This window comes from Patella vulgata, chromosome 9, assembly GCF_932274485.2.
Source record: "Patella vulgata chromosome 9, xgPatVulg1.2, whole genome shotgun sequence".
Taxonomy (NCBI): Eukaryota; Metazoa; Mollusca; class Gastropoda; family Patellidae; genus Patella; species Patella vulgata.
Window position 1 is genome coordinate 13,405,390 of NC_065887.2, and position 72,089 is coordinate 13,477,478.

The following is a 72,089-nucleotide window of genomic DNA, read 5'->3' on the forward strand; positions in this document are numbered from 1 at the left end:
AGAATACAGAACATACGTCTTCACTGAACGATACATCAGAATACAGAACATACGTCTTCACTGAACGGTACATCAGAATACAGAACATACGTCTTCAATGAACAATACATCAGAATACAGAATATACGTCTTCACTGAACGATACATCAGAACATACGTCTTCACTAAACGGTACATCAGAACATACGTCTTCACTATACGTCTTCAATGAACAATACATCAGAATACAGAATATACGTCTTCACTGAACGATACATCAGAACATACGTCTTCACTAAACGGTACATCAGAACATACGTCTTCACTGAACGGTACATCAGAACATACGTCTTCAATGAACAATACATCAGAATACAGAATATACGTCTTCACTGAACGGTACATCAGAACATACGTCTTCACTAAACGGTACATCAGAACAATCTTCTTCACTAAACGGTACATCATAACATACGTCTTCACTAAACGGTACATCAGAACATACTTCTTCACTGAACATTACATCAGAACATCTTCTTCACTGAACGGTACATCAGAACATACTTCTTCACTGATGTATTTAAATTCACTGATTGTATTTATGTATAGTATAATGAGTCCTTCTTGTATATTCTTGAACTAGTCCACAGTGGATCTTACTCTGACACTAGTAACAGATTGCACTTAAATTCTATAATAAATCCTTTTACATTTGGGCTCAGTTTGGTCTGAAGTAGATTTATATATCCCTAAATACACTGATTGCACTTAACCGGAAAATGAAAAGTATAATGAGTAGCTCATGTACAAATTCAAATAAGGACGCATTGAATCTTACGTTATCGTTAAGATAACTGAAATGCATTACAGTAGGGAAGCTTCTTTTATTAGTTTTGGGGAGTTAGACACGTGCACCAGCCATTCACATGATGCACTAAAGGCTTTAGTTCATATGTGTGGCATGTTACAGGAGTTTTGATACAATCAAAGACTAGCATGCAACAGTTATGCTCTAAAACTACAAACCAGACAAACTTTATTAATCATAAATTATGTTCCTATTTATCATAAATTATGTTCCTATTTATCATAAATTATGTTCCTATTTATCATAAATTATGTTCCTATTTATCATAAATTATGTTCATAAATTATGTTCCTATTTATCATAAATTATGTTCATAAATTATGTTCATATTTATCATAAATTATGTTCATATTTATCATCACTGAAAAATGAATTTTGGCATATTTGCATAAATTATTGGCTTATTTTTCTAAGGGGCCATCTGTTCTGTGAATTAGAAAGAAATTTTAGTATGTTGGATGGAAAACAAATAGATATACATTTCTTTTATTAGATAATTCTTGTCTGATTTGTAGATTTAGCATACAAGTAACTGCGATTTTTTTTATCCACATGATGTAGAGGGTAGTACCATCTAGTTGTAATATTTTCTAGTCTTTCAATAAATAAAGACAAATATACATATACGTTACAGTGAAAGCAAAATGAGTCAGATGTTGTAAGGCATTGTTTTAGGATGTGGACTAAAGTGTCAAATATATGCTAAAAACATTTTCTGAGTTTTCTTTATTTGTTAAGGCTAAATTTGTAAACTTTTAGTGTTACTGGCCACTACATAGATTTCCCAATTATAATTAGCCTATTTTAACAGTTTTGTTCATATTGTAAAACAATGACTTTGACAAGATATGAAACTTAAAGTATATATTATCAAAGATATTGGTAATTTTATCTAGCAAACCAAAGGTGAGCAGTAGAATCAGTAGTTTTATATAGCAAAAATTTAGTTTAATGAGGTAGCTGGGTCGTAAAACTTTACTGGAATAAAAGGGGATTTTTTTTGTTTTACAATTCAGTATGCCTTTATTTCTATGCATTGGTAGATTAGTAAGTGTTAAGATCGTGTTCTTTCCCAGGAAGCAGGTTAAGTGACCAAAGTATTTTTGGTTGCACAAAACTTTGATTCCAATAAAAAAAATCACAACGATTCTATGGAAAACATTTACTTGTAAATCAAGGTTATGTTTCTATACAATAATAATTATTTTGTTGTTTTAAAGCATAATACTGATACAGTCAGATATTACTGTTGTGGTTATATCTGAATGTGTTCAGTTACCAATTGCTGTTTAAACAGGAATGTGATTCCATGACCGTCACCAACCTTCCTCTAGATTTTCTCCCGTTTTTTTTCAAATCCTTAGCATAACAAAAATAAATTTGTTGAAGAAAAAATATCCAATATGTTGGTTCAAAAATGCCCTTGATGAATTGACATTAAATCCTTGGATTTTTTTGTAACTAATAAGTAAGTGTGTTAAGAAAATAATTATTCATTGTTTTTTTGTTGCTATAATAATATGATCATATTTCATATATGTATGAAGCTTTATTTGAATGTTAGTAGGTTATTGTTAACTAAACAGTTCTTTCAAACTGGCTTATTAATCATCTGGGCCCTGTTTCACGAAATTTTAACTAAAGATAAAATCCAAATTTGAGTAGATACTTCAATTTTGATTGGCTAAGCACTAAAATCAATGTAATATTATCCAATCAAATTACTAAAATTTGGATTTTATCTTAGTTAAAACTTCGTGAAACAGGCCCCTGGTTGAAGTTACTGACAGTGGTGGCAGAGGTAGGGATGGTGTAGGTGCAGGGGGGGGGGGGGCACATTCCTACCATCTGAAAGACATAAAAGAGTCCAAAAGCAAGTCTGATATCCAGACTCTGAGAGTCAATTTTCACCCTTTCTGGTGGATAAAATTATGTCTGTAGAATGTGCTCTTATCCATGACATACTCCAAATTACATATTCAGAAAATTTTTTAAACTTGTCTGCCCTTTTGTCACCACTGTTTTACTTAACCATGAAAATATCTTAGATTTGATGCTGATACTTAGTATGGCATTCAAATGAATTTGATATATTGCAATACAGATTATCCACAGTATAGTACCAGTACATGATATTTTCACTCTACTTTTATTTTGTTAGAAAATAGATTTTTGATGGTTGGCTTTGTTAGGATATTCTGATTATATCAAAGCACACTTGCTATCCATTATTTAGAGCAATTCGATTTTATGTGAAATGGGCAATTGAATTCAAATATTCCATTTGAAAATTTCAACGGATATATTCAAAATTATTTTAATTAAAGCCCAATTTGTGAAAAAGTAGGGTTATTCTCTGGAAAATGAATTGTGCAATATATTGTGATTAAGAATTGGATTATTATTTTGGGTCCCAATACTCAGTCCTAATGCTTCATACTATTTCTATTGGACGGACAAATGGTATAATAGAAATGAAATGAAATGGGGTTTAACATCCTACTGTTGTGCTTTGAGGAGCATATGCCATACTGTGTGCTAAGAGGGGAATTTTGTCTGGACAGCGGCACTAAGCCCTACTCTTATATCGAATTCCAACTGTCAAGGGATCTTTTACGTGCACACCAATGTGTACATGGGACCTCGGTTTTCATCCCATCCAAACGACTAGACAACTGTCCTTTTCAGGCCCTCCGTCCTGCACCAGTGACAAGGGAAGATCATGCCAAAAAATCCTGATGAACTTTCTCGGCCAACATTGGGAGCGAACCCGCGACCTGAAGGCTAGCGAGCCAGGATCTTACCCACTTAGCACCTGTGGCTCCCTGATCTTATAGAAAAAGGGACTGTACATTAATAAGTTAGTGTGAAATAACATTAAGGGATGATATTATTATGTAAATAGGATTTATTTAAAGGATCTGTGTAGGTGTCACGATCCACCATGTTGAATTTTTAAAGTGTGTGATATATATTCTTGTTATTATTTTTATAGAAAAAAAAAACGAACTAAAAAAATGACAAAAGAAATAAAATATTGCCTGAACATTTAACATGTTGTCTTGTTTTGTGTGACAAGCTGTTTATCGGCTGTTGAGACTAGCTGTTTAACCTGTGTTGAGACAAGCTGTTTAAACGGTGTTGCACATTTAGAGCCCTGCAACCCTTCCTAACAAGAGTTACATGAAACCCATCTTCAATAAAAGGCTTGATCTTGCTTTAACTCTGTACATCTTATCAAGGCCTTGACGTAATACCCTGGATATTTCGGCAATAATTTCGATTGTGTATTCACCCAGCTTGAAAGCCTATCAGGTTCCTTGATCATCGTGAATACTATGTCTGTCTTGCACTTTCCAGTTAAAATGTCTACCTGTGATAATCAAGTTGCAAAGTTCAAGGTTTCAGTGGAGGTCGCTATATTTGATTATAGGGTGTTTATGTCACAACCTCTGATTGGACTCACATGTGTGCAGTAAATGGAGATAGAGTAGTTACAAGTTCAGGAATTGTAAAGCAATCTGGCAACATTCAGATGTTGTGAAACCCGCAGTCATTGCTTTAGGAACCAATCTGATTAAAACAAATCCAATTTCGTTTGTTTTTTATAATTCAAAATTTCGTTTTACTTGTCTTTACTACACTAGGATCTGGAAGAGTTGTTATATTACCGTCGTTCTGATTGAAGTGAGGGATTTGCCAATGAAACGGTCTGTTACGACAAGTTCTTGGCATGCGATGCACGGAACTGTGCGTAAACCACTAGAAAAGTCAACGCTCATTGATTAATCGATGTCTGACAGCAAGGGTCAAAAGTCGCTTGTACGATCCCTGACGCAACCTTCCAGTACAACTGGTCAGAACTTCATGTAGTGCATGCCATAGAAAGTATAAAAAAAAAAAAATAAAATATAGATCTGTATTTTAATCAGATTGTTCATGAAGCCAGAAGTAGTAAAACTAGGAAGTCCTAGTAAAATCCCACCTGACCAAAGTTAATAATGTCAGTCAGTTAGCAAATAAACTCTTCTAGAGAAAAGGCGCAGTGAAAAAAAATTGTTACTAACAGAGAGAGAGAAATGTGGTTTAACATACAGTATACTCGACACAAACTAGGTCATTTCGGGACTAACACATGGTTCAATTTTATTTCAATAATTTGCTTGCGCATGGGCCTTTAGCAGTGGGTGGAAATCGGAGGACTCGGAGAAAACATATGAGGTTGGACAGGCAAGCTTACTCCTTGTCACGTACAAAGTACCGGGAATTGAAGCCACACCACTTGACTCAATGACAGACTTTATGATGATCCAACGCACAGGTGTTAACCATTCAGCCACCGAACCCCCATTTTTCCATACAAATTGGGAGATAAATCGGCTGTTTCAGGCAGTGGCATAATCTCTCTATAGCTAAAATAGACCCTGCCATAAATACATGCCATTTCGACTATACAACTTATAACAAAGGTTGCCAGCAAAAATGATTTGTCCTGTCATGTTTAAAATTGTGTTGAATGCTGAACATTGGGAGATGATCAGAATGTGAGGGTGCAAAATGCAACAAACTGGGTGGCTCCCAAACACTTTACACCAATGGCACAAATAAATCTCAATTGCTTCTGTAAAGATAGGTTGCCAGGAAGCTTCTCAAATTTTTATTTTTTTGTAGGGAATGGGGCAATGAAGAGTGATCAAGGGCATCAAATATGACAGTTATTATCAAATCGATGCTGAAAATATACAATCAATATACAACGTTTTTTAACAATCTTGTAGCTTCAATACATGAAACAAAAAAAACAAAACGGCATATTCTCTTATTGAAACACAAAATATTTATTACAACATAACAAAATTGAAAATAATGATAAAAAAAAAACCCAGCTGAGATTGAAATAATTACCAATAAAAAAATTCATAAGATACACAATACTAATGTAAGAACAAATTACTTTTTTTAAAACACCAGCCACAGTGGCTCAGTGAGTAACATGTTGGCTCGCTAACCTGGAGGTCCCATGTTTGATCCCTGCGTTGGCAGAGAAAGTTCATCAGGATTTTCCGGTATGGTTCTCCCTTAGTAGTGGTGCAAGACAGAGGGCCTGGCAAGGGACAGTGTATGGTTGTTTGGATGGGACTAAAAACCGAGGTCCCATCTACACATTGGCGTGCACATAAAAGATCCCTTGGTAGTTGGTGTAGACCGTAGTGCAGCTGTCCAGACAAAATTTCCCTCATAGTACACTGTAAGCGTATGTCCGTCTTCATTAACCTAGTCGCAGCAGAACAGTAGGATGTTAAGCCCAATTTCATCATTTTATTTAAACGAAATCTGATCAATAAATATAGACTATCAAATCACTTATTAAATAAAACTCACTTATTTTTACAGGTCATATATAATTGCAAGAACAAATTACTTTTTTTTTGAAAGAAAAGACTTAACTTTTAAATCAAGAATATATTTTAGAATAAGCTATCCATTATAAATTTATTCATACCATATTATTTTATTTTAAATGATTTTATACTATTACCGTAAGGGCACTCAAACCGTAATAGTAAATTGAAACCAAAATCTAGTGTCTTTAAATTCAGGTGTATGGAATGACATATCTGCAAAAAAGATAAAATTTTTGATGTTTTACTAAAATGTTTATTTTTACTTCGATTATGCCATATTAACTAGGAATTTTATTGAAACTTTAGTATGTTTAATTCTTTTTTTATTTTATATACATGTGCGCAGTTGGTAAAACTTGTTTATTTGTAAAAAAAAAGAGTTTTTTTGTGGTGTTATCAATCATAATCTCTAAATGGTCAAAAGCAAATTTCATTAATATTACACATATGCTCCAAATTCCACTTTTTGTTAAACATTTTACTTTAAATAAGAAATATTAAAAAGACACTTTAAAATGAGATATAAATAACCGAATATATATATTATATACAGAACATATAGGTACATGTAACTACTCTTATAATATCATCAAATAACAATGTTTTTATGCAAATCAGGAACCTTATCAATGAAAACTTAAGGAATACTGATTGTTCATTGGCTGAGCACCAAAATCACGGTACAAATTATAACTCTCAACCAATGAAAAGCCTGCATTCTTAGAATATTTTAAGTTTTCTTTAATAATAAGTTATGTTCTATTACAGGTTTATTTGGTGATTGAGAGAAACCAGAATCTTATTTTTAACTAAAGTATAATATTTCTTATAACCAAGAAAAATAGAAGTGATAAGGAAGCTCGCCATAAATAAAATACTTAAGAAATTCTTAAAATTTAATGTCAACTACCGATCTGATTAATATACAGAGCTATATTTCATTTCGTTTTTTTATACTTTCGATGGCCTACACTACATGAAGATCTGACCAGTTGTAGCGATAGGTCAAGTCGGAGGTCATACGAGCGGCTTTTGACCCTATGATGTCAGACATTTGATTAACCAATCAGCATTGATGTTACTAGTGGATTACCCACAGTTCTATGCAAAACACGCCTAAAGCTCGCCGTGACAGACCACATTCATTGGCTAATTCCTCATACCATTCAGAACATGTCAATGATAACAACTCTTCCAGATCCTAGTGTAGCAAAGACAAGTAAAACAAAATTTTGAACTATAAAAAACGAAACGACAGAGAATCTGTGTTTTAATCAGATTGGGTCAACCACAATTTTGGCAGATGAATGTAGATACCACATGAACTGGTGTATATGAGGCTTATGAACTTGCTCTTAGATAATCAATTTTTAATTTTCTACAATATAATATAATGAACCTACATGTATCATGGGCAAGATAAATATTCAAGCTCTAGTATTATATAATAGTTATATCAATAATATAAACAATTTTTACATCTATATACAAATACACAGAGACTAGGGGTGATGACAGTATAAATACCCAACCCAATGCCATCTTGTCTTCATCCTTGCTTGAACTGTGAGTGAACCAATTAGTTCCAGAATTTTATGGGTTTTTTTATGCTTACTTCTTGTTAAGGTCAAAGCAATATAATCATTATTTCTTCAGGGTCCTAAAATAAATAGCAACTCTAATTGTGTGAACAATGTTTGTTTGTAATTTCAAAACTTAAAAATTTCAACTAAAAGCTTCTAAGAAGAAGAGGAAGAGAAACGAAGAATTTTCTGTTTTTAAATTATTTTTTCACCCCCTCCCCCCCAAAAAAATAGAAAAAAAATTTTTAATAGGTGTTTCAAAATTCAAATTGATGTTGACTAATTGGTACAGTTTCCAGAATAATGTGCAGAAATCAAGATGTCTGTGCTAAGTTTTTATATGTCACATAAAACTGACCATGACCTTATAATAGATTAGGTCCATGAAATGACATAGAAAATCAGCCAAACTAATTTTTATCTCGAAGGTCTAACAAGCCAAATATTTCACTAATACATCAAAAGTAAAAAAAAAAAATGTACTTTTACTTTCAAGCATACAAATAGTTTATAGGGAAAGTACAGCTAATTTATTATTACTATTGACACATACAAAGATGGTGTGAAATCAATAGAAATCAATGTAAACTTCAAATAGTCATAACTTGAGTTAGAATTCATCAATATTTTGGACCATAATTGTTTTAATCAATGTTTATTTAAATGTGTGTGGTCTCGGCTTGATGTTTATTTTTTGGGGGCTTTAAATCGATTTTGATTTTTATTTATGAAGTGGTCTTGATAATCAAGTGTGAAGGAAGTAGACCAATAAATTCCAGTATGAAAGGGGTACTCAATTGAAATTATCTGAATCAAATAAACTCAATTCGCTTTTTTTGATTTTATCATCACTCTACTCATACGGGCATTTGGAAAATGGCTGGGCCATTGGACTAGATACAAATACTGCCAAAAAAAATCAAAAAATCAATAGTGAATGGACAGTAATTGAAGGATGTCTCGGCTGGTTTTAAGATGTAGGTCGCTACTTGACAGCATGTTACAGTAACCAGCGTTGATCTATTTTTATAAATATTAAACATGACAGATGTAATATAAATATCATATCACAAATTTAAAATATTTGCATTGATCCACAACAAAAATATATGTTCCCATTATATAGATGATGAATCAGGACTTATACTGATGTTAAGTGGTTCTACCTCACATTTATCAACAAAATCACCATGACCATATGGGTTCTATAATAGTGGAAGCCATACTGATTATAATGAGATATAATATAAATAAAATGTGATGAAGGTTTAAAATGATTCATAAATTAACTATGCATGGTATACTACAGTCCTACATAATATATAGTTACATAAAAATATAAAGCTGTGTTCACACTGAGTAATAGTTCAGGAAATAGCATGGTGCATTAATGTTTTGTACAATGTAAATGTAGAAACATTTGTATTATATAACAGTTCTGTCAGGTGTAATGCTCGATTAATTCCGGATATAATCCAAAATAAACATGAAATTTGTATCTTAAAAAAGACTAAAATAAATGTGTATCATATCACTGATTTAAGTGAATTTTATTTGGTAATGTGAACATAGATTATTATCTAGTATAGATGTAATCACAGCTTTAGTCCTAGTCCATTATCTAGTTTAGATGTGATCACAGCCTTAGTCCTAGTCCATAAAATATGATAAATATATTAAAATGGTCCATTAAGTATCATAAATATATCAAAATACATGTAGTTCATAAATTATTATACATGTAAAATATATGAATGGAATCATTGTCGCCAATTGTTTCATGGACATATGTGTTGGTGTCTGGGGGTATGGAATGCCAAATTAACATACATATCAAGAAGATAGTGATGATCTAATTATTCTATCCAACCTTTTCAACTATTAATGGAGTGTCGCCTAACTCTACTTCTCCCTCATAGCATATATTCAATACCCATTGATAATTAATCCATTTTATGTTAACTCTGCATTCCAGTTTAAAATCCTACCCAGACTACTTCGAAACAAACAACTACTTTGATATGTGTGCCCTATTAATGAGGTTTAAAACCTTAGAAAGCAAAGTTCTTTGATTTACAGCGCAACTGATATTTCAATTCTCTACCAAAAGCTTTAATATGCTGCAAATACTATACACACAGGACCTCAGTTTTTCATTAATCCCAAACGACTAAACTGAATTCCTTGCAAGACAATCTGTCCTGCACCACCGAGAAGTGAAGAGCAGGATGGAAAATCCTGAGAAACCTTTTTCGGCAAAATCATGATCAATCTCAAGGCCTTATGGTTTATCAGTCAGCGGCATACTCATAGAGGTCTTGTCATTTTAAGGTAAAACATCAGAGGTTAACATCTATGATCACTAACATATCACCACAGTGATTAATAATAATTAGAAATGATCAAATCAACAGCTGACTCAAGTTATTAAAACGATAATATTTTTATGGTTTGGATATCGGATAGATTTTATAAATGAGTAAGTGAAGCCTGTACATTGTGACCATGACTCGTAGATGATTACAGATATTACAATATTGATGTCATGGTAAGAAACCATTAACAAACATGTTTAATAAATCATTAAAATAAAGTACTAGTAAATGATTGGTAACAAGTAGGAGAATTGTCATGCAATTACTTAACTTTACATTTAAAGATGCATGATTTAACATTTAGATAAAGAGCTGGCCGTTCTTGCTTTAATAGTTCAAAAATAGATAATGAATATACCGGTATTGAAAATTTCCTTCAAATTACTTTATTCTGAGCAAAGTTACCACTGTTTGAAGTTTTTGACAAGATGTGGCACAGATTATTTATTACCGTAACATCGGTACTTGTTATTCAAGACTTAGCGTTACTTCGGCATTACATCATTAAATCCATTTAAATCCCTGCCATCTGATGCACTAGAGAGTTGATTATAGGCTTGTCATGTGAATATATGTCTAAATAATAGTCTATACAACATTTGAAACCAAAATAAAGACATAATGCATCTTTAACAAATTATTTAACAAATGATCTTAAAGATTTACAATATTTAATGATAATGTAATCAATATAAAGCCGCTGATGGCCATTTGCATTTTTAAGAAAATATTAAATTTTTCACAGCTAAATCCATGTTAAGAATGTACAAAATTCAATTAATTAACATTTCATTAAGTAAACAAAATCCAAATATCAACTAACTTTGATTCAATCAGATTAAAATAGGTTTATCCACAGATTGCAGCAAAAGCTATAGTGCGCTGGCATGTTTTCAATATATCCTATATATCATCTACAGTGGATGTCGAATATTAACATATTGTCAATTTATCATATCTTTGTAAAATACTGAACAGAGTTTAACTATTTTTGAAGTGATATTGTAGTTTGAAAGTATTCTCTATCATTCAGATCCTCTGTACGTTGAAGACTAGGAGGTTCTGGGTGACCGAGACTAGTTTGAAAGGGACTACCTGACAATCAGAGACTTGAATCATACTGGACACATTCTTTATAGTATTTTTATCAATCTCATTAAAACACAGATCCTATTTCGTTTCGTTTTTTTTATAGTTCAAAACTTTGTTTTACTTGTATTCAAAACACTAAGATCTGGAAAAGTTGTTATACAACAGGATGTCTAATTGATACGAGGAATTAAATTAGCCAATGAAACGTTCTGTTACGGCGAGTTTTTGGCGTGATGTGCACGGAACTTTGGATAACCCCTAGAAACTTCAATGCTGATTGATTAATCAATGTCTGATGTCATAGGGCCAAAGGCCACTCGTATGACCTCTGGCACGACCTCCCACAACAATTAGTCAGATCTTCATGTAGTGTAGGCCATCGAAAGTATAAAAAAACGAAAAGAAATATAAATCTTTATTTTATGATCAGTAGTGGAATACCGCGTTTTATCAGTGAAATAAAAGTGTTATTCCACTGGCTAGCAGTAGTCCATGTTGTTTTTACCTAAAATGATTGTAAAATCATAAAATAAATAGAACATTTGTCGTTTTGTCGTGAATAACATATTTTATTTCATCTCTAAGCAAGAAAACGTTTATATTTTCACTCATGCTACGCATTCGTAAAAAATATAAGTTTTCTTGCTTCTCGATGAAATAAAATATGTTATTCACTCTAAAACGACAAATATCCTCTATGTATTTTAATCAGATTGTATTTTTATCAGATGCAAATACGACAGAGGTCTATAGAAAGAATGAGCAGTCCTAAAGGATTATGGTACATATACATGTGTCATGTTTAAACAGCCGTCTCTCACTAAAGTTTACCCAGTTTATTTAGCTTAAGAAGAGTGTTTAAGAAATGGTAAACAGAATTATCAGCAATGATGAATAAATATGGCATCAAGTGAAATATCAGAGCCCCACAGAGGTACACAAATTTACATGGCTGACAATTGTAATAAAGAAGGAATGTCTAGCAAATGACATAAATGTTTAGTATTACTATGTTTGAAGACTGTAATGCTATCAGATGATAGTCATATTATCATATATATGCTGTGACATGTGTTAAAATCAATAAACTGCTAGATAAGATATAAAATCAGTGGCATGACCCCCACATCCAACAGACTTAATTTATTTAAAAATCTATTAATGTACTTCTCATTCAAAGCTAACCATATCCAAGCTTTTTGAGGGAGGTCCCTGCACCACATCAAGCCGGATGGAAAATCATAATATCGCCACTGTTCAATCATAGGACAAGACCTCTTTCATTCCGATAAAAATTAACGTGTTGAATTAGATGAATCTAATGTGTTATTTTAATTGTGAATGGGTAGGAGTTATATTAGTTATATTTCAAAACAACAGTTTAACCCTTTGTACATGTAAACACTGATCGACTACTCTTTAGAGAAAAGAAATAATTTTTTTTCGTAGACTTTTTAGCTCATATTCTGACTGATCAAAACTATACAGCTTTTAATCACCTCAGCCATAGAAATAGTTTGTAACTATACACATGACTCTGGCAGTTCAAGGCTCTAGATGGATCCGTAGTTTCGAGGAGTCCCCATGCTAAAGGGTTAATCTATGGATATCTTTAATATACATTACACAAAATAAATAAACACATGAAATATAATCACATCATTTTTCACCAGAAGAAAGGTGGTCATGTCCTTTTTAAAAGCCTTTCCTATTAACATACAAGGATATCATGGTCTATTATTGTACATTTATTGTTTTTGTTCTAGTGAAATATATTAAAAGCTGAATGACTAGTTTAATTTAGAGAGGGTATATAATCCATATTCCAGCGTAATTCTATAGATGGCCATTTAGTTTGTAAACAGAGTTTTATAGGAGATGTATCAGTAACTATCTGTAGTTCTATTTCATCTGGTAACTGAGCTGTACCTTGTATATATTTAATCTGAAACAAAATACAATAAATACACTGATTAATAATCTGAAACAAAATACAACCTATAATATAAACACTGGCAAATTTTTAATCTGAAACAATAACCAATAAACTTTGAAGTCTTGACTGTATTCCCAACACTTTTTCCTGATACTTCAGTGAAATGAAGTAAAAATAGTCACCAGGATTGATTGAGCAATTATTTCATTGGACATTGATGTCATATTGTCACATGCCCTCAATGCTTGACTTGACTTGAAATTGGGCTTAACATCCACTTCTACCTAGGGTGATACTGCAGACAAGTCCTCAATGCATTTTAACACGGTTAGATCTATTTGATAAGGCCAACTTCAAGTTTGGTCAAAGATCACCAGATGTATACAGAGCTAGTGCTAATCCCAACACTAACCCTAACCCTGGACCTAGCCCTAATGTTTACCCTAACTTACAATTTCGCCAACAATCATGTACCCTAACCTTATTTACATCTCAGCGACCTTGACAAAAATTGAGCTGGCCTTAACAAATAGATTTAGCCTTTTAACACTGCATTTATATGCCTCACTTCAATGGCCTTATTTAAGAAATATGAATGAAATAAGAGAACTCACCTTTTTATTAGGACAGGATCTAGCCAGACCATTATAATGTTGTACATCAAACTGTTGAGGTGTCCCACCATTATTTAATTCTTCAGCATAAAACTCACCCAAAAAACTATTTGATGTAATAATACCCAGAGATTCACCATCTAATTTACCTTTCATTATATCTACACTGAAATCAAAATTTAATTGCAATTTTAAACATATATAGGGTTTGCCTGGCACAAGTATATGCCCACCAGTATCAATGTAGCCCATGTCAAAACCCAAAATAATTGTCATCCAATCCCACATAGTCGGTCAAAAAGAGTTTGTAATTTAGTATCCAAAAATATGAAATGTAATAATATGGCTCTTTCGTATGCAACAATCAGCAATGAACTTTAGCCTGCATTGTATTTTTTCATGAAAATATAAACAGGGAGATTACTCCAAATTTGTAACCAAATGAATAATCACTAAGAGAGAGAGAGAGAGAGAGAGAGAGAGAGAGAGAGAGAGATAGAGGGAGGGTTTAATGTCCACTCAACACAGGCTATGTCATTTTGGGACTAACACATGGTTTAATTTTATTTCAATAATTTGCATGCGCGTTGGGGTCTTTAGCAGTGGGAGGAAATCGGAGGACCAGGAGAAAACCCACAAGGTTGGACAGGCAACCCTACCCCTTGTCACGTACAACCAGAGATTCGAAACCACGCCAGTTAACTCAATGACAGGCTTCATGATACAGCGCGCACATGCTTTTAATCTCTACAAAGTTGAAAAATAATTCAACCAACTGTCATGATTAGAATTTTTTTAAATGTTTTATGCTATAATTTTTAAAATCCACTCAACCTAAACAAGACATGTTGAGATTTCAATCAGAGCAAGAGATAAATGTTGTTCAACATTCACACATCAAAACTTATTTTATTTTGGAACTAACATATGATAATCTTTATTTCAATAAATCACCTGCATATAGGGATATTTTAGCAGTAGGAGAAAACCGGAAGACCCATGGAGCACCCTACTCCTTATCATATACAAGCCTGGCATCAAAATTATGCCACTTATCTCAATGACAGACCTTATGATCTAAAGCTAAGTACTGTTCACCAGCCCCCCTCCCCCAACCAAACAAAACTGGCTAAGGTTTGTTTTTTCTGACAGCTACAACTAGTGACAGGTGTCAATGATAACGGTACATTATATACTACTTACTATTCTTTGTCAGAGAATAAATTTAATGCTTCCATTACATCACCTAGTTGTGTTGTTTGTATAAACCCATTACCTATAATTATAAACAAACATTAATATTACATCTATATCAATTATTACATTATCATTACATCCATATTACTACACTATTATTACATTCATATTACTGCATTATTATTACATTAGTATTACTACCTCCATTATCATTATGTCCATCTGTATTACTACCTAAACTAGTATTACTTCATTATTATTACATCCATATTACTTTATTATTATTACATCTGTATTACTTCATTATTATTACATCCATATTACTTTATGATCATGACATTGGTAAATTATGTTTCTTATGTTTTCATAATTCAAGAAAGCACATCTCAAGTTGCACAGTTAATATTTGTAAAAGGTTGGCCACCCCTTGTCTATGAATATTTGTGGTGTATATTCTAAGCTGTAAAATAAAATAATGTGAACCATGACCTTAACTAACACATTAAATGTGAGAAAAAAGATTACCTTCAGGATCAAAAGAACTAAAGATTTGTTGAGCTGTTTTAATAGGACTGTCTGTATCAACTAAACCTCTTTCCTGAAAATATACATATATTCATACTTATATACATATACTTACATCATATACATTTAATATATACATACATTATACAAGTAAGACTTTCATCAATAATATATTTATTCAATATGTCGGTGAACTTTGTAGGCGTTTTTGTGAACCGATTAGATTAGACCGATTAGCTATTATACGCATTTGTGAACCAAGTTGATTATGCTAATCATTACATTTGTGAGACAATTTAACTCAACTGATTAGGCAAATCGACCTAATCGTCCCAGGAGGTGTTTAGGCGATTAGATTTGACTTTTTCAAAATGGCGGAATGTTCGACGTCGTAAGTAATTTTTAATGCTTATTGTTGTTTTTCTCCATAAAAAAAAGATTTTTTTTAAAACGCATTTGACGTGTTTAATGTTAACTTTATAGTCCACAAGAATGTTAGATCACCTCTAAGCAATTTTATTCATTTACAGTTTTTTCAATATATTCCTCGATCCTAGGTTTTCTCAGGACACTTTTTACATGTTTTGTCACTTCAGTTTTCAAAAAAATACTTGAACTTGTTGGACTTAGGAGATTGTTTCTAACGGCAACCATTTTCCTTTTTTGCGTAGATAACCTTCATTTGTCTTTAACAAGTCATCAATAATTAGCAGAGACAATTTTCTGATCGGTGTCCGTGATGGCAGCCATCTTACCAAATCGTAATTATCAAATTTCACATTTGTGGACCATAGCTAATCAAATCAAATCATACCAAATCGTACTAGCAAATCAAAACCTAATCTAATCGACTCACAAAAACGCCATGTGTCAAACAAGACATATGCATATGAGATGCATATGAGGGAGCTGGATTATGCACATGTCTGACTGATTTATGCACGTGTCTGCACACGTCTAGTCTTGTTGATGCACATATTCGACTGCTTGCACACCGTTTTGTAGGAGAATGATATCAGGTTTATATTATGTGCACTGTCAATATTCACAATGGTGTATGTTCACTCATTGTCCTATCTTAATGACTAGACAATCACACAGATTTTATAGCTGAATAAACCAACTTATAGAAGACAGCTATCCTTAAATAACAGTCTTTGTATTTATTATCATATACACAATACTGTAGGGCTTTCATTCCTGTATTTAACAGTACATTAGAAAATATATGAGATTTGTATAAGTTTGAAATTACCTTAGAGAATAAGACAGTAAGATGTGTTTCACTACCTAATACCCAAATAGGTACACACGGATTCTTTAAATACCACCCAACCTATAAAAAGATATAAATAACAATAACTAATCTATAAAAGAAATATAAATAACAATAACTAACCTATACATTAACAATGTCCACAAACTTAATTTTTAGTTGGTGTATCAAAATTCTCCTATGTAGTCATTTAAATATCGAAAATCCAAGGTCCTGTGTACTCATTCAACTTGAACTTGAAATAAGAGTAGGTCGTAGCGTCGCTGTCCCAAGAAAATTTCCCTCATAGCACTCTGTATGGTATATGCCATGCCCGTCTTCATTCGACCAGTCGGAGCAGAACAGTAGGACGTTAAACCCCATTTCATTTCATATAAAGTGTTGGAGAAATAAGTTCTTATTTCCCTGACCATAAAGTGTTTTTTAAGAAATGATTAATCACAATAGAAGTCGTAACTTACCTCACAGTATCTCATATGTTCTAATAATGTCAGGAATCCAACTACAGATTGCTGTGGTATACCTCGTAAAACTATTAAAAAATATAAAATTAACTCCTTTATTACAAGAATTACTTATTTCATTAAAGTCTCTGAGCATCTCTTTAGAAATTTTTAATCTTTTCCAAAATACAAGTTAAATGATAGAAAGGGCAGTCCCAAAACAGTTCAATTCTGTTTAGTATTTTTCAAAGATATCATGAGTTGAAAATTTGTCAACATCTGTTTAAACGGACTGAAATCCAAGCCTTGAGATTATCTACATTTTGATTTTATTTTCTTAATTAAATTATCAATTTGAGTACATGTTAGCATGGATTAAGCCCTGAAAAAAATTAAGATATTGTCTGGAAAATGCAAATGAAGATGAGCAACTTTAAGTTCAGAAATTAAAATTTTGATTTGTGTTTTCCATAGAATCACTGGAATCATCATAATGTGCAAATTAAATGTATCAGCTAGAAAGTACCAATGATTATTAAATTAAAGGTTTGAGAATGCTGATACAAACTGATGATAGCGAAACTTACCCAGACCACATACATCTTTATCATTATCAAATACATTAGATATAGCTTTTCCTGTTAACAATAAATTAATTAAACTTTGGCTGAAAAAGAAATAAAAATTCATTACTGTTAACTGTTAAAATACAAAGGTGGCATTCCCAAGTCACTAACACCACAGGGCACTGGGGTTTATTTATGAGAGTGATATCACATAGCGGGTTCAAGTAGCTAATAGTCTTGTAGTTAACCATTCAGAAGATTTTCTTACTATATGAATAATATATATATAAATATCAAGCAGTTATAGCTTCCACAAGATTCTACAAAGTAACATGAGGGCCACAGTAATTAACATAAATTATTGTAATTCAATAGGCTGCTTTGATTATTGTAATTCAATAGGCTGCTTTGATTATTGTAATTCAATAGGCTGCTTTGATTAATGTATATAAATTAAAATACTGCACAAACACAGGATGATCACTTTTCTTAAAACAATAAATCTGGATGATCGAGTTCACCAATGGACCCATTTCAATGTGGGTGTAGCAAAATGAAAATAAAGATTTAATTCTTATAAGATTGGAAGGCTTATCTATTATTTACTATATTTCTATTAATTACCTTCCATGGCCATGTACACCATCGATAAGAGGATCATCTTGGTCTTCAACTTCATTCTTTACTTGTTCAATTCCCTAAAATATAGAATTTTCATGTCTAAAACATAGAATTCTCGCATCAAAAATACAAATTTCTCACATTCTAAAATACAAAATTGTCACATTCTAAAATACAGAATTCTTTCAAATATAAAATTCTCACATTCCAAAATACAGAATTCTTTAAAATATAGAATTCTTACGTCCTAAAATATAGAATTCTAACATTCTGAAATATAGAATCCTCACATTCTAAAATACATAATTCTCACATTCTAAAATATAGAATTATCATGTACATTAATGTGTACACAAGACCTCAGTTTTTTATCCCATCCAAACGACTAGACACTGGGATCTGGGATTGAACCTGGAACTCCTGGGTTAGTAAGCCAGTGTTGTAATCATTGAGTTACTATGACTCCACTAAAGGGTTAAAATAATGTTTATTTATACCATATAATTAAAAACTTACCCTAGATAATAATACTGAATACATAAATAATAAAACACCATATTTATCTTGATAATCCGATAGTAACGAGGATGCTGCTATTTTCATCTGATTATCATTTTCACATTTTAAACACCTGTAATAAAGAACAGAAAGTTTCTAAATGATATCAATTCAATATACTATTCTCATATATTTCTTTAAAATTCCATTAAAATATCTGAATTCAATTTAAAGATGCATCATGTTAGAGTTAAATCTCTCTATTACAGCTTTTTTTTTACTACCTTCAAATGTTATAGAAATCATTATTAAGACATTTATTCACATGACAAGCCCATAATCAACTCTTAGGACCATCAGATGGCTTAGATAATGGCAACTGTCCAACCTCGTGGGTTTTCTCGAGGTCCTTCGGTTTCTTCCCACTGCTAAAGACACCTATGCGCAAGCGAATTATTGAAATAAAATTGAACCATGTGTCAGCCCCAAAATGACCTAGTTTATGTCGAGTGGATTTTAAACCCTATTTCTCTCTCTCACTCTAGATATTGACAATGCCTGCCATATCTGTGTTAAACAATAATATGGTCGATACTCGAGAAGACTGCCGATAGGACTAAAAATTTAGACTTATTATTGTTACAATAGTACTTGACAATCAAAGATTGGGAACTGCTATCGGCAATCAGCTGCTACAATTTACTGAATTTTAGGTTATTTCTTGTCAAAACTTTCAACATTTATAATTTCATATCTTTATTTTTCATTATCTACTTTTTAACTATTATATCTAAATCTTACATAATGTATCTTTAATATATTGACTGATCTTCCTTAAATAAGCTCAGTGTCCTAACCATCGATATCAGCCCATAAATTACAATTGCTCAAACAATAGACTACAAACATGACATTTGTGGTATTTTGACATCAGATAAAAAACATTCCAAACATGCTCAATAAGTATGGTGTTAGCTAACCTATCATGAAGGTCCCCAGATTTGATCCCAGTGTTAGCCGAGAAAGTTCCATAGGATTTTTCAACCTTATTCCCCTTTGTCTGCAGTGTAGGACACAAGGCCAGGCAAGGAAAAGCACCTAGTTGATTGGAATGGACAAAAATCTGAGGTCCACCCTTGTACTTATTGGTGTGCATGTTCAAGAAGCCTTGACAGTTATTAATAATATAGACGACATTTCATAGACATGCTCACACTCCTGCAAACATTATTCAATAACATACCGTAATCTAGAATGGAATGTTTCCCTATCAATTCTACGTCTTTTGGAATCCCGTTCTCCGCTCTCACTATTTTCACTGTTACCTTGGCTTGCATCCGCTCCGTCATTGCCAGGTAGCTTTATAATATAATATGTTTGAGTATTCAATGACAACAATATCTCTATTAAAGCTTTACAGAGGTAGTTGGAAGATTCTTCATCTAAAAATATAAACAAAATATCATGAGAAATATTATTCTTAGACAGCTACCAATGACATGCACGATGCTACCATAGTTTAAATAGGCTGCCATCTAGGGTGCTAATCGGAGAAGAAGGAAACAGTAGGCTACTGACTTTTGAGAGTCACAGCTTTAATTACCAGTATTTATTCTATTTGCAAAACAAATAACCCATGAAGGATTACTTATCTATGCAATTTGAGATTTATATTGCAGTTTCAAGTTTTGTGCTTGTCTGCAGGGCGAGTAGTCTGATACATCATTTTGGGACTTACACTGTGAATCGAGAAGCAATAAAAGAGTTCTACCTACTTGATATGGTTGAGAGTTCTGGTTTTGGCTGATCAGAGAACAATATATGTTTAAGGATATAAGCCTGTACAGGAACTATTATTGCACATGGTCCACCCTCTAACTGAACTAAAGCTGAAGGTTCATCTTCACTGAACACAAAACCTGTAAACAAAATCAAGAAAATTAACCCTTTACACTAATATTATGATCAAAATAAAGCTCACGTCAGAAGTTATGGCAGGTAATTCAAACTTTATTTTGTTCCAAAGATATCCCTTTTACTAACGTTTATTATAAGCATGTCTCGACTTTTGGGTTCATAACGTAAACAAACCAGCAAAATTATTTGATAGTTTTGACAAGAGTAATATAAGGGAAGATAAATTGTCACCCCTTCGTACAAAATTATCTAAGACAAGTGACGTATAATTAATTAGCTTCCATATGGTAGGCCCTATTCCCCAATGCAAGTTTTCAAGGAATACGTAATACGTATTCGTACAATGGATTTTATTTACCCTAGGCGATTTCAAACGCATGCCATCATCACATGGAATGGAATGGATATACAGACAGTATAATAAACTATAATCAATCACAATAATTGAGTACTGGTAGCCTAGTTTGTTCACACATTACGAAAACACTACATTTTCTGCTGTGCATGATTGCTCAGACAGAACCCAGGCAAATGTGCCACTATCAGCCTTTGTTAAATTTACATTAAACATTTAATTCAAAACATGAAAGCAAGCTAAATCGAAAGTGGCAAAACCACAGTCTGCACCTTGCGACCACCGGTCGAAAACATCGTCTTTTACATTATTTCCCCACAATAATTTCGTTAGTTCCTGTATCATGCCATCTTCAAGTTGTTCCAGTTGTGTTGCAGCCATCTTGTTTGTATATTATGACAGTTTTAAATAACGGTTCACCGTTTACTTTCGCATGAAATCACGTTTATTTACCAGACTTGTAAAATTATGACAAATAAGCCGCCATATTGTTTAAACGCAGACTAGAATATCCAGTCTGTAAACATGATCGTAAAAAATCCACAAAAATTATCTAGTCTTAAAAACCGAGTCTATCTCGGTACCGGACGTTCCCGCTAATCCTCGGTGTCTTACCGTTGAAATTTTCGGGTCGGCCGAGTGAAGCGTGTCTATCGCTTTGAGCTAAAAATAGACCAGCGTCATTGTCAAACAGAGCTGAAACAGACCTTTGTTATTTTGTGTAAATAAACGTAAAAAGCGTGACAAAAGAGTTAAATTTTACAAATATAATATTGAATGGGGTTCAATAAGTAGAGCTACAAGTGATTTATTACGACACACAAAAGCTGCTCGAGTTAATTCTTTGGCAAGCTTTTAAATTACCATTACGAAATTCCATGAAGGTAAAAGCCGTGGGCTGCCATTCACTTTAATGTTAATTCTTGTCTCTTTGCAAGACTCCAACTTTTCCTTCAAATTTCGCTATGCTCACCGCTTTCACTCAGTACTTTCACCACAACAGACGGGATCGTTAAATATGCCAGTGGGGAACCACGATGATAATTAAGTGGGTAATAAGACCTGACTCGCTAACCTATCAGCTGTAGGTCGCTGGTTCCCTGCCAGTGTTGGCCGAGAAAGTTTATCAGGATTTTCCAACGTATGCTTTCCCCTTTTCAGTAGTAGTGTAGGACGGAGGGTCTTACAATGAAGGACAGCTGTCTAGTCGTTCGGATGGAACGAAAAACCGAGGTACCGTGTAAACATTGGCATGCACCTAAATATCCCTTGGCAGTTGGAATTCGATATAAGAGTAGGCCTTAGCACCGCTGTCCGGGCAAAATTTCTCTCATAACTACAATATGAATTGTCGCGTTAAACTGCGTGTGACTGGAGTAAGACGGAAGGCATCAGTTAGGAGTAGGACGTTAAATCCCATTTCTTCATGTCTGTGTCTTTCAAAGCCTTATGTGCCAGTGCTGGATTTACCTACACACATATAGGCTTGCCAGGCGATCATCGCTGCATAGGGCCTCAAAATCTAGGCGACCCTCACCCCCACCCGGTGAAGTTGTAGAATATATTCGACACTGTCATAAACCGTTCTTACCCACGCGTACTTTACAGTTAGTCATCCTCGGGTTTTCTCAGTTGTGTTTAAAACACACTTTCATCTACCTCTAGTCGCGAAGCGTGGGGGGGGGGGGGGTGAGAATCATACAAATTTGAAGTAGCATATAGGACCAGTAAACATATCCACCGTCGTCAACCCCTTTCGCTGTTACGTTTTCGTGTCGTATACACCATGAATCAAACCTGGCAGAAAACTTCAATTCATTTTAGATTTTATATAACCATGTAAGGACCGGACTAGATATACCTACGTGTAGGCCACACTCATCACTTGGTCCCCTAATTTATAGAAATGTTGCCATGTTTCAGTATCCCATATATATAGTCACCTAGCTGGACCCTGATGGGTTTCAATGTACATGTATTATTTGACAAAAATAAGTGTATTCGAGATTTATTTCGATATACATCAAAGTTGAACAAATTGGTTCTTGTTTCTAATGATTATGTGGTGGGGATTCGCTGCGAAAGACGCCAGATTTCATGTTTCTGCACCGTGTTTTGAAATTATGGTGCAAAAACATAAAATCTTACGTCTTTCGCAACGAATGCCCATCAAAATAATAATGCAAGCCAGATCACTAGAAACAAGACTCAATTTGTTCCAGTTCGATGTATATCGAAAAAATCTCGAATCCAGCAGGCTCCGTGCATCTAAGAGAATCTTTTTGTCGAATTTAATCGGATATATTAAAATATATAAAATATGCAACATATTCGTACTTAACCTGGGGAATGAATAAATGAGCTCTGTAACTGTATAACTATACCTCCACTACGTTTTTGGCAGTTGAACCATGTCAGCCCAGACGACGTGAAAAGATTTGAGCAGCCGGGCAATGTCCCGTTGTTTTGAAGGTGGGGGTGTATAAAATACAGAAATGAAACACCAACTTTCAAAAGTTCTTACCCCCAGCTTTATTCTCATGTTCCCACCAAACAACACCCCTATACATGTTAAAATCAATTTTTAATAAAAAGAAATCAGGGTCCAGATTAAGATAGAATAAACTATTCTGTTTCTAACATGTTAAATGGGAGATAACTCTTGTGTTTCTGTGGTGCACAGGTAAGTTGAAATGAAATGACATGAAATGGGGTTTAACGTCCTACTGTTCTGCTCCTAGCCCGGGCTAATGAAGACGGGCATACGCCATACAGTGTGCTATGAGGGAAATTTTGCCCGGGCAGTGGCGCTACGGCCTACTCTTATATCGAATTCCAACTGCCAAGGGATCTTTTACGTGCACGCCAATGTGTACACGGGACCTCGGTTTTTCGTCCCATCCGATCGATTAGACGGCTGTCCTTGTCGGGCCCTCCATCCTGCATCATTGACAAGGGGAAACCACGCCGGAAAATCTGGATGAACTTTCTCGGCCAATGCAGGAATCGAACACCCGACCTCCAGGCTAGAGCAGGTAAGTTGAACCTGAACGACTGGAATAAAATGGTGCAAAGTCTAGCATCCTCGGTATAGCTCATTTCGTAACTAACATATGGTTCAATTTTATTTCAGTAATTCGCTTGACGTATAGTGGTCTTTCGCAGTAGGACAAAACTTACTCCTTGTCACGTACAAGTGGGAAATCGAAACCGCACCACTTGTTCCAAAGACTGATCTTATGATCGAAAGTGGATACGTTAAGCCATTCGGCCACCCAAACCCGCGAAACGAAAATAATCCAGGAGAGAGATAACAAAATACGTGAAATAAAAATTGTTTTTACTAACAAAAAAACGACAAATAAATAAAATATAAAAAAATGAAAGTGATATTTAAATTATATGTTATCATATGTCGTCCCAGAACCCTTTCTACATCCTGAGAAAGTAAACAAAACACCATCCTGAAATGAAATAAAAAAAAAGTTGCCATAAAACCCAGACAATTATATGGTTATAAGAATGTCATATATTACCTCATGTATGGTTGACTAACCGTTACTACTTATTGTCATAGCCAATTGGACGGGTAGTTTGGAATCGAGGAGAGAGAAATGAAATGAAATGAGGTTTAACGCCCTACTGTTCTGCACCGAATGGCCAAAGGACGACGGATATACATACGCCATATAGTGTACTATGAGAGAAATGGAACTACGACCAACTCTTATTTCGAATTCCAACTGTCAAAGAGACAGAGGTTAGGTTGAAACTTAGAAGTTGAGGGTTTTAAGTAGACGACTATTGGGGAGACAGTTCCGACTTGGATTTCAGAAGCCGGGGCTGCTCGATAGAAGTATGTTGGGTGCGATAGTTTGACTTGGAATTTAGAATTGGGAGCTACGCAGTAGAAGATATACTCATGAAAGTCGCCACCAACAAATTTACTAGTCAAACGTCTAGTGAAAGATGAACATTTAAAGGAGCTAAGTCTCTTAACTCAATATTTTCCATAATATTCGAAATTAAAAACACGAATTAGAATTCAATATTGATGAATTTCAATCAATAGTGATGTTGTTATCTTTCTGTGAAACTATAGGATCCTAATATCCAATATTTAAGACACAATTAACATTTTATAGTCAATACACGAGCAGTGTATTTTATGGTTTCGGGTGCCATTTTGTAATAAACAAATAAAAACATATCCTACGACATAATGTGGAAGTAATTCGCAAAGGCTGATTCACAAACGACAATACAATAATTTTAAAAAACGTCTAGAATGCACTAAGCAGGCGTAAACGACTGTCGTTCAGTAAGAACTATTCGAGTATTTCACCGAACATAATTGATTAGAAATTACAGTATATTTTTTTCTTTCAACAATTGAATATAAATCACTTTACTATACATTCATATTACATTAATATGTGCTTTTAGAATCATTTTTGTCTATTTCAAGGTTCAAAAAAATACAGCCATACGCCCTTTAATCCAGATAATCGTCGATTTAGGAATTAAAATGGCGGTCATCCAGCTTCGTGTCTGTTTTCAAGCGAAGCAAATTGCAGACAGACTGCTTAACTTTCGCATGAAATGCCTATCCAGGTTATTTCTGGAAACAGGTGGGTGATGACTCATGGCAATAATGTCCGTCGTGCTAGCCACGGAATTTGATGGTATGTTTCCTGTCATGTAGCAGAGCCTTAAACTAACCTTAATTAAACCCGGAAGTGCCGCCCAGAAAGTATAGTTTGGTACCACCTCTTTACCAGTAGCGTGTCGTGCAAATTTATTTATGGAAACTCCAACTACCACATAAACAATAACCAATACCAGAACTCTGATGATAGTAGGAGAGGATTCATATAAATTAATATTAATATTGTACAAGATGGAGACAGGTTGGGGTGGGGTGGGGGATAGTGGGGGTAAACGCCCACCCAACACAGACAAGGTCTTTCGGGACAAACTTGTGGATGTTAAATATCCGCGTAATTCTACCAGTGGTACTTAAACTTGCATTATGCAAGAGTTAAATCTGCCTATTGCAGGTCTTTCTTTAGGACCGAAAGGTTATATATATAAACTATTAATTAGACATTAATTAACGTATCCAGAACATAATCAACTCTCGATGTCAGCGCTATCCTGTTGGATTATGATCCGATTTGCTGCATAACTTTCCTTCTCGATATAACGATTAAATGGATACTATGATTTTTGTCGTACCGACTTTAGTAATGATGACCGAGGCTATGCGGAACTTTCGATCGCTTATTTCTGGGTTCATAGTGGATCAATTTGACTGAAACTTTCAGCAAATTGCCTTTACATTATCTAGTTTTAAACAATTATAGTGAGAACTGCCAACTCGTTATCTAATCTCCCATAATGTATCTTTAAGTCAAGTGCCTACTTATTGCGTGCGCTACACCCCTCGGTGGTACTTGGGGTTATTTGTTACTTAGGGTTGATATCAATGTACACATACAGATAAATCTATATATCTAATCATGTATGGTCAAGTGTTATAACGCAAGGACAAGGTAAACAAATAATCTAAGTAAAATAAGTACACTTACATTATAAGTAATATAGAACCCACAGTTAAACCATTGGATGAATTGCTAGGTTCTTGGATTTTAGCACATGCGTACTTACTCGTTAACGACATATACTACAAATAATACACAGAATTAAACATTTACGTTTTAATACAACTAAACATAATACGAATAACGAATATACAATATTGACCCTTTTTATTATATTAAAGATATTCACACAGGAGCTGTGTCTCAAATGATAACTTGGCCAAATTTGATAAAGATCCATACGCTTCTTCGAGAAATGTAACCTCTATCGTGTTCACAAGCTTTTGTCAAATAATCCCTGGAACAGACGTTCTAGATTTGCTGAAAATCAAAAGGGTTCATCCTCTCCGATTCCAATGATTTACACCAAATTGGAAAAGCAAAAGGTATAATCTACTCACAGTCCTAACGATCCTTTCAAAACTGCAGTTTATGGGTGGGGGGGGGGTGTAATTTAATGACAGAACAAAAGCCCCCCAGAATTGAAAGCCGCGGGAGGTTGAAAATCTTTAGGGCTCATCCACCCATAACCGCAATGTGACACACCAAATTTGACACAAGCCCACCCGAAGCTGTTGCCTCTATCGCGATAACAAGAAACGTGGGGCGGTGAGTTCAGAAAACCGCAAAACCGTATATGCCTTTATCGTGTTACCAAGGTTTTCAGCAAAGGAGAGGGTTACTCAGGAACTGAAGGTCAGGGGGCACTGAAAATCATCGAGGGTCCCACCAAATTTGAAAACAATCTGTTTAAACTGTAACCTCTATCGAGTTAACACTCTGGAACGGGAGGGGGCAGAGTGTTGAAAATTCGCACAGAATGGATGACATAAATTTTATATCATGAAATAAGATATATACACATCATATACTTACATACTTTCCTGAAGATGGTGGCGATTCACCCTCTGCTGTTAATGTCCCTTCTTTACTTTGGTCACAGATTAATTCTACTATAGCTGTTCTGTAAAACAGTTTAAGATAATGAACCAAGGCATGGTTAATAGCGATGCTCTTAAAGCTATATAATACTCCAATTGAACACAAGAACAGAATGAAATGGGGTTTAACGTCCTACTTTCTGGATACGCATTGCAGCGTGCGCTGTGGAAATTTTTCGCGGACGATGGCGCTACGGCCAACCCTTTTACGTGCACGCCGATATATATATATTGGACCTCGCCTCCCTGTACCGCCCCCACGCTTAGCCTTTTCCCCACTCTACCCTTGATGCCCTTGATATTGACATATCAGAATATTCATACCCAAGTTAATGGAATTCAATCATCTAGCTGTAGGTAAATCTTGAATAATTCAATCTGATTTACCTCGTAAATTTAGGATCTGATTTACTGTTATACGAAACTTCTAAATTTTTCTTGCCATTCATCTTGAAGGATGCAGAATTTTGACCACCCAGACCGAAGAGCAATGGTGGCGTTGATAGTTGTATTTGACACGCCTGTAATAATCATACAATAACAAAAAAAAAATTTAATCGATGGAAGAAAACTCAATTATATTTTTGAAATATCCCGCTTCGTCCTATCTTGACCTGACTATAAAGCTAAAATAACCATCAAAGTAAAATATATTGCAAATTTATGTATCACCCAATTCAGGTACGACCGACATTACATTTGGCATGCTTGCTCCTAGGTGAATTGCGCATCGATTCTTGATACGTTGTTACAATTCCAAGATGGCCGCGATGACGTAATACTTGGTTCATTGTCGTTAATTGGTTTTTTCTCACCATCTGATTAACATAATTTACTGTTGATTTAAGACACTACAATAAAATCATCATTTGTGGCTAACATGAGATTAACGTCCCCTCCACGCACGAACTTGTAGTTATATTTTTATTTTAAAACATTCACTCGTGTGCAAAGGTGTTTAACAGTGCCGAATGACTAGCGCTTCTGAAGAAAACCCACGTAGGTTTCGGATAAAAAACACAAACACTTGACTCGAAAAGAGACCTTATGATTGCTGAGCGCCCCTTCGACAAATCAGCCACCCAATGCCCCTTTTTATCAACACTTGTAGATAAGGGACCGAGTCAAATTTTATTGAATCTTTTATATCTCTGATTATATCTAGATGATAAACGGTTAAATCTATTTCACATGACCACATGCAGATTACGTCATAGGTCACGAGATGTAAACAGGGCTAAGGCTAACCCTAACGCCAATCCAAGACCTAAGCTTTATCCTAACCCACAATCCTCGGCAACAATCACGTGCCCTAACCTTGTTTACATCGCGTGACCTTGGGGAAATATGCAGGCGGCCATGTGAAATATATCTAACCCCGATACACATGACATAAAATAGGCCTAATTTTAAACTTACGGCTACATTTGTACAGCTAGCAGTACCAGCTTTTTCTGTAAAATCTTTACATGGATTCCATGAAAAGTTGTCCCGACTTTTTGCTCTCACATCAGAAAACCTGAAAGTAAAAGATAGCATAGTGAACTATATGAACCTTACAATCTCTGAACGAAGTTGGAAGTATTTAAAGTCAAGTGTTTAAAATATGTTAAAATAAAGCCTTGAAATACACGGAATCTATACACAGTCCCAGCTTGTTAAAGAATACACCTATAAGTCCTATATTTCACCAGTGTCGGCAATTATATAATTTTCTAGTTCAAACTCAAACCGTTGACGTTTGATACACCGTTAAAATGGGTGCAATCGAAAAGTATAAGCAGTGTTCAGCAGTGTAAACTTTACACCACATCTAGTGGTTTTAAAATATAAAGCTTTCACCCAAGCTACACCCAACAAGTGTAATTGATATTCATGCCCACAGAACACCAGGATAGGTGTAATTGAGGATATTAAAGGGTATTTTGGATGAGCTACACCACTACGAATGTAATACTGCATTTACAACAAAGGGTGTAATTATTATTGAAGAAGCATTCCGAAATTAGTTTACACCATTTGTTGGGTTGCAAATCTGTAATCGTTATTCATGACTACTGAACTACACATCTACGAGATTTCCACTGCATCTACACCAATAGGTGTCATTATTTATTTTAGGGAAACGTTCCGCATATAGTGTTAATTATGCACCGTTGCAAAAGTGTTATTTTGGGTGTTTTTGTAAAATATTGCGCGAAACGCATTAGTGCCACAGAGCAAAGATAATTTTTTTTAGAGTGGTTTATTCCTAAAGAATATACGTCTTCAAAAATGTTGGTTAATTAAGTGGGTAAGACGCTGGTTCGCTAGTCTAGAGAGTCCATTGAGATTTTTCGGAGTGGTTTGCCCTTGGCAGTGGTGCAGGACAGGTACAGCTGGGACGAAAAACCAAGGCCCCGTCATATTGGAGTGCACGTAAAAGATCCCTTGGCAGATGGAATTCGACAGCGGCGCTGTCCGTCAAACTTTCCGCCATAGCACACTGCATGGCGTTTGCCCGTCTTCATTAGTCCAGTCAGAGCCTAACAGAAGGACGTTAAACTCCATTTTATTTCGTCTTTCAAAATATTATCATGTATTATCATGTTAACTTTTTCTTAACACCCCAAGTATAAATTATTTTAGCCTGTTCCAAAATATCACTGTGTACCATATCTTAAACATACATTATGCAAGAGCTAAATCTGCAGGTCTTTCCTTTGGCCTAAAATGTTATCTAAAAAATGAAAATATGACAGCATTAACTAAGTATTATTGTGTACATGTATATATTGTCCTGTCATATTTTCATTTTTTATCATAGCTTGATAATGACTAGAGAAGCCTAGTCGAAACGTCGCTCAGTAAAAAGCAGTAATTGTATTCCATAGAATTGTGACCTGTATACTCTAGTTCAATTACTAAATGTCATTGAAACAATGTATACTATTCAAAAAAAGTAGGGGATATTTGATTTTTAAGTGTTATTAAAGTCACCTAATGAAACTGACGAAGAAACAAATGACAAAATGAAATGAAGTTCACATTCATCGATTTATTCCAAATGATCGTTAGACTAAGTAAGGCACAGACTGACCATTATAAGGGTAAAATGATACCCGGGGTCAAACAGCAAAGTTACCACAGCATCACAACCAAGTCAGTAACGGGTAAATCCTCCTCTGTTTGCCAAACAAGCATTGATCCGACGTGGCATACTCCTAATGAGACGTCTAAGGTCATTTTGGTCCAGATTGTCCCATTCCTGTTGCAACGCAGCAGCAAGTTCTTGGACATTGGCAGGACGTTGTTGACGTTGACGTAACCTCTGTCCAAGCATGTCTCAGACATGCTCGATGGGGGAGAGGTCGGGACTCAGTGCTGGCCAAGGTAATGTGGTGATGTTCTGTTGTTGGAGGTAACCTGTAACGATCCTGGCCCTGTGACATCTTGCGTTGTCATCCTGGAAGATGAAACGGCGGCCATGACGTCGTGCGAACGGCACAACATGGACTGCCAAGATGTTGTCCCGGTAGTACTTGCCTGTAACACGCCCTGCAACAACATGTAAAGCCGTTCTTCCAGCAACAGTGATGCCTCCCCACACCATAACAGAACCACCCCCAAATCGATCATGTCTGATGACGTTAACGTCTTGGAAGCGCTCGTTTCGACGACGCCACACCCTCCTACGTCTGTCCAAAAAATCAACAGTGAACCTTGACTCATCTGAAAACATCACATTTCTCCAGCGTCGATTATCCCAGTGTTGACGATCCCTACACCAACGACATCTTGCCTGAATGTGATGATCTCTCAAACAAGGGATCACGCGAGGACGTCGGGCGCGAAGGTGACCCCTATGCAGTCGATTCCGAATCGTCTTGCCACTCACTCTTACACCAGTGTCTGTTTGAAGACGAGCGCTGATCTGATTTGCTGTGATGACACGATTTCTCAAGGCCAAGGTACGGATAAATCGATCCTGGGCTTGAGTTGTCGGCCTTGGTCGACCTGAGCGTGGTCTGTCCTGTACAGATTGTGTATCACGGTATCTGGACCATAGCCTGCTTATGACAGACTGAGAAACATTCATCGTCCGCGCCACAACCGCCTGTGTTGTGCCGATCTGTAGCATGCCAAGGGCACGTAACCTTTCATTTTGGGTAAGCCGACGCATATCAAAATTTGTTTTCTGGTCACTAAAACAATTAAACTGATGTTTCCACCCTGGAATTCAATGCCACAATGACTGTAACATTCAAAGTCAGAGTCGTGCAAATCTTGGGTTGGACCCCCATGATGATCCCAAGCATCACCTGCATTCCATGCGGTAGCTATTGGTGCGTTTGGGCGTCACATGTAACTGGAAATGTTTCTTCTGTTAGGTTCTATAGTGACTTTTTTCGTAGTCATTTGCATATTTTAGTATTATGCCCCCAAAAACAAATATCCCCTACTTTTTTTGAATAGTATATCTTTAATTAATTATTCTTGATTCAGATGATGTATATAAATTGTAACATAATGTACATGGATTATTCATCAAGATTAATATTAGTTGTAAATTTATACAGGTTGTCATATTGTTGAACAACAGTTAACTTTGAATCAGTATGATGGATGAAAAGAATTAGTCGACAGTTTGTATGTAAATCTGTGCCGGGCTACACGTCCTATACTTATTATCACATAGGCCTATAGTCAATTTCAAGTCCTCAGTACCTATAGAGTGAATTAATTCTAGGTACCCGATTGATGCGTCCTCATCTGAGTCCCATGTTCAAGGAACCGACCCGGGTACCGATTTCAGCCCATGACACCGTGGTGGCTATGTGTTTCAAAGTTGTCATATTTCGTCATAGCTAGTAAACGTCTCTGCGATTTTGACAGTTCTCCCGTGAAGAGAAAACATCACATGTGTAAATTTTGGAGAAAAGAATTTCCATTTGTTGTACGTAGCAAATAGGAAACAGGAGCGTCCTGCAGGGCGTGTAGTTCTACAATCAATATAGCTTCTCCTGGAATATCAGACTTACGACGATGTAAAACCATCAAAAGCATAATAAAATTTGCAGGCTGTTGATTCAAGTAATGTGGCATTTTTTGACAATAAAACAATTCGGACAGAAACACTCTTTGCGATAATGGTATGTACACTCACAAGACCGAAAATATACGCTTATGTATAAAGTGTTAAAGACTTGCGTATACAAAGTGTTAAAAACTTGTGTATAAAGTTCTAAAGTCTTGTGTATAGTGCTAAACACTTGTGTATATAAAGTGTTAAATATTTGTGAATAAAGTGCTCAACACTTGTGTATATACATAACGTGCTAAAAACTTGTGAATATAGTATTAAAGCGAGAATTTCATATTTTCTAAGAAAGTCAAAACATAATTATTTTTATGTCTTTTGCTCAATAGGTTATCAACTCACTATTATACGATCAAAGGTGTCATTCTCACACTTAAAACTCATTTACACAGGAAATAACAACACAATTACCTCCCCTGTTTTCCTATTGAAAACAATGGTCAGCCATTTCCTCAACGTTGGAATTTGAAGTTGAAAATGATATTTTTGCCAATTTCTCAGCTGGCAATAGTGAATTATAGGATTAAAAGGATTATTCTTTAACAAGGTAGGACTGTTTATGGATACCATCTATTTTAAGGCTTTATTTTAATAAATTTTAAAAATATAACTTAAAAATTTGAAATTTCCGCTTTAAGGATGAATAAACATGCTGTCATTTGGTGAATATAAAAATATTCTGGATTCTCCTCTTTTCATTGCTATTCTGGTTTTTTTTCATAACTGGGGGTTAACACATCTGCCAACGCACCTCACTTAAATGAAATGGGGTTTCACTTCCTACTACTTACTTAGCCTTGCCGCTGGTGTCGGTCAGTGGTGACAAATCAACTAATAATCCCGTGTCAGTTAGACAGGAACAACTGGTGAGTTTAGTACAGTTTGTATAAGACACTGCTCCTTGTACATTTGTCCTGAATAATAACATGGTAACTAAGAAGAAAACGTAACCGAAGACCTCCATATTGTAAATTATAAATCATAAAGCATAACGCCCCCTATAAGTATTGATCATGATCATATGATTATTAAGCCGATCATATTATTGTACGAAGATCAAATAACAGTGGTATTGTAGCAGAGGCGTATATAGTTTTTCACAAATGAATGAGGGCACTTAAAGGGCAATATTGGTGTCAATCATTATTACATATGTGATATAACTGGTTAAATACATTCCAAATATAATTTTAACACAGAGATCATTGCTACGGGAGATGTGTAACAACACTTGAATAAACGGGAAGTGACGACAAACATGACAAACACGAGTTATCCTTCTATATAACTGACTGAAGTAACGAGCGATAACAGACACACGGGCGAATTTCATTTTACTGATAATTCCGTTGACGATGAAAATTTATTATATGAGACGATGAGAGGATATCTCACAATTCAAAAATAGAATTGGCTGTCACCTGTCACTAGATAGTAGAAAACGAGAAAAATATAAAAATCCCGTGCATTTCCCTGTTTTTATTCATTCTGCTCTTAATAAAAACATGGTAATGCACGGACTTTTTCTAATTTTGTTCGTTAACTTTTATCTACTGACAGCCAATAAATCGAGTCGATTTTCTCCGGTTCTTCCGGTTTCCTCCCACTGCTAAAGACCCCTACGCGCAAGCGAATTATTGAAATAAAATAGAACCATGTGTTAGTCCCGAAATGATCTATTTTGTGTCGAGTGGACGTTAAACTCTCTCTCTCTCTCTCTCTCTCTCTCTCTCTCTCTCTTCACACGTACGCAGTAAGACGTTTTTGGGCAAATGCCAAAAAACTTGAGGAGCTTTAATTTTACTATATAAAAGAATATGCTCTGTTTAATCTTTAGGAGTTACATACGTGTATAAATATTAAAATATACTATACCGTCCGTCTTTATACAATGACATTATTTATGAAAAGTCCCATAAAACGGACGAAAAGTACTTTAAGATGTTAAAATGTTATTAAACCAGTGTGAAATTAGTTTGTGTCGGCATACCTTTTATCTTTTCATCGATTACCGTGAAACAAAGTAGTGTAACTTTACGGTTGTTCTAATATTTCTGGATATATATACAGTATATATATATATATCTATACGGCTCCCCAAGTAGCGGGTCTCTTATGTTCAGAATGTAGGAGTTATTGGCAGAGTTAATGTCGTTGCGTAAGAAATTTCGTTCACAAGTTTTGTAGAGAAATGACAAAACAAATGTTAGTTAATCAGTATCCGTTTGATACTTTAGGGTTTGGGTACATTGTTTATCAATGTGAAGTTTGTTGGGTACGACTTATCCTCACGTGACTACAACTGTCGACTACCATTAGAGCTACCAGTGAACGTACGCCGTGTTAGCGTTCGATTGTCGTTATATATAGTTGGTAATGGATTCACCATCCTTTGACTTTGTTACACTATGAACTCGATTGCGCTAATAGCACTTCTTTTGTCAGCAGATTTTAAGCCGGGTTCACACGAGCAGCTTTCTATTAAAATGTTGAAAATCGGATCCAATTTCGTGATTTCACTTCGTCTGCTGCAGGGTCTATATCTGCAGCAGACGAAGTGTTGAACACTAGGAGCACCCAAGACAGATAAAGATTGGAAGGCGAAGTGAAATCACCTCTCGGTTTCTTGCCCTCTTGCTACATCACAGCCAAAAAGCCAAGAAGCCAGCAACGCGAAGCTATAAGAAGTGGCGTCGCCTCTTGGCTTCGTACTGATATACTCCCAGATAGACGTGTATAGACTACTATCTAAATACTCCCAGACAGACGTGTATAGACTACTATCTATATACACCCAGATAGACGTCTACTACACCCAGATAGACCTGTATGGGCTATATGCACCCACATGTGTACTATCCATATACATCTAAATAGAAATGAAATGAAATGTGGTTTAACGTCCTACTGTTCTGCTCCGAACTGGGCTAACGAAGACGGGCATACGCCACACACTGTGCTATGAGGGAAATTTTGCCCAGACAGCGGCACTATCAAATTCCAACTGCCAAGGGATCTTTTACGTGCACACAAATAAGTACACGGGACCTCGGTTGGTCGTCCCTTGTCAGACCAATGCAGACTAGCGAGCCAGCGTCTTACCCACTTAGCCACCGTGACCCCCCCCCCCATCCACCACATAGACGTGTATACTATCTTTATACACCTAAATGGGTGTGTGTATTATCTATATACACCCAGGTGTATACTATCCATACACACCCAGATAGACGTGTATACTATCTATATATACACCCAGGTGTATTACTGTCCAAGTACCCCATAGTAGACGTGTATACTATATATATATATATATATATATATATATATATATATATATATATATATATATATATATATATATTGAATGACATTATTTATGAATAGTCCCGAGACGGACGAAAAGTACTTTAAAATGTTAAAATGTTATTAAACCAGTGCTGAAATCAGTTTGTGTCGGCATACCTTTTTTTATCTTTTCATCATTTACCGTGAAACAAAGTAGTGCAGCTTTGCGGTTGTGCTAATAATTTTGGATATATATATATATATATATACACCCAGATGTATACTATCCATACACACGCAAATGGACTTGTATACTACCACGGCGCTTTAATTTGTCGCTATTTAATGCAATGTTGTTATTTCCCTTTTCACGGATTCGCGACATAATAACATGGAACTGAAATGTGAGGAGAATCACGCTTATGTATTGAGTTAGAGAGATGTCACGTGGCTCACAGGTTTGTATTTGTCTTGAAACTTGTGTATACAGTGAGTTTGCGAGTACAGATACTCATGCCCCCCTTTAGGCCATTTGTTTAAACGTATCCTAAAAGCACTGGGGCACAAGGAGTCCGGGGAGCCTGTCTTCCCTACTGGAACGAGAAAATTTCAAATTTGGCAACATTTAGTGGAGCTTCGGGATGTCAACGCCATGTGCTCTGTGTTGACTAGTGAGGTTTATCTAAATATGTAACTTTCCCTCTCTTAAATAGCTAAATTCGAATGGTGTTTAAGTTACATATTGGCTATTACCCCACTGCTTCTTTATCCTATTACAGAGCGACAGGGTATTTAAGAAGTCGGGCATTTGCCCTAATTCTTTTTGTACTGGTTGGCAGTTTTAGTTGAAATTAATACCATATTATGTTCTGGTGGCTCATAGAGGTCATGTAATACAGCATATTACAATCATTTGTTTGTGTTTGGTTATATTACCAGTATTTGGTTGACGATTTTATTACCAATAAATTCAGAGAAATTATTTTCTACTTTAACTACCGGGATGTTCATGAGTATGCTATATATATTGGACTTTTATTCCAGTGTAAGACTCGGTGTTTCTACTTTCCATATATACTAAATATGCCATATTGTTATTTGAGATAACTAACCTACGTCAGATGCTCCTCGCTCTATAATAATTATAGACGGTTTCGCGAATGTTTACTAATTTTAGTATCATTTCCCACAATTCCTCGCGCACGAGCATTCTGGCAGGCTGCGTGATAAACAAATACTATCAATGACGTAATTGAACACTATACGTATATAATAGCACCCACGTTCTTTGCTTGGTCATTCTTCTAGTTTGCGTTGTTTGAAGGAAAGATTTTTTTTTTGTCCGAATTCTGTTTACAATGGACGAAAAAGATATCTAGAGAAGATCGAACGAATTGGAAACCAAAATGATTGTAAGGCAGGTTTAGGTGAATCTTGTTGCCATACGTGGCGTCAGTATTATTCTATCTTGAAGCCAGTGTACGGATAAGAGTAACAGCGACATACTGGATGCTTCCAGTTCCAGCTTCTCGAACTGGCGTTAGTTATGAACCGATTCGAAGAATTGATTTTACGTCAGCCAAAACATTGAAGAATGTATAAAACAACTGATGAGCAAACAGTTCCTCCCACCCCTTCATCTAAAAAGAAAACAGGCAATAAAATATTCAATGCCTTGAGCAGCAAAGCTCGGGATACCTTTTTAGGGCTGTTGAGGGGAATAAACCGGTTTGTTTGTCGGTTATAGAAGATTATAACAGCCAGTTTATTCCAGAACCACTTCAGCCAAAATATCCGATGATCCTGCCAGATTTGTATGATGATAACCGCACAGGTAGTTGGCATTGTTTGGGTTGATCGGCCGTAATACTCAAGTCAATAGACCGCACGAAAGCTTCCCTTTGTTTATATTTACGGCCTACCGCAATGACGGCTCGCTATGAGTTGTGGGTAATTCCTAAAGTCGCGGAACCCTTGTGCCTTTCAACCATAGGTAGGGTGACCCACCATAAATAAATATCTCCAAATATCTCGACTATTACGCCACAATATTTATATATATGCCAAGCCTCAAATCAGTTTCACACAATTATAGTCACTAAATAAACGATCATGTTGTACTTAATAAGCTATGACCATTAATCATCTATAAATAATAGACTGAAAACTGGTTCCAAGTTGCGTTCATAACATCCAGACACTTTTGAGTAAAAGATAGGTTACGTGCCCTTGTTTTGAAATTAGTCTCGCTTAACCAGTCTATCGACCATTCTACGTCTGATTGACAGGTCGGGATAATCAAGACTACTTTTTTACGAAACATAACAGAAAGCTAGAACAAGAAATTGAATTTAGAAATAAGCACTTTAGACAACTCAACAATTGTTTTAAGAAACTTGTAAAAGTAAAATGAAACTACTGCTAGTATCATGTTCCTGCTAAAGAAAGTGATTCAGAGATAGTATTTGTACTAAACCAAAAGATGCCGCTCTTAACGGTACAGTTAATGATAAAGCAATTTAAAAAATAAAACAAACGTAATTACTAAAGCTGCTGTAATAACCAAGAAGCTAAATTTTACTGCTATTCAAAATCGTCAACAATAGATTTTTTACGGATGTAATAGTTGATATATTTGTAGAGAATTGCACGTGCCATGGCTATTTATCGACTCAAAGCGAGTGCGGGGTAGTCAGAAATCAGTTCGAGACACGCAACTGAAGCGTGCACATTTAGCCGTGTCGAGACCAACTTTCTGTAAAGTGCACGGGTCATCCTACCATAGGACAATGACTCGCCTATACTGATTTGCTGACAATATGTGTACAGTGTAAACGTAGCTTTAAGCAACGTGTAGGCTATTGATCGATATAAACTTGACAGTCAGTATATTATGTTCACAATGCAGGAACGAGAAGAAAAAGCAGAAGGGAATCAAATTCGCCGTGGATTTCTGACAAAATGGAAGAATACAGCTTACAGGGCCAGACTTCTACACACATCATGGCTATTTTTATCCTTCATTGCAATGGTAAGAATTATACACCAAATGGCTTAAATGATTTACTATTGTTCAGCACTGTTGGCAAAGAGTTTAAGCATTTGTGGGATTATAGCATTTTATAAATGAAAAGAAATGGGGCATAACGTCCTATTTTTTTTATGCAGCAACTGCACTATTGAGTATTTTATAAAGTGAAGTATGTGAAGTATGTTACGTTTATGTATTGTGACTATGCTGTGTAGGACTACAATAAGTGTAGCCAATACTTACATTAGTAATTTAATATTGTCTAATTGTTATATTAAAGATTGGCGCCATGTACATTACGTGATTGTTGATCAAAATATAGAATCTAATACAGTGATTCTCAACCAGTGTGCCGCGAAATTTTGAACAGCACACTATAAGAAAACGCGACAAGCCACTTGATTCCATTTGAGTATTCACTGGTGTCTACTGGTACGTTTGAGTCATTCTATGTGTCTATGACTAGTCTGTGTCTACGGTTGTACTTGTATGCCGTCTATGACATGCCATATTTTAATTTGGCAAAATTCAGATATTTTTCATATATATTTAGCCAGGTGTGCCGCTAATTTTCATCTGTTCCAAGGTGTACCGTTGCCAAAAAAAGGTTGAGAACCACTGATCTAATACAATACCGTTACCCCCCCCCACCCTCCCGTCGACACACACACCAGGCCCAGGCTATTTCGGGACTAACGTATGATTTTTTTTTTCAACAATTCACTTGAGGGTAGATGTCTTTAGCAGTAGGGGAAACGAAGTTAGGCAGTCAACCCTACGCCTTGTCACGTGTAACAAGCTGGGAATCGGAACCACGCCACCTCTCCGGGGGTTCAACCCGGGGACATCCTGGTTAATGAGCCAGCGACTTACTAAGTTAGTCACCGCGGCCCCCAGGACGTTAAACCCCATTTCAGTTTTCATTTAACTTCTTTAACAATGATGATTTTGGTGGGTTTTTTTAAGGGTTTTATCGCTGGACAAAGAGGACCTTCCTTTTTAGATCTACAACTTATAACTAATACTGATGTAGAAGAGGCATCCCTGTTCTTTACTTTCGCTGCTGTTGGTGGATTGCTTGGGGCGCTGGTAATTGGTGCTTCATATGACAGATTCAACAAACCTAGATTAATATTTCTGGCTAATATTGGCATGGGTGTATGTGTGGGTGTTGTACCACAATGTCGACAATATCCTCTCATGATATTTATCTGGTTCATCACTGGGTTTTGTATGAGGGGTCTAGAAACAGGTAAGGGACCATTTTTTTAATTATTTATACTGCCATTAATACAAAAGTGTGGGTAAGTGTCAAACACTTTCCACACTCTCTGCTGTCTTAATATTTGTGACTCTGGACTCGGACTAATGCATATCGATAGAATGAATTTTCACATAATGCCACAATTTCAAGATGGCGGCGATGACGTTATGGTTGATATAGTACGCTCGCACTTATTTACTTTATCATAATGGATATTTGATATTTTTCACGTTAGTCTAATTTAAATAATTTAATTTGTTCAGAAGTTAGGGTAGACAAAGATTAAATTGGGTGAGGGGTGATCTATCATTTATAGCTATTTATAGTCAGTCTTATTTAACTATTTTAAACTTTGCAAACTTGAAATTGAGTTGAGGGTACAGAGCTGTTAGATTTTGAATAAACCTATTGGGTGTTAGATTATGAAACTGACATTAATCTCTCCACTTGTAACAGCGCCCTTTCTTGTGCAAAACCATTAAGTAGAGAAGCAACAATCAAACGTTGCATGACCTAAAGGAACTGATAAGTGCTACTGTTTTTAAAATAAGGATTTTATTTCCTAGGTGGCACAGCTGATGTTGTCCGAGTGTGGAAGTCAGAGAGTCGACCTTACATGTTTATCGTTCATTTAGGATTCTCCATAGGAGCTTTAATCTCTCCTTTGGTAACAGAACCCTTTCTTGTGCCAAAACACTTAGTAGAGAATCAAAACTCGGATATTAAATCACAAGACCCAGTTATCACCTGCAACGTCACAAATAATGCTACCCTTAATTCAAACATTTCTTGTATCAACAATCAAACAAATCCATTACAGTCCACAGCCTACGTAATAAAGTTACAATATGCTTTCATTATATCGGCCATTTTAGCCGTATTGACGTCAGTGCCATTCTTGATAAAAAGTTTTAAGGGTGAAAGTAATCTAACCAAGGAAGGTAATTCACGAAAAGCCACAGAACAACGAAACGTGCCTTTGTTATACTATGTTATATCTGTTGTGCTAATTATGTGTATGTATATATGTAATACTGGCATCGAGGACGCATTTTCCGCATTTTTAATGACTTTTGTTGTGAAACAAATGGATTGGTCGAAAAAGGATGGCGCCCTGGTAACGTCAGCGTTCTGGGCGTCCTTAATTACGGCTCGGATTCTCGTCATTTTTGTTGCGGACTTGATTAGCCCGGCAAAACTTTTACTATTTGCTATGTGCTTTGTAATATGTGCTTTATTAGGATTATGGATAAGTGCTTTATATTTAGCTCATACGGGTATTTGGGTGTTTGCATGTGTCGCAGGCAGTGCCATATCAATTCTGTTTCCTACAGGGATTTCACTCACGGATAAAGAACTCATACCAGTTAACGGTAAAGTTTCTTCATTCATCCTGGTTGCTGGGGCTATTGGCCTCCTTAGCAACCCTGTGGTATTAGGCTTCTTCATCAAAGAGTTCTCTGCCCTTTGGTTTTGTTACTTGTTGCTAGGTGAAGCTATCATGTCCGTCGTTTTGCTATTTGTTATTCTGATTTACGGAAGAAAGATATTAAAGAGGGTTCGAAAAACAACCGTCATGGAAATAGACATTGATTCAGAACATGGTGCCCAGGACACATTAATGGACGATTTAAAGAATGTTACTGTTGCAGGATAAGGGGACAACTCCCGTGTTTAATCAGTATTTGACAGTTTAATTCTTGTTGATGCCTGGAGTAAATCAGAGAACTTACTGGTCTAAAAGTTGCATGTCTGTTGAATTATGGATTAAATCATAGCGTGTGTGTGGGTGTGTGTGGGTGGGGGGGGGGGGTAACGTCCAGTCAACAAAAAAGAGGGTTATTTTGGGATGTGGACGTGATAATGACGGTGATTTATCAGCATAATATCGATTGTAACCGATTAAAAAAGTATATGGTTCCAAATCCCTTTAGGAAATTATTTTAAACGCTTGCTAATAACAGTTTGTTACAATATCTACACCTCTGCTTATTAAAGTCCCAATCTATCAGAGTAAAGATCAAATAGACCATACCCAACAAAAAACATTTACAAAGAAAGACCCGCAGTTTTATGATGACCGTTAATTACCGCTTCATATGCAATATTAGTGCACAAATCGCGCCACCGTTAGTCCAAGCACGCTCACGCCAATAGAAACGACTTACAGTGCATGCGTAGCGTCCATCTAAGGAATTGCTGAGGAGAGTACGTAACGTATATCAAACGTGTGCCTAGTGTAATTTAGCCGGTTGCCTAACATAAATACCCATAAATATTCCAATCGACAAACTTCACCTAGACACCCCAGACAGTTAACATTTCCAGACCAACATCTCCAGTACCAGATCCAGCATGCGTCACAAGTATCCTGATGTTAGGTCAACCCAAAAAGTCAGGAAGCCAAGGCTGCATCACCAACCAAGGTCGCTTCACCTCGCTTTGTATCATGACCTCCACGCACCCCTGTCCAGTCAGTTTGCAAGTGAAAGCTTGCTGACAGTGTATTTCAACGTCAAAAACCCATAATTGCATGTTTATAGTAACCTAATAAATAGAGAAAATGACAGAGAAGGGAAGAAGACATTCATTAGAAGTAAGACTGAAGAACAGGACGTTCGCTGCTGCTACAGTTGAAAATAAGATAAAAGAAATTGAAAGTTTAATGAAAGAAAAGGGTAAATGAAGTTGAAGAAGAATATGAACTATTCTTAGATCCATTTGAAGAGTTTCATTACCACCACCAAAGTTATCGTTTACTGCTCTTCGATGAAGGAGATGACAAATATGGGGAAGACACTGAACAGAACTTCCTTCACTTTAAAACAGTAGTAACCCAATGGATCAGTGAAGCAGTTAATGACGCAATCATTCCAATTGACAATGTGTCTCAAAGACCCAGCATCACAACCTCAGAAAGAAAATCTCAACTTAAAATGAAACAGGAAATAGACTGAATTTGCAAAAGGTGGGATTAGAAGATAAACTCAAATCGGAAAAAAATACCGATGGATTTAAAATTAAAAAGGATTCAAATACAACATCAAGCCAAGATGGATCAAATTCAGATCGAAGAGGAAATCGATTCTTTACATAAAGAAATAGAGAAGACATCATTTGCCTCAAACTCTGCATAAAAGAGGAACATTAGATCCGAAACGTTGTGGTGTGACAGATGGAATTACCAATGGTTCTGATACTTACCATTCTAGATGTAACGATACCTACCTTCATTCAACGCCAGCTAGAGCACCCCAGCCTCAGATTACATCTTACTTACCTGTCAATGAGGCAACTAGAGAATCGCAAGTATTAGATTCCCCATCGATTGTGGAGCTCCAGAAGATGGTCGAGATTATCTTACATTTTACTGGTGGAGAGAGGGAAATTATGAGCTTGACCCGGAAATAGTTAGAATGACACTGCATCCCTTTAGAGTCATATCATCACTAACCTGCGCCAATAGTGCACTCCATAAAACTGCTGACGATATTGGTGATAAATTTGAACCTGGGGTAGCAGACACAATTAGAAGAAACGTTTATGTTGATGATTGCTTGAAGTCAACAGAGAGTCTGGAAAATTTATCCAAACTCTGTAGGACTGGAGGATTCAAACTCACGAAATGGATTAGCAATTATAGAACTGTCATTGACTCCATACTAATTGATATTGGTACTAATTGCATTGGAACGAAAAAAGAGTTGAAAGACACTATGAAAGAATGGAATCAGTCAAAAATGTCTGAAAAACTTAATCAGTGCAGTGTTGATTGGTCTTTGTTGGGCCCTCGGAAGAGTTATTGAAGTTATGACAGACAAGAAAGGTTCTGTGCGATTTGTAAAACTCAAAACGAAGTCATCAACTCTTACACGACCTGTTGATAAATTGTGCTTAATATTAGAATCAGAAATATGGGTTGTCAGGTGTTAATAGATATATGAAGATATCTCTGAGTATATGTGAGTGAATCCATCTAAGTGAACTGGTGAAATTCATAATTCGCTATAATATTATTGAGGTCTTTAGCATTTGGCCTTTGTGTTTATGGATTGGGTAATTGTGTGGGCTCAGACCTATACAACTATGGGGACAGAATGTTGAAACCAAAATGCTTAAATAATTGAAAATTGATATTATTATCTAAAACATGACTGAATAATGTAATATTGTTGTACTACGTCTTGTGCCACAGTATGTGCAACTTAATTTAATGTGGAATCCAAATCAGCAAATTGAATGTTCTCTAATCAAGGGGAAATCACTCGTGATTGAAGAAAACTGGGGCTGACGAGACATAAAGAAAATTGAAGAACTTTTTTTTTGAAGATTTCTTGAACTTTTCTTATTATTTAGACACTGTGACAACGAAAAAACAAACTCAGTTAACAATAACAAGGAAACATTTATTAACATTTGATTTTATCTCACGACTGTAATTGTCAAATTATTTAAAGAATTTTCACGAAACTCCCTTTACATTATCTTGTTTTTAACTATTATAGTTAGAACTGCCTGCTCTTTATCTAATCTCCCATTACGTATCTTTAATCAAAATATGAAAATAATATACATATTTTTAAGTTTTAAAAATCTCAAAATTTGTGTGAAAGTCCACCTTCTCAATTGCTCAATCGACAAACAATTAAAATATTATATTACACATGTGTTATTTAGAACAAAGGAACAATTATTACAATTATTGTGAAACCTAATATAGAATCAATCAGTATACAACGTATAATAACACAAATGATAATATTAAATAATGTAAAGTTCAATCTGATTACATTCCTCAAGGATAAATCTGGCTGATTTTTAGATCCAGTTCTAGGAGTGTGAGAACTTGTCTGTTGTAGTTATAATATCGTGTAACACAAATTGTAATAGAACACCAACTATTCTTACACCCCATATCTGTGAATTGTCGTAGGACATGCCCAGCCACCAACTGTGTCAAATTACTTCAGAATTAATCGTATAAGTGATGATATTATAGAAATCCAATGACGCCATAGGATTTCTATAATATTATCACTTATACGATAATTGTTGAATTTAAAGGTTCTATACTGTAGAATGGATCTGCTTATATTTCCCTTGATAATCTTGCATCTTATTAGGCTCGTGTAGGATTAGTTACTTTAGTAACGTAAATTGTAGAAGGCGTAAATTGTATCGGCTCTGCCTTCTACTGCGTTATTGTCAGCTGCTAATGACAACTGGTATGAAAATAAGGCTTTTCCCCATCTCGGTTCTAAGGCAATTTTGGAATCCTTACCGTCTATTTTTCACCGTGATTCTTCTTTGGTCGCTAAAAGGAACCATTTCTTGCCACATCCGACACAAAATTATGAAAATCCAACTCTATCTTACATGTCGAATTATGCGATACAAAAACATAAACAACTTTCATTTGAATTGGGCCGCCATTTTCAAACTAACGCTCAGCCAATAATCCAAACTTAGGAATGAAATTTTACCGTAAACGAAAATTGAAGACATGAAACTATTATTTATCTCGATACTGATGTAGATCAAAATAAGGAGCAAAACAGTTTAATATTGTTTGTGTACCTATGGATAATGTGTGACGTGGATATTTAAGAGTGACAGATTACTTACTGAAGCGACAAAAAAAAAACATTAAAAAAAATCGCGATACACGAATCGTGAGAAGGTCAATCGCCATACATCGATTCAACGATATATCGTACCAGCAACAGAAACAACACCAGAAAATCCTAAGGAACTTTCTCGGCCCACACCGATAGCGAACCCCAGGCCTCCTAGTTAGCAAGCAAGAATTAACGGCCATGTCCATCGAGGGTAATATCGAAGGCAAACACACTTATTGTCAGTTTATTTCTTTCATATATACGTTGAGGTTAGTGACCAAGTGGTTTAATGGATGCTCTTTAGATAAGGTCTGTCATTGGGTCAAGTGGCGTGACATTTGCATTTGACCGGATTTTTCGCCAACGAAAACGCGCGCGGAATAAAAAAGGTTGCCCGATGATCGACTTTTTCGTAGCTTTTTCACGACGATTTTTCTTGCGTGAAGCGTGCTCAACCAGCATTTACATTCTGACGTACATAGACGAGTTCTCTTCCAGTAGGTCAATCAATCGCTCTTGTTGCTGCAAATTCACTTATCAAGTCATTTACGTGGGATTCCCCATACTTTTCAGAGATTTTTCTGTAGACATGGAAATACAAAAAATCGTGCGCAGAATTGCTGACCTGTCTAAAATATATCTATAAGTAGGTTTTATGTCAGCAGATTTTTAACGTGCTACCAATGGAAATGAAATGGGGTTTAACGTCCTACTGTTCTGCTCCTAAACTGGGCTAATACGGGCATACGCCATACAGTGTGCTATGAGGGAAATTTTGCCCAGGCAGCAGCGCTACGGCCTACTCTTATATCGAATTCCAACTGCCAAGGGATCATTTACGTGCACGCCAATATGTACACGGGACCTCGGTTGTTCGTCCCATCCGAACGACTAGACAGGTGTCCTTGTCAGGCTCTCCGCCCTGCATCATTGACAAGGGGAAACCACGCCGGAAAATCTGGATGAACTTTCTCGGCAATGCAGGGATCGAACACCCGACCTCCAGGTGCTACCAATGGTATATTCGGGTCACTATTTCCTTGCCAGGCCTATAGTTCTGAATCATTGAAAAGAGGAAACCAGGTTAGAAAATCCCGAAGTTAGGGTAAGCATTGGGGCTAGGTCCGGGGATAGGGTTAGGATTGGGCTTGGAGCTAGCCCTGTTTACATCCCGTGACCTATGACGAAAAATCGAGCTGGCCTTATCATTTAGCACTAACCAGAATTACACTGAACCAATTCAAGTCAAATAAATTCATTAAGAATTCAATACAACCAAATTACATCGGAATAAAAAAGAATTGTGTCATTTACAAAGTCCATGGCCTATCAAAGCGGCCAAAAGTAATTCACACACAAAGGGCGTACTCGATTGAACGTTCCGGAATTGAATTCTCTCAATCCGAAAATTTTGGGGATGCTCGATTCACAGTCCAGAACGTCCCGAATTAACAGAATTGCAATCGAGTAACGCGGAATTCAGTTCTGTCACAGTGTTCTAAGCATAAACTCTTAGCTTTCGGTGGAACAGAAATTAACAGTAAAGGCGTATGTGAAGTCTTAGTTGAATCTCCAAATGGAAGTTCGAAGTTAGCATGTTTTGAAGTTGTTGATATCAAAAGCCCAGTCATTATTGGTAATGTCTTAGCCCAGGATTTAGATCTTATAAAGCTTAATTGGGAAGTTACAGCATCAAATTTGTCCTACAAAACTTCAAGTTCTGAAAAATGTACAGTTAAATTATTTGATGTAAATGGTATCAAGCATCCACTTCCTGTTACAAAAGAGTATCTTTTGAAAGAATACCAAGATGTTTTTACTGGTATTGGTAGTTTTCCTGGAGAGCCTTATCATTTAAATATCGATAATAATATACCTCCTGTACAACACGCCCCGAGACAAGTTCCTGTACATATGCAACAAATGTATCAAGAAGAATTGAATCGTTTAGAGGAACTTGGTATTGTTTGTAAAGTTAATGATGAATACACTGAATGGATTAACTCAACAGTGATAACCCCTAAACCAAATAGTCATAACATAAGAATGTGTTTAGACCCTCGTGATTTAAATGTTGCTTTGTTACGTAATCCATATTATGTTAGAACGTTAGAAGATGTTATACCTCGACTTTCTGGTGCTAAATATTTCAGCATCTTAGATGCAAGTAATGGTTTCTGGCAAGTTAAATTAGACGAGTCAAGTAGTAGACTTTGTACATTTAATACCCCATGGGGAAAATACCGTTGGACTAGACTACCTTTCGGTTTAAGTGTAAGTGGTGACATTTTTCAAGAGAAAATGGATTTTGTTTTTGGTAAATTACCAGGTTTAACTGGTATCGCGGATGATACTTTTGTTTACGGTTCAAATGAACTAAATCACGACAGAAATATTATTAATGTTTTAGATACAGCTCGTGAAAACAATATCAAGTTCAATCCAAGTAAATTTCAATTTAAAGTTCAAGAAGCGTCATTTTTTGGACACAAATGGACTCCAAGTGGTCTTAAAGTGGACGAAAAGAAAGTTAATTCCATTTTAGATATGAAACCACCAAATAACCGAACTGAGTTGCAGTCGTTTCTAGGTTTAATCAACTATTTACACAGGTTTTCTCCTGTATTAGCCCAAGTTTCAGAACCGTTAAGAAACTTACTTAAAAATAATGTTCCCTTTCAGTGGCAACAAGAACATTCTAAATCGTTTGATGAACTGAAACAAATCATAACGAGTGTTCCTGTTTTAACGTTTTACAACCCTGATAAATCTAATGTTATTCAAGCGGATTCTAGCCTAAAGGGATTAGGTTGCGTTTTATTACAAGATGGTCAACCTGTTTGCTATGGAAGTCGATCTTTAACAGACGCAGAATCGCGCTACAGTAACATAGAGAGAGAACTTCTTGCTGTTTCATGGTCATTAAAAAAGTTCCATCATTATGTTTATGGTAAAAAGGTTCAAATCGACACAGATCATAAGCCTCTAGAAAGTATATGGAAAAAAGCCATTTCAAGTGCTTCTCCTAGACTACAACGAATGCTGTTACAAATGGCTAGGTACGAGGTTACAGTTTGTTACATTAAGGGCAAAGACAATGTCATTGCAGATGCTTTATCTCGCGTTAGTGCGATGTCGGAACCTAATGATAGTGATGATGTTCAAACTATTAACATTGATACAGTTACCAAAGATGTACCAGCAAGTCCTGCTAAACTCGAAGAAATTAGACAGTGTATAAGTGAAGACCCTGTCCTATGTTTACTCAAAGAAACTATATTTAAAGGGTGGCCAAAATTCATATCGGTATGTCCTTCTGAACTTAAACAATTCTGGACATACCGTGAGGACTTGTCTGTTGAGAATGGTGTAATTTTTAAATGTCATCGTATATTAGTTCCTCATAAGTTGCGTAATCAAATGTTTGATATTATACATCAAGGACATTTGGGTACTGAAAAATGTTTGTTAAAGGCCAAAGAATGTTTATTTTGGCCCGATATTTCAAATGATATAAAAGATCTTACAAGTAATTGTTCTACTTGTTTACAGTTTAGTAAACAACAACCTAAGGAATCTTTACTGCCTCATAGTATTCCTAGTTACCCCTGGCAAAAGCTAGGCACCGACTTATTTGAGTATAATAGAATTCACTATTTGTTAGTTGCAGATTATTTTAGTAAGTTTCCTATTGTTCGGAAATTAGATTGTACTACTTCATTATTTGTAATTAATCATCTTAAGTCTATATTTGGTGAATATGGCATTCCCCAAACCATTATGTCTGACAATGGACCCCAATATAATAGTTCTGAATTTAGTAAATTTTGTCTTGAGTGGGGGATAGAGCACATAACAAGTTCTCCTTTTTATGCACAGAGCAATGGTTTTATAGAAAGAATGGTGCAAACTCTTAAGAATCTTCTTCAGAAATCTGAATCTGCAAATCAAGATCCCTATATAGCTCTATTAACCTACAGAACCACCCCGATTGACAATACACTTCCTGCTCCATGTGTTCTTTTAAATAATAGAAATTATAGAACTCAAATTCCTTCTTTTGGTAAACTCCAAAGAACTCAGACCAATGAAGACTATTTAGTTTGTTTACAATCTAGACAAGATAAGCAAAAGATTCAATATGACAAGAAGCATAATGTCAATAATAGTAATCTAGATGTAAATCAAAAGGTTGTCATATATGATCAAAATTGTAAATCTTGGAATCCTGGTGTAATAGAAGGAAAGGCTAGTACGCCAAGATCTTTTATTGTGAGCAATGAAAAAGGAAACAAATTTAGACGCAATAGATCATTCTTAAAACCTGTTCCAGATATTAGTATTAATACAAGTAGAAGTGGTCGAATTATTAAGCATACTGACAAACTTGATCTTTAATATGCATATATGTTGTTAATTGGGTCTACATGTATTCAATTGTATTAACATTTAGGCATAATGTTCCATGATTTAATTTCTGTTACTGTATCAATATTAAAATAGTTTATTATGCTTTAAGGGGGAGATGTAAACATATCTATATTTCGTTTACCGTTTATTGGAAAGTCAATCCATAATATAAGGTAAACCAAGGTCAAGGTTGTGTATTCTGGGTCATGCCCGTTCGTTACTACAAGCGCACGTTGTTAGCGCTACTCAATCCTATGTTGTAAAGTTATGCGGTAAATAAACCATAGCACACTCTCAAGATCTAGTTTTCATAGAACCAAACCGGACGATAAATATACAACCTGAACACTAATTTCAATGTGTACTACAATTATACAGGTAATTACACGTTTGATGAGTATTATTTATGATATGTCAATAAACAGGGACTTGACTTTTGAAGTCAGTGACAAAGATTATACAAGGCAATGACCCTTTCATGTTTATAATATCCTAATAAACAATGAACTATGCTTACTATAGACACCAACGAGCGTGTTGAACCAATTGGATCACGTGGCTAAGTGGGTAAGACGCTGGCTCGCTAGCCTGGAGGTCGGGTGTTCATCCAGATTTTCCGGCGTTGTCAGTGATGGAGGACGGAGGGCCTGACAAGGCTAGCTGTCTAGTCCTTCGGATGAGACGAAAAACCGAGGTCCCATGTATACATTGGAATGCACGTAAAAGATCGCTTGTCAGTTGGAATTCTATATAAGAGTAGGCGATAGTGCGGCTGCCCGGGCAAAATTTCTCTCATAGCAACTGTATGGCGTATGCCCGTCTTCATTAGCCCAGCATAGGAGCAGAACAGTAGGACCTTAAACCCCATTTCGTTTCATTTCATTTTACATGCTTCCAGTTTTAATAAAAAAAAAACCAAGTTTTGCCTGTGTTACAGAGGGGATTATTTCTGAATATTTATTTAAAATTTATGGAAACCTTGTTGAAAATAATTGTTAATCTTCCCATTTAACATATATTTTAAGTTATATCTTAACAGAACACTTTGTGGCCTCTGGGATTTTAATTCAATTGCTAATTAGCTAATTACTCAAAACCCCCGAGGCTGACAGTGATCCAGTAGTGAAACCGTCGAGAAAAAAATCCGATTTCGAAAAATATGGCCCCCCTATTATTGAAATGAAATTGATAAATATGTTTTTCCCCAAATGACCTAGTTTGTGTCGATTGGACGTTAAACCCCATTTCTCTCTATATATAATATAAATCAACGATTTCTCTAACTGGACCTATAATACTATATTTTATTTTTCATTTTCTTCAGCAAAATTCTGTGCGAGTCAAAACGTCAAATGAAATGAAATGACACAAGAACAGCTGTACAGGAAAACTCACTGCCACCAACACAAGTTCAGGTGGTCTCTTCTAGTTATTTAATAGACTAATACTATTAGTTTTAATTGAGGGTTTGGCTATCTCTGAATATTGGCTCAAGTCTAAAGGTCGCATTCTTAAGCTGTGCTTACATTGTCGACGTTTTATCAAATCGGGTCCAATTTACTGATTTGATCTGGGTATAACTTGACAAATTGTGTGTTCTCAAATTGTAAAGAACTCCCAGTAACTAGACTACTGATTTTTAATCAGCAAATAGGCTACTTCATAACCGTAGAACATATTGATTTGCTGACAACAAATCACATACAGTGTTAACCTGGCTTTATTTATCTTAAGGCGATCGCAGCTACACCGACATTAATGGTCGATATATTATGTTCAGAATGCAGGGACGAGTGGAAGAAACAGACGATAAACAAATTCGCCGTGGATTTTTAACGAAATGGAAGAATGCAAATTACAGGATCAGACTTCTACACACAACATGGCTATTTTTATCTTTTATTTCACTGGTAAGAATATACTTACTATATAAATGTCCAAGATAGAAGCGCGTGCAATATCCCACCCGGTTACCCAGTACCTCGCCAATACCAGTTATGGATACGGACCATCATTAATATCTTTCAACAATAGTGTATATTTATAGTCTGTACTATTGTGATAGACAATATTGATTTTTCTACAGTAAGGCACGGCATGGATATAATACACGTGGTTTTATGGGACGAACTATACAATTACAATTTAATGTAACAGGTGCTTTAGGTCGTAGAGAAGCCGAAATTCCTAGGCTCTTTTTTTGTTTCAAAGGAGCCGCGGTGGCTCAGTGGGCAAGATGCTGACTCCCTAGCCTGGAATTATCGTGTTAGCTCCCCTGTTGGCCGAGAAAGTTCCTCGGATTTTCCGGCGTGGTTTTCCCCTTGTGTGCGCGGAAAAGAAATGTTGACAGTTGGAATTCGGTATAAAAGAAGACCATAGCGCCGCTGTCCGGGTAAAAGTTCCCTCATGGCACAAGGCATGGCGTTTGCCCGTCTTCATTAGCCCAGTCGGTGCAGAGCAGTAGGACGTTAAACCCCATTTCATTTTCTTTGTTTCAGGCACAAACCCGGATCTATTGTCAGTCCAAAAGATTCGAGGGTCACATAAACATATCGAGGGTTTAGAACATAATTGTGATAAGTCACAATGCTTGATATATTGACTTATCATAATTATGTTCTAAACCCTCGATATGACGTGGCGTGAGCAGACTCGTGACGCAATCAAACGTTTTAACTAAGGTGACTAGTTGAACTATATAATATTTAGTTGGCGCGTGCCTTGTCGCTCGAAATTCTCGACCGACACATTTTGAGTGACCTTTCAGTCGAGTATCTACTTAATGGTGTAACCCAGGTATAGCCAATCTACGGTGCATGCACCAAACGTGGCGCATTGTAGGATGACCCGTGCACTTTACAGAAAGTTGGTCTCGACACGGCTAAATGTGCACGCTTCAGTTGCGTGTCTCGAACTGATTTCTGACTACCCCGCACTCGCTTTGAGTCGATAAATAGCCATGGCACGTGCACTTCTCTACAAATATATCAACTATTACATCCGTAAAAAATCTATTGTTGACGATTTTGAATAGCAGTAAAATTTAGCTTCTTGGTTATTACAGCAGCTTTAGTAATTACGTTTGTTTTATTTTTTAAATTGCTTTATCATTAACTGTACCGTTAAGAGCGGCATCTTTTGGTTTAGTACAAATACTATCTCTGAATCACTTTCTTTAGCAGGAACATGATACTAGCAGTAGTTTCATTTTACTTTTACAAGTTTCTTAAAACAATTGTTGAGTTGTCTAAAGTGCTTATTTCTAAATTCAATTTCTTGTTCTAGCTTTCTGTTGTTTCGTAAAAAAGTAGTCTTGATTATCCCGACCTGTCAATCAGACGTAGAATGGTCGATAGACTGGTTAAGCGAGACTAATTTCAAAACAAGGGCACGTAACCTATCTTTTACTCAAAAGTGTCTGGATGTTATGGACGCAACTTGGAACCAGTTTTCAGTCTATTATTTATATATTATTTATAGATGATTAATGGTCATAGCTTATTAAGTACAACATGATCGTTTATTTAGTGACTATAATTGTGTGAAACTGATTTGAGGCTTGGCATATATATAAATATTGTGGCGTAATTGTAGAGATATTTGGAGATATTTATTTATGGTGGGTCACCCTAGATTGGACGATTAGACGTGGCACATTGCATTCCTGTGATAATAATAAAATAAGGCAAAAGCCGACACATTATTGTTATTTAGTGCACATTCTTTTAGCGAATGTGGGGGATTGGATGGCCGAACGGTTAGCACGTGCGCGCTGTATCATACGGTCTGTCATTGAGTCAATGGGCGTGGTTTCGATTCCAAGGTTGTACGTGACAAGGAATAGGGTCGCCTGTCCAACCTCGTGCGTTTTCTCCGGGTCCTCTGGTTTCCTCCCACTGCTAAATAAAGACCCCTACGCGCAAGCGAATTATTGTAATAAAATTGAACCAAGTGTTAGTCCCGAAATGACTTGTTTTGTGTCGAGTGGACGTTAAACCCTCATTTCTCTCTCTCTTTAGCGAATGTTATCCTCTTTTACGTTAGATATTGATGTTTTCAATTACCATGGCGTGTCTAAATTTTGGCGCACGGTATGTAAATCTTTGGCCACCCCTGGTGAAACCAACGCCCGTACCCCAAGTAAACCCCGTATTAATGGTGATTTTTAAATAAAACTTTCATAAATAATTTGTGAATATAATCCAACCTTGGTCAAGAATTACAAATATTAACTATTTCTAGATTGCTAACATGCTTAACCCGTCTTCATTCTCCCGGTCGGTGCAGAACAGTAGGATGTTAAATCCCATGTCATTTCATTTCATAACATGTGTAACATCATTATGGCGAGGCGCAGTAAACATTTCTTGGTTATTTCCGTCATATGGCCAGCCCCCCCCCCCCCCATCCCCCGGGAAAAATTTATCGACCATAGAATCAATAGATCAATATTACAGCACCCCTGAGAATACTTCCCGTCCCTAGTTGCTTTGAGCTAGGTACGGCCCTGTGTGATGCACCGCTACGAGGTTATTTCCAAGAATAAAATAATTGACATTCACACACTCCCCCAAACCTCCCCCCATCCCGGATAATAAATTGAAGGACTGGGAGTATAAAAGACGCCACGTATGCGACAACGAGTCGAAAAAGGTGTCAGTAAGATTCGGAAACGCTGCAGTGGGACAAATTTGGTTTGAGTTCGGAACCATATACAGTGGATCAATTCTGGAAAACCACTCAAATTAATAATGCTTGTTTTTTTAGGGTTTTATCGGCGGACAGAGAGGACCTTCATTTTTAGATCTACAACTTATAACTAATACTGATGTAGAAGAGGCATCCCTGTTCTTTACTTTCGCTGCTGTTGGTGGATTGCTTGGGGCGCTGGTAATCGGCACTGCCTATGACAGATTCAACAAACCTAGATTAATATTTCTGGCTAATATTGGTATGGGTGTATGTGTGGGGGTTGTACCACAATGTCGACAATATCCTCTCATGATATTTATCTGGTTCATCACTGGGTTTTGTATGAGGGGTCTAGAAGCAGGTGAGTTCAACAGGGTCCCTTGATTTTATGGGAGCACGGCGGTACTGGCTCACTAACCGGGAGGTGCCTGGTAACAGAGTTCCTTCTTGTGCCAAAAAATTTAGAAGAGAAGTAACAATCATTAGCATTTTTCTCTCCATTGGTAACAGAATTCTTTCTTCAGAGGTTGCATGACCTAAAGAAATTGGAAGTTGCTAGTGTTTTTCAATTCACCACTTTTTTATTTTCTAGGTGGCACAGCAGACGTTGTCAGAGTGTGGAAGTCAGAGAGCCGACCGTATATGTTTATCGTTCATTTAGGGATCTCCGTTGGATCATTATTCTCCCCGTTGGTCACAGAACCGTTTCTTGTGCCAAAACATTTAGTAGAGAATCAAAACTCGGATATTAAATCACAAGACACAGCTATCACCTGCAACGTCACAAATAATGTTACCCTTAATTCAAACATTTCTTGTATCAACAAGCAGAAATTAGACATAGCTGTGATATGCAACACGACTTTTTTGTCAATTGAAAAACCATCAAACATTTCTTGTATCAATAACCAAACAAATTCATTCCAACCCACAGCCTACGTAATACAATTACAAAATGCTTTTATTATATCTGCCATTTTAGCCGTTCTGACGTCATTGCCGTTCTTAGTAAAAAGTTTTAAGTATGAAAGTAATTTAGCCAAGGGAGATAATTCAAGAAAATCCGAAGAACAACGAAATGTGCCTCCATTATATCATGTTACATCTATTGTGTTAATCATGTGTATGCATATATGTAACAGTGGCATTTTTGACGCATTTTCTGCATTTCTAATGACTTTTGTTGTGAAACAAATGGACTGGTCGAAAAAAGATGGCGCCTTAGTAACGTCAGCGTTCTGGGCATCATTAGTTACGGCTCGGATTCTCGTCATTTTTGTTGCGGACTTGATTAGCCCGGCAAAACTTTTACTATTTGCTATGTGCTTTGTAATATCTGCTTTAATAGGATTATGGATAAGTGCTCTATATTTAGCACATACGGGTATTTGGGTATTTGCATGTGTAGCGGGCAGTGCCATATCAATTCTATTTCCTACTACAGTCGCACTCACGGACAAAGAACTCATACCAGTAAACGGAAAGGTTTCTTCATTCATCCTGGTTGCTGGGGCAATTGGTCTTCTTAGCAACCCGGTGATATTAGGCTTCTTCATCAAAGAGTTTTCTGCCCTTTGGTTTTGTTACTTGTTGCTAGGTGAAGCTATCATGTCTGTTGTTTTCCTATTTTTAATTATGATTTACGGAAGAAAGATATTAAAGAGAGTTCGAAAAAAGACCGTCATGGAAATAGACATTAATTCAGAACATGGTGCCCAGGACACATTAATGGACGAGTCAGATAATGTTACTGTTTTAGGATTAGAGGACAAATCTGATGTTTAATATAATTAGTATTTGTTCGTCTAACAGTTTAATTCTTGTTGATTCCTGGAGTAACTCAGAGAACTTACTTTTACCGGTCAAAAGTTTCATCCCTGTTGAATTATAAATTAAATCAAAGTGCGGACAGGGATCTTTGTCGATAATCCGAATTCGACAACTGTCTCGGTTTAGTCGCAAATATTATTGGTAACTAATGCTTGATTAATTCAAGAGAGAACGAGAGAGAGAGAGAGAGAGAGAGAAAGAGAGAGGGGGCAAGTGAGCGAGCGAGAGCGGGTGAGGGAGAGAGGTGTTGATGGTGGTTGTGTGTGTGTCGGGGTGGGGGGTAACATCCAGTTAGCAGAAGGAGTGTTACTGTGGGATGTGGACGCCACAATGACGATCATTTATGAGCATATGTCGATTGTAACCGATTAAATAAATATATGGTTCCAAATGCCTTTGGGAAATTATTTTAATCGATTGCTAATAACAGTTTGTTAGAATATCTAAAGCCCCATCCTATCAGAGTAAAGATCAAATAGACAATACCAAAATTTCGGAAAAAGTTAGAGCCGGTCTACGAGATGAGAATTAACATTAAAGTCAGTGCTGGGAAATCGTTAGTGATCTTTGGCCATATTACAAATTATACAGTTCACAATTCTATGGAATACAATTACTGCTTATTACTGAGCGACGTTTCGACTAGGCTTCTCTAGAGTGGGCCCCTTTTGTCATTATCAAGCGTGATATTCCAATTCAATTACTAAATGCCATTGAAACAATATTACAAATTCCAAGGATTTTGATGTATTATTATTTGTAGTTATCTCCCTTGAAACCATGTTTTGTCTGGTATTCCAGAGCAAAAGGGACCTGCATGGGTATTAGGTTAAATAACTGAGATTAAATAGCTGAACTTTCCGGCAACTTGATATTTTACAGTTTTTTCTACAAAATTCTACCTTATAACCTTAATTCTAAAAAAGAATGGTCTACTTAATTAACAGTCAAAACTCACATTTAATTGGTGACTTTTCCTGGACTTGAAACATATTATTCATCTTTTTCTACAATTTTCAACAATTGCCTTGATTATCCCAGAATTCAATATGGCTGTGTTGCTAAGCTACATGACAGAGCTTCGGGTCTAGCCCACCAATATATTAATTCCCCCTTTGTTACATTTCTCAAAACAAAAAACAGTCATCATGCATAATGGTGACAGCACCCGGGCATAACACCCCAAAAAATTGAACTCGTCCATGATGTTTCATAATCAGCATATATAAAAGAGAGAGAGAGAGAGAGAGACGACACAAACTAGGTCATTCGGGACTAACACATGGTTCAATTTTATTTCAATAATTCGGTTGCGCGTAGGGGTTTTTAGCAGTGGGAGGAAACCGGAGGACCCGGAGAAAACCCTCGAGGTTGGACAGGCGACCCTACTCCTTTCCACATACAACCGGCGAATCGAAACCACACCAGTTGTGTAGGTCGTTAAATCCCATTTCATTTCATTTCCTTTCCTTTCATCTTTCTATAGATCTAAAATGACTCAATGACAGACCTTATGATATAGCGCGTACGTGCTAACCATTCGGTCACTCGAAACCCCTATAACATATATAATCATTTTTATTCGAATCGGAAAACACTAATTGTTTAGTGTACATACTTATATTTCACATTTGTGTAAAACACAGGTGGGATAAATCCGGAACGGTAGGTCGATCTGATATCCGCCATAATGGAACTCAAATCTAAGATCTTTTTATACCTAATATATATGTAAAGTTTCATCTGAACAGGACAAAACTTGTGGCCCCAGGGAGGGATTTTACTTAATTTTTTACTTATTAATTAGCTAATTACTCAAACCCCTCCGGGCTGACATTGATCAAGTATGAATTAAACCGTGGAGAAAAAAACTAGAATCTATGAGCGAACTAATTATCAACGATTTCACTATAACTATTTTTTTTTTTTTTAATTCTGCAACATCTTATTTTTCGTTTGTAAAATTCCTTGCAATAGTAAATAAGTAGAGGCATAACGTCACATGACACAAGAATATCGACCTGTACTCGCAAACTTACTGCATGGCCCCGTTTTACAAGTTAAGTTTCTCTCTCCATTCTAGTACTTCAATAGGCTATAGCTATATTACCACAAGTCTTACGTAGTGTTATGGCTATCACTTAATATTGGCTCAAGTCTAAAGTTCTAATTCTTAAGCCCTGCTTACACTGTCGATGTTTTATCAAATTGGATTCAATTTACCGATTTCATCTGGGTATAGCTTGATGAATTGTGTCTTTTCAAATGTTAAAGGACTCCCAGTGACTCGACTATCGACTTTTTGTCAGCAAATAGACTACTTCAAACCGTTAAAGCATATTGATATAATGGCAATAAATGACATACAGTGTTAACCTGGCTTTAAGTAACTTAAGGCGATCGCAGCTACACCGACATTGATGGTCGATATATTGTGTTCACAATGCAGGGACGAGTGGAAGAAGCAGACGATAAACAAAATGGCCGTGGATTTCTGGCAAAATGGAAGAATACAGCTTACAGGGCCAGACTTCTACACACAACATGGCTGTTTTTATCTTTCATTTCACTGGTAAGAATACATTAACTTATATTACAGAAATCTTCAAGACAGGCGCGTGCATGATAAGTACCCGGTTACCCAGTACTATCACGCTAGTACCAGTTACGAAGGAAGGCAAGTCACAGGGCCAGACATCTACACGCAACATGGCTATTTTTATCTTTCATAGAATACACTAAGAAATCTCCAAGACGATTAAGCGTGCGCGTAATATGTACCCGGTTACCCAGTACCCCGTATGGATAGGGACCACCAATAATTTCTTTCAACAACAGCGTTTATAGTCCTTAAATTACTACAATGATATTGATTTTGCCACGATATTGATTTTTCCACAGTTTGGCACAAACTAGGACGGCATGGATGTAATACACGTGTTTTTTTATGGGACAAGCCACTATACACGAGCTATACAAATTAAAATTGAATACACTTGAACAGCTGTTTGGGTCGTAGGAAATCCAACATTCGGTAGGCTCTCTCTTTGTTTCAGAGGAGATAGTCTGGGCTCTCGGATTCACTGCCCGTGTTGTCTGAGTAAGTTCCTCGGGATTTTTAGGCGTGGTTTTCCCTAGGTGTGCATGTGTATGAACCGTTGACAGTTGGAATTCGATATAACAGTAGGCAGTACAGCGCCACTGTCCGGGCAAAATTTCCCCATAACACGGCATTAGTCGTAGAGAATCCGAAATTCGGTAGGCTCGTTTTTTTTTTGTTTCAGAGGAGCCGCGGTGGCTCTGTTAGTAAGAAGCTGACTCGCTAGCCTGGACGTCTCAGACTCGCTCACCTTGTTGGCTGAGAAAGTTGGCTGTGGTTTCCCCTTGTCAGGACTGTTGGCAGTTGGAATATGTGTAGGCCGTAGTTTCGCTGTCTGCGCAAATATCCCTCTCGAGGCACTCGGCATGGCGTTGACCCGTCTTTATCATCCCGATTGGTGCAGAACAGTAGGAAGTTAAACCCCATTTCATTTCATTGTTTCAAACACAGCACCGATGTGACGGTGTGGAATGGTCCCGTGTGTGATTATCGTTTAGCGCATGCGCAGTTGTAGGAGTTATCTCACACCGTTATAGACGCTGTGTGCATTGAGACCCCGTGATAGGATTACCCTTGCGGATATTCTTACGGTCAAATCCGTTTCTACACTGCAAATATCTACCTAGATTTACCGTATTACCATCAGTATAGGGTGTGAGGTTTCTTTCAATAAAACGTTGTTGGGTTTTTTTAAATGTTCTAATATACAAATAGATTCGACGATCTTTATAATTATTACCGTCAACAATTATTTGGCCCAAAATGTCTAGATCAGCTACTCAGTATTGGTAAAAAATTAATCCAAACTTTCCCTTGTATAAATGCCGATTTCCATACATATTTGAACCCAAATTTACAAGGAGTATTTCTTACCAGTGTTTTCAGATTTAAGTCCCATGGTTTGCATGACAAAAGGCTTATATTTGCCTAATTAATTGAGAAGTTGTTGAAATTTTAATAAGAACTACAAAATTAACAACAATAACAATGATACAGAGATGTACAAAAAAGATTGGAATCAAAGTCGAAGTCAATCACTTAAACCTAAAGCCGAATGTTCTATCAGCAAAATAGTCATTTATATTAACACAAATATAAACAACAAAAGTTTTAAACAAAAAAGATTCTACAGTTAATACAGTAATACATTGTTGTTCTTAGTGTTTAACGTCCGCTTAATCATTTTTATTATCTTAGCGCACGCATCTTTCCTGTGGGAGGGAAACTGGAGTACCCGGAGTAAACCCACGAGGTTGAGAAGGCTCCACTATTTCCAAGCCACATACGCTCACACCAGGGATCGAAACCACAACCGCAAGCCAGAGGTGACCACTAGGCCATCCCAACCCCCCTAGAGTAAAATACAACAACGTAGTAGAAACCATACATGACAACGACAAGATGACAGGGATGAAACGCACCAATGAAACTATACAATGAGTAGATGAGGGAGTTAATTAACTTGAGAATCCATGGCCACTGAGGACGAGTTAACAACAAAAATAGAAACAATACCTAACAAACTAGGTCATTTCGGGACTAACACACATGGTTCAATTTTATTTCAATAATTCGCTTGTGCGTAGGGGTCTTAAGCAGTGGGAGGAAACCGGGGAACTCGGAGAAAACCCCACGAGGTTGGGCAGGCGACCCTACTCCTTGTCACGTACAGTCGGGGATTCGAAACCACGCCAGTTGACTCAATGACAGACCTTATGATACAGCGCGCACGTACTAACCATTCGGCCATCCAACCCCCATACCTAAAAACAAGTAGATCAAAGGCTTATAACACAATAGGTAACATACAAAAGCAAGAAAAGGGAGCCAGTTTGTTTAAAGATCCATGAGGCCACTGAATTCAGAGAGTAATTAATATAATTAAGACATATTATCAGAGTATATTCAATAGATAAATATAACATGATGACGGCGTTTAAGGCTAGATTAAATATAACTGGTATTTAATTACATATGACTATTTAATAAACTCTAATTATATGATAAAATGATAATTGGGAATTTAATAGAGATATAGATTTAATATAATACTTATAATCATGAATATAACAGGGTAGCATAGGCGTACGGGGAAAATTTTTGACTGGGGGGGGGGGGGCGGTGGTGGTTGGTGCCCAAAAAATGTAGTTAGGTTCTTAGTATGTTACATGATAATAATAAATTTGCTGTTAAATTGGTCACATTCAAGAACACAATATTTTTTTTATACAACTGTGTGCCCAAATTTTCCCAGCATTTGGTGCGTAAAATGGGGGGGGGGGGCAGCCGCCCCCAGCCACCCCAGCTCGTACGCCTATGCAGGGTAGTAAATAATAATAACGAATCAAAGGATAAAATCACAGCACAAATGTCCAGTAATGAGGAAAAGTAGAAAACATAATATTATTAAATTAATTAGTCTTACGCGTTGTGCAAGAATATCCCTGTAACACGGTTAAGATCTGGACTGTCCTTTCTTGTATGTATTGCCTCCATTATTTTCCGTGTCTTTTCTATTGGGAGATTAGCTGCCAAGGTTTTATATGACTGGATTCTGTGTCCCAGGGTTGGGCTGGAGGTGTTGTGCTATAGCCGAGTTACTGATGGAGGACTTGGGCTTGTGGTGGCTTATTCTTATATCAAGGACCTGTCTGGTTTAACCGATATATGTGCTGTGACAGGAGAAGGCTACTTATAGACACACTGTATCTGGGGTAGGGGTTTGTTCGAAGGGAGCTTACCATTGGCTTTCAGGATATCGTTTAGGGTTCGTCCTTTGGAGAAGGTGACTTGGATGCCTGTTGGGATGACGGGTGAGATTTGTTGCGTGCTAAGGGTCTCTTTTGGTCTTAATCCGACCCTGACCCAGATATAATGTTTGCTTTTTTTAGGGTTTTATCGGCGGACAAAGAGGACCTTCATTTTTAGATCTCCAACTTCTAACTAATACTGATGTAGAAGAGGCATCTCTATTCTTTACTTCCGCTGCTGTTGGTGGGTTGATTGGTGCGCTGGTAATTGGTGCTTCATATGACAGATTCAACAAACCTAGATTAATATTTCTGGCTAATATTGGTATGGGTGTATGTGTGGGTGTTGTACCACAATGTCGACAATATCCTCTCATGATATTCATCTGGTTCATCACCGGGTTTTTTATGAGAGGTCTAGAAACAGGTAAGTTCAACACGGTCCCTTGATTTTATGAGGGGTCTAAAAACAAGTAAGTTCAACACGGTGCCTTATTTTTATGAGGGGTCTAGAAACAAGTAAGAGACCACTGTTATTATTTATACGGCCATTCAACAGGATCTTTTATTGGGGGGGGGGGGGGTATTATGGGAATACGGTGGCACTTGCTCACTAACCTAGAGGTCCTGTGTTCCACCCCAGTTTTGGCAGATACAGTTCCTGACATAGAAAGCGATAAGTCGTTCGGATGACATGAAAACCCAGGTTCCCTGTGCATGTAAAACACCAAATTGTCATTGGGTCCCACTCCTGCACTGACAGAGAGAACTCAGACTCGGTAATCTCGGCCAACACGACGATAGAACCAGGGACCTCCTGGTTAGTGGACCAGCGCCAGTATCACTGAGCCATCGTGACTCCGTGTGTATTTTATTCTTTAACATATATATTACAATCGTTTCCTTAAACATACATTATGCAAGAGGTAAATCTGTCTATTACAGGTCGTTCTCAAGTATCGCAAAAGTGCCACAAAACACATGCTTTATTTTGATACTTATTAGTTTATATCGAGTAGAAATTGCAATCTACGAGAGCATATTAATCTACGTTTAGCTGAAGTAGTCTTTAGTTTCCAAGAGTTCGAAAAACTGAATAGTGGTGTTGGGACAACTTAGGAAAAGCCAATTTCGTATTTGGGCATAGCCAGTAAAATAGCAATAAACAATAACTGTGTTTACGGTTATTTGACCCACCCCGCAAACCAAACAAGGGTCGGTAGATCGGAAAAATTCTTTCTGTAACGATTTTCGTATAATTTTAAATACGGTAAAGTGTGTTTATTATCAATTTTTAACATAGTCGACCTTAGGATTCTCTACGGGGCAATTATTCGCCACCACTAGTAAAAAGAACCATTTCTTGTGCCAAAACATTTAGTAGCGAAGTAACACTCGGGATTTTCTTGACCCAAACAAACTTATTGACTGCACGGAGACTTAGCTGCTGTGAGCGTATGTTTCACTGGTTGGTAAGTGACAATCTATCTCTATTAGGTGGTACAGAAACTCGGCCATTTATGTTCATAGTTAATTTAAGATTCCCCATAGGAGTATTAGTATCTCAATTGCTAACCGAACTCGTTCTTGTGCCTATACATGTACTAGAGAAACCACCGCCAGACGTTGCATGACTTAAATTGAGAGTTGCTACTGAATTTTAATTAAACATATTTTTTTTTTAGCTGGAACAGCCGATGTTGTCCGAGTGTGGAAGTCAGAGACTCGACCGTATATGTTTATCGTTCATTTAGGATTGTCCACGGGATCATTATTCTCCCCGTTGGTAACAGAACCCTTTCTTGTGCCAAAACACTTAGTAGAGAAGCAAACATTAGACACAGGGGTATCGTGCAACGCTACTTTTGTGTCCATTGAAAACCCACCAAACATTTCTTGTATCAACAACCAAACAAATTCATTCCAGCCCACAACCTACGTAATACAATTACAACATGCTTTTATTATATCGGCCATTTTAGCCGGTTTAGCGTCATTGCCGTTCTTAGTAAAAAGTTTTAAGGACGAAAGTACACTAGCCAAGGTAGATAATTCGAGAAAAGCCGAAGAACAACGAACCGTTCCTCCATTATATTATGTTATATCGATTTTGTTAATTATGTGTATGCATATATGTAACAGCGGTATCTTTGACGCATTTTCTGCATTTCTAATGACTTTTGTTGTGAAACAACTGGACTGGTCGAAAAAAGATGGCGCCTTAGTAACGTCAGCTTTCTGGGCGTGTTTAGTTACGACCCGGATTATCGTCATTTTTGTTGTGGATTTGATTACCCCGGCGAAACTTTTACTATTTGCTTTGTGCTTTGTAATATGTGCCTTAATAGGGTTATGTATGTGTGCTCTATATTTAGTACATACGGGTATTTGGGTGTTTGTGTGTGTCGCAGGCAGTGCTTTATCAGTTCTATTTCCAACACTAATCGCACTCGCGGACAAAGAGCTCATACCAGTAAACGGAAAAGTGTCTTCATTCATCCTGGTTGCTGGGGCAATTGGTCTTCTTACAAACCCGGTGCTATTAGGATTCTTCATCAAAGAGTTCTCTGCCCTTTGGTTTTGTTATCTGTTGCTAATCGAGGCTATCATGTCCGTCGTTTTTCTGTTTTTGATTTTGATTTACGGAAGAATGATATTAAAGAGAGTTCGAAAAAGGACCGTCATGGAAATAGACATTGATTCAGAACATTTTGTCCAGGACACATTAATGGACGATTTAAAGAATGTTGATGTGAATTTAGACGACAAATCTCATGTTTAGTTTGTTTAGTTAGTTTTCGAGCGTCTAACATACATAATACTGCAGACTCAATCCGACGTATCAACTGCTGAGTTTTGTCGAATTCGTTCATTGGATCTGTTGGTGACCGAATTTGAAGCTTCCCTTGATTCATTCATCGACGCTTTGCGGAAGTTTGAGCACTCCAAATACCGAATGTTCAGCACATACCATCATAGCCTCGATCACTCCAAGGTAAATTCATCATGTCCACTTTGACGGCAACAAATGTTAGTCTGGATAAAATGCAATCATTTTGCCATATAGGAATTGGAGTCTCGTCAATGACTTGAATAAAACTATAGATAACTAGATTCAATCCTAAAGTAGTTTTCATCATATCTCACTGGACGTTTTCAGCATGTCTAAGTTAACCTAGTCATCAACAGCTGTTATGCGGTGTCTCCAAGGAGGTCGAATTATCTTCACTTTTGAGCTGATAACTCTCGGCTCATTGACAGCTTCAAATCAAATCGGGTTAACCAACATATTGTCATCAGGAAGTTGGAAGGTTGTTCATAAGGTGTTAAATTCTGGATCTTATCCAACATGCTAATACTTATCGAAAGAAAGACCAGACACAAGAAATGTGACATTTAATCTATCAAAAGGAACTGCTGCAATCCTAGCTCAAAACTCTGTGCCTTCCAGAACTGACTATTGTAATTCTTTACTAACTGGTTAGGGTTCTGCCAAGGAATCAAAATCGTGCGGCTTACATCGTCACTAAAACTGTCTGTTCTCGCCCATATACAACTACGACAATAAATAACAAAAATTATGCATTAAGCCTGTCGCAACGCTGGATCAGACGTTTATTATATTATAGATACAACATTCTTATACAAATACATATATAGTTATAACTTTACATTCGGTCCTGGTCTAAAAAACCGGAGATAAAACTTTATAAGACAAATACTCTGGAAAAACCTATGGACCCCTTCAAATCATTATATGAAAAACACTGAAAACTTGTAGTTTTCAAGTCGACGACAGAAGCTAGAATGACACATCACACACTTATAGACAAGCACGCACGTGCATATCACATCTAATTAATATTCATGTGTCATGACCTACGAACAGACAACTATTTTCAGCTATACGTTGAAACGCTGAAAATTAAATGTCTGTTCTCGCCCATATACAACTACGACAATAAATAACAAAAATTATGCATTAAGCCTGTCGCAACGCTTAGAATCAAAGAACGGGTGAGAATGGTTGTGTTTATTGCTTAAAAACTACCTCGTGGGTTTTCTCCGGGTCCTCCAGCCTCCTCCCACCCCCAAGACCCCCACGCGCAAGCGAACCACTGAAATAAAACCAAAACCACATCCCAGCACCGAAACGTCCCAGTCCGCACCGAGCGGACGCCAAACCCCATCTCTCTCTCTCCCTCTCTCTAAAAACTACAACTGTAACTCTCGGGTAACCTGTAACCGACTATCTAATGAATCTACAATATAGCCGTCCTTGGCTATTTCGCTTTTCCAACGCCCATGTCGCTTTAAACATCTTTCCGTTACATTTGATTGCGCGGCCATGGATACACCCCCTGACCTAAGCGAATGTAGGCCAATATCGGCCTCTTGTCCACATACCTCTTTAAGACGAGAGATAACGGTTTCTCTCGCACGTGTATAACTGATTGGTTTATTTCTATTAACGAGTCTACATTTGAATTTCGATCGAAACATTGGTTTAAAAAAGAAATCATTCGACGTCAAAGATATATTACAATGATGAATATACCTATTAATTATATTTAGTGGACAAGCGGCCGTATTACCTTGACTAATTACAACAGTATTGCCCTGTCTATATTGGTCGGTTTTACTCTTTCTTATGTAAAGCGAAATATATGTATCATGCAATGTTATTTCGCTACATTTCAAGGAACTGGCTTCATCAAAGCGAAGAAAACCATTAAAGCATAAAACAATATAGGCTAAATCTCTCAATATTAAACAATCATTTGAATTATGATATTTTGTACACAATTCAATTATCTGTTGAGAAGTTACTATCGATTTTCTGTTTTTGGATACACTATTATGCCTCTTAACGTATTCCACGAGGTTCTTCACATAATTATTTCCAGTTGGATCCGGCTCGTTGCGCGTTGAATGAGCCCACTTAATTGAATAAATAGAATTCTGAATAACCGATGGTGATTTTCCACTGTCGATTAAACTCGTTAAATATAATGCCACATGAATAGGTTGCGCAGGAATGACGTTAAATTTCTCCTTTTCTGCAAATTCTGACCATCGTTTAAAACCACTGTAATAACTTTTTACTGTATTCTTGCTTTTAGATTCCACTAAATGATGCGCTAAACTTCTTGTTAATGTTTGAACATTATCTGATGTTTGGTTACTTAACTGAGCATCTCGAACGTCTTGTTTGAGAGATTCCTCTAACCCTAAACCTGAAATCAGATCATGTCATACAATTAATTTTTAAAGCGATCATATTAAACTCGACTTTCTTGCTGCCGAAAATACCGTTCTTTCCATACCCTTTCCTAATGTGCTTTGCACTGAACATTTCTTGACTTACAATATACTTTAGAAAAGAACTCCCATCATGTATTTTAGGCCAGTACGGTGCTGATATCCATACGGGGACTACAAGAGTACATTCTTTCAGTTTTTCTTTTATTATCTTATCTATTGTGTTTGATACTAAATATGGAGGTGGAACTAGCCAATTATTTTCTCCGGACCAAGAAGTTGAAAAAGCATCAACCCCACTAGTATATGGACACCAAACTTTAGAACTAAATTTGCAACATTTGGCATTATATTCGTTCGAAAACCTGTCAAATGTATGTGGTCCAAACATGTTGTCAAGTTTGTGAAACATAAAATCATCTATTTGCCAATCGTCTTTATCCGACTGTCGACTCAGTCTGTCAGCTTTATGATTACATTCCCTGGCTATCCACACAGGGATAACCTTGATATCTCTTTCCCTACAAAATTTGTTTATCTCTAATGATTTACTTTGGAGAATTTCGTTACGACTCCCCTTCTCAACAATATTAACCACGTTTTTACAGTCGGTATAGAACCGCAAAGTGTACCCTTCCAGGTCACGCCCACATGAAAATAACACACGTTTCATGGCTTCAAGTTCTCTCCACGTAGAACTTTGATTGCTCTCACAAAAGGACCAATGTCCCACGAACTCTTGGTTAGTCTCATTTATGTATCCCCCGTATCCATACCCAGATGCATCCGAAAAGATATTATAATCGATTTCGAAATTATGTTTTATACCCATGCCAAAATCGAAATTTGAACTGTTCTGCCAAAATCTAAGCTCGCTAATGGCGCTTTGGCCAACTACTACCGGAGCATTCCAACTTGCTCTTGACTCAACAACTTTGTACAATTCTCTTGTTCTCAAAAGAACTAATTTGCCAATTCCAGGCTGCATGGATATTACTTGTCCGACTATATTTGCTACAGTTCTGACTTTTATCAACTCGTTTTGACCAATTTGATCGATAATCATGTTGATATTCCGAATTAATTTTACTATACGAGAATCAGACACATAAACATTCCCTTCAGAAAAATCCCATTTGAGACCTAACCACTGAATGTTTTGCTGTGGACACCACTGACTTTTACTCTCTGCTATGAGAAAACCACATTCTATTAAATCAGATCTTACTACGTCGCTTACTTTTCGAGCCTCGGCGAAATTATTTGCCCCTCCCAAGCCATCATCCAAAAACATGACTATCTTTAACCCCTTATTTCTCCAATAGGAAATCAATTCTCTTAACGTTTTAGTAAATATGTATCCTGCTGTAGAAATTCCAAATGGAAGTACATTAAAAACATAGTATTTAATAACATCGCCAAAATCCCAGGAAAACCCAAGGTATCGTCTATGGCCAGGATAAATTTCTATGTGATGATAAGCAGAAGATAAATCGTATCCAAATACAAAATCGCCTTTCTCAAATATTTGCTTTGCAACAGTAGCGTCTTCATATTTAAATTTATATTTATATAGGTGGGGATTAATATGTCTACAATCTAACACAAGACGAAGTTTTGATTTGTTTTTGGCTACAGTTAAAGGGTTAATGACTTCTGGTTTATGAAATATTTCAGAAATGCAACCTTTAAACAGTAAATTTTGAATTTCTTTGGTTACGAAATCCGGCTCGCTTAAAGCCGATTTATTGTTTTTTAAAGCTACAGAACATGGCACAGTATGCAGAGGGAGTTTATAGCCATGTTTAATTACTTCTAAAATGTAAGGATTACAACCTATCTCCGTCCATTTGAAAATAGCTTTTCTTAGACGGCCTACTGGGCTATCTATTCCCTTTTTGCCAACTTTACCGGCTAATTGTGCGAAATCAAACAGAGATTCGCCCAAAATATCTGGGCTATTACTTATCTTATCTGCCCTGTTATTGCTGGCTGCCTGATTAATTTCCCTGCATTCGTTTCGCCAGTGGCCGGCTTTCCCACATGCAAAACATAAACCAGGTTTGAAATTTCTTTGGTTGGTCTGTAGTTGCTCAGATCTCTGGTTTTGGACTACATATGGCGTAAACCGATTTTTTGGTAAACGACGCTGCTTCGCTTTGACTTTACGGAAGGCAGAAGATTCAGCCTTCTGGATCTTCTTTTCATCGTCGGTATCATCTGCGATGCTATTTAGATCATATTCTTCTGCAGCCATCCATCCATATTGTGAACTATCAGCTAACTTGATCAGTTTCTGACGGTGATTTATGACGTCTATACCTTCGCTAATCTTGGTGTTCAATTCATCGGCGATCGCGCCTTCAAAATTATCTTGTAGTAAATCTTTGGCTTCATACAATTTCTGGGCGACTTTTGAGTTGGCCTTGTGTTGCTCTTCATTCCCCTTCTTATTAAATTTATATGACGTCTGACTTAGTTGCTCAATACGAGCTACCTGAGATTCACTTTGATTTCGTTGATTCTCGCTAATCTGTTTTTGAAATACATTCAATTTGGTTGAAATCAGATTGTCTATTTTATCTAACATAGATGACTGTGATTCTAAAACTTTAGATGATATAAAACTTGATATTGCCGCCTGATCCATTGTTGAAACTTGTAGTTTTCAAGTCGACGACAGAAGCTAGAATGACACATCACACACTTATAGACAAGCACGCACGTGCATATCACATCTAATTAATATTCATGTGTCATGACCTACGAACAGACAACTATTTTCAGCTATACGTTGAAACGCTGAAAATTAAATTTATAAATAGTCTGTAGTTTGAAGGTCTCTTTCATTAAATGTAAAATATACAAAGTACATTCCATAAACACAATAAAACGACCAATAGAAAGACATTCTGTCTAACAAATCATTGTATATGTTCAATGTTTAAAAGCTCTTTTTAATGAAAGGAAAAGAGTAAAGCAAATACGTAATACAAACACGTGATAATATATTGGATTGAAGAAATGTATAACCAAATATGGATATATGCTCAATCTTTTTAGCTCTAGGGTAATATTATAAATTATTTGTTACCAAATATGGCTACGTACTGGGTATTTGACGTCTTTAAAAGTCTTACAAATACAAGCACTTTACAATAAACTAAGAATGGACAGCTTTCTAAATATCATATAATACGGGTGCGGCTTATTATTGCTTATTACAGTTTTAACGTCCAATACATTATTAATATGGGCTGTTGATGTTTAATTAAGATTATTTGCATATAAAAGGTAAAAATATCAACAAATTCTTTTCTGTAAAAAGGTCACTTTAAAACACAGTGTAAAGCTTCTTTGTCCTGAGAAGAGTGGGTGGATCATCTCCTCATATTCGTCGTTAAAATGCTTCTTCGTCAGAATAAAATTTAAAAAAGGGGGTCGTGATCTTCAATGTAGATAAGAAAAAAAATCCTGTGGAGAATAAAATAATCCACTTCCTTCATGTGGAAAAGGGATGTTCTCGTAGTAAAAACTTTGTGCTAAGCGTTTCGGACACCCTGCGCTGTACTATATGGGAAAGATAACGGAGTCTCGGTCGTTGATACTCTTCAGTCTTGTCATGTCGAATGTATTTGGTATGTGGTTTAATCATAGGTTACTAATGTTTTTAGTAACGGGTTGTGTAACTCCCGGTTTTTTCTAATGTTTTTTTTTTAAATTTAAATCACTCAGCAGACTGAACCGCCATACTGTCCTACAACACAAGTTCCTTTCTGCGTAACAAGATTTGTAGTGGCCTACATTATTATCAATTTATTCAGATATTATTAAAGCATTATTAAAGCATATACTTTAAAAGTATAGTATTGAATTCCATTCAACAAATAGACTGAACCCATACAATCATATAGATATCACAAAATGATTTCTAACTGGTTCAGTTACGGGGAAATTGTCGATTTTCATT

The 72,089-nt window shown here is 36.4% G+C and overlaps 4 protein-coding genes across 5 annotated transcripts in view; 3 read left to right on the forward strand and 1 right to left on the reverse strand.

The window, feature by feature from the left end:
* LOC126807664 (GATOR complex protein WDR24) overlaps positions 1–195 on the forward strand; it is a 22,958-nt gene extending 22,763 nt beyond the window's left edge. For both annotated transcript variants that reach the window (XM_050532410.2, XM_050532411.2), the window contains exon 18: positions 1–195. This exon is cut by the window's left edge and continues 545 nt beyond it. The gene's annotated coding sequence lies outside the window, so the exon portion shown is untranslated.
* Positions 196–12,036: 11,841 nt separating this feature from the next.
* On the reverse strand, positions 12,037–21,740 carry LOC126807666 (ubiquitin carboxyl-terminal hydrolase MINDY-3). Its single transcript, XM_050532414.2, has 12 exons — positions 21,523–21,740; positions 20,754–20,897; positions 20,222–20,420; positions 18,997–19,111; positions 18,484–18,557; positions 17,881–17,960; positions 17,312–17,382; positions 16,830–16,910; positions 15,575–15,647; positions 15,056–15,128; positions 13,853–14,018; positions 12,037–13,247 (listed from the first exon to the last, which is right to left on the reverse strand). The coding sequence occupies exons 1-12, from the start codon at positions 21,629–21,631 to the stop codon at positions 13,098–13,100; spliced, it is 1,335 nt and encodes a 444-aa protein (XP_050388371.1). The 5' UTR covers positions 21,632–21,740; the 3' UTR covers positions 12,037–13,097.
* Positions 21,741–38,961: 17,221 nt separating this feature from the next.
* Positions 38,962–42,186, forward strand: LOC126831920 (sodium-dependent glucose transporter 1-like). The gene is made up of 3 exons (XM_050562594.2): positions 38,962–39,193; positions 40,160–40,445; positions 41,024–42,186. Exons 1-3 carry the CDS (start codon positions 39,056–39,058, stop codon positions 42,112–42,114), a joined length of 1,515 nt encoding a protein of 504 aa, XP_050418551.2. The 5' UTR covers positions 38,962–39,055; the 3' UTR covers positions 42,115–42,186.
* A 17,206-nt stretch (positions 42,187–59,392) lies between these two features.
* LOC126831910 (sodium-dependent glucose transporter 1) lies at positions 59,393–66,446 on the forward strand. Its single transcript, XM_050562579.1, has 3 exons — positions 59,393–59,579; positions 62,999–63,284; positions 64,543–66,446. The coding sequence occupies exons 1-3, from the start codon at positions 59,451–59,453 to the stop codon at positions 65,637–65,639; spliced, it is 1,512 nt and encodes a 503-aa protein (XP_050418536.1). The 5' UTR covers positions 59,393–59,450; the 3' UTR covers positions 65,640–66,446.
* The last annotated feature ends 5,643 nt before the right edge of the window (positions 66,447–72,089 follow it).

Excerpts from the sequence above, each read along its gene's own strand:
- LOC126807666 (XM_050532414.2), bottom strand. The coding sequence starts at position 21,631 with ATGGCTGCAACACAACTGGAACAACTTGAAGATGGCATGATACAGGAA. Across the intron at positions 19,112-20,221 it reads ACATTCCATTCTAGATTACG|GTGTTTAAAATGTGAAAATG; the intron begins GTATGTTATTGA and ends TCTTTATTACAG. Across the intron at positions 16,911-17,311 it reads AACATATGAGATACTGTGAG|GTTGGGTGGTATTTAAAGAA; the intron begins GTAAGTTACGAC and ends ATCTTTTTATAG.
- LOC126831920 (XM_050562594.2), top strand. The coding sequence starts at position 39,056 with ATGTTCACAATGCAGGAACGAGAAGAAAAAGCAGAAGGGAATCAAATT. Across the intron at positions 39,194-40,159 it reads TTTTATCCTTCATTGCAATG|GGTTTTATCGCTGGACAAAG; the intron begins GTAAGAATTATA and ends GGTTTTTTTAAG. Across the intron at positions 40,446-41,023 it reads TATGAGGGGTCTAGAAACAG|GTGGCACAGCTGATGTTGTC; the intron begins GTAAGGGACCAT and ends TTTATTTCCTAG.
- LOC126831910 (XM_050562579.1), top strand. The coding sequence starts at position 59,451 with ATGCAGGGACGAGTGGAAGAAGCAGACGATAAACAAAATGGCCGTGGA. Across the intron at positions 59,580-62,998 it reads TTTTATCTTTCATTTCACTG|GGTTTTATCGGCGGACAAAG; the intron begins GTAAGAATACAT and ends TGCTTTTTTTAG. Across the intron at positions 63,285-64,542 it reads TATGAGAGGTCTAGAAACAG|CTGGAACAGCCGATGTTGTC; the intron begins GTAAGTTCAACA and ends TTTTTTTTTTAG.